This window comes from Manis pentadactyla, chromosome 4 (genome assembly GCF_030020395.1).
Source record: "Manis pentadactyla isolate mManPen7 chromosome 4, mManPen7.hap1, whole genome shotgun sequence".
NCBI classification, from domain to species: Eukaryota; Metazoa; Chordata; class Mammalia; order Pholidota; family Manidae; genus Manis; species Manis pentadactyla.
The window spans coordinates 120,864,509-120,935,303 of NC_080022.1; the positions used below are offsets into that span (position 1 = coordinate 120,864,509).

At 47.1% G+C, this 70,795-nt stretch overlaps 2 protein-coding genes across 19 annotated transcripts; one reads left to right on the plus strand and one right to left on the minus strand.

Annotated features, from left to right (window-relative positions):
* Positions 1-7,004: 7,004 nt before the first annotated feature.
* Positions 7,005-26,794, plus strand: ALDH3A2 (aldehyde dehydrogenase 3 family member A2). Of its 9 annotated transcripts, none has more exons than XM_036911640.2 (12): positions 7,005-7,103; positions 7,233-7,394; positions 10,539-10,770; positions 11,561-11,646; positions 13,457-13,665; positions 14,791-14,908; positions 16,864-17,005; positions 18,962-19,128; positions 20,580-20,679; positions 21,992-22,227; positions 23,147-23,266; positions 25,266-26,794. In XM_036911640.2, exons 2-11 carry the CDS (start codon positions 7,242-7,244, stop codon positions 23,222-23,224), a joined length of 1,521 nt encoding a protein of 506 aa, XP_036767535.2. In that variant the 5' UTR covers positions 7,005-7,103; positions 7,233-7,241; the 3' UTR covers positions 23,225-23,266; positions 25,266-26,794. The 9 variants fall into 9 exon arrangements, 6 of the variants coding, with proteins under 6 accessions (XP_036767535.2, XP_036767540.2, XP_036767536.2 ...); XM_036911642.2 differs by lacking the exon at positions 7,005-7,103 and adding an exon at positions 9,883-9,944 and having other exon boundaries at positions 7,181-7,394; XM_036911645.2 differs by lacking the exons at positions 7,005-7,103; positions 21,992-22,227 and having other exon boundaries at positions 7,124-7,394.
* Positions 26,795-27,325: 531 nt separating this feature from the next.
* SLC47A2 (solute carrier family 47 member 2) lies at positions 27,326-53,020 on the minus strand. Of its 10 annotated transcripts, none has more exons than XM_036911629.2 (17): positions 52,799-53,020; positions 51,726-51,827; positions 51,420-51,488; positions 50,543-50,709; positions 49,795-49,837; positions 47,164-47,208; positions 46,824-46,921; positions 46,227-46,360; positions 45,157-45,270; positions 44,428-44,495; positions 43,396-43,504; positions 42,558-42,633; positions 42,083-42,152; positions 29,461-29,593; positions 29,291-29,385; positions 28,589-28,688; positions 27,326-27,546 (listed from the first exon to the last, which is right to left on the minus strand). In XM_036911629.2, the coding sequence occupies exons 1-17, from the start codon at positions 52,919-52,921 to the stop codon at positions 27,326-27,328; spliced, it is 1,767 nt and encodes a 588-aa protein (XP_036767524.1). In that variant the 5' UTR covers positions 52,922-53,020. The 10 variants fall into 10 exon arrangements, with proteins under 10 accessions (XP_036767524.1, XP_036767533.1, XP_036767525.1 ...); XM_036911638.2 differs by having other exon boundaries at positions 46,263-46,360; positions 50,543-50,691; positions 52,799-53,019; XM_036911630.2 differs by having other exon boundaries at positions 50,543-50,691; positions 52,799-53,019.
* Positions 53,021-70,795: the final 17,775 nt, after the last annotated feature.

Consider the following 70,795-nt stretch of genomic DNA (forward strand, 5'->3'; position numbering starts at 1 on the left):
TTGACCTTGGGATTCCAGTCCCAGGAATTTGCCCAAGGAATACAAGTTGTCAGATTCAAAAAGACATATGCATCCCTTTGTTTATTGCAGCACTATTTACAATAGTCTAGATATGGAAGCAACCTAAGTGTCCATCAGTAGATGAATGGATAAAGAAGATGTTGTACATATACACAATGGAATACTATTCAGCCATAAGAAAGAAACAAATCCATTTGCAACAGCATGGATCAAGCTAGAGGGTATTATGCTCAGTGAAGTAAGTCAGGCGAAGAAAGACAAATACCAAATGATTTCCCTCATGTGTGGAGTATAACAAAGCAAAAGTGATGGAACAAAACAGCAGCAGACTCACAAACTCCAAGAAGGGCTAGTGGTTACCAAAGTTGAGGGATGGAGGAGGGCAGGTGGGGAGGGGATCATGGGGAAGACAGTGTACCACAGAGAAGTAGTGACTCTGTGACATCTTACTACACTGATGGACAGTGACTGCAATAGGTTATGGGGGGGACTCTATAATATGGGTGAATGTAGTAACCACAATGTTTTTCACATGAAACCTTCATGAGTCTACATCAATGATAACTTAATAATAATTATAAAACACAATGAGATGCTAGTATACATCTACAAGAATGGTTTAAAATGGACATTGTCAAGCATTGGAGAGGCTAGGGGGCCACTAGACTTTGACTAGTAAATTTAAATGTGTTAAACGTATTTACTTTCACCCAGAAATTCTGTAGTAGTGACTGGGTAGGGGCATGATACAGATGCCTGTGATTGTCCTGCACAAATACATACATAGGTGGGTTCTATTATATACACTTATAATTTATATACCGTTTTCTATGTCATATCCAATATAATGTTCAGTACCAAAAATAAAGTAACTTATATGCATGGTTTGGACGTTTGACCTCCTCAGTCAGCAGGGGAAGCTTTCTTAGAGGCAAGGGTGAAGCAGATTCTCAATTTTCTCAGCTTCTGGGGGACTGAGTTGTGAGTGTAGTCCAGGACTTCTTTCTTCCTCTGGCCTAATTTTATTTCCTAGAAAGTTAATGATTTGTTTAATAACTTATGTTCCCCTGCAAGGAGTATATTGACTGCTTACATATATTTTCACAGTTTTAAGATCTTTTAACTCTATTTACCCCATAGTGGAATTAATCTGAGGACCTGGACAACAGAATTAAATGAAATGTGGCAAGTCTCTCTGAAATAATCAAGTCTCTTTTGGTAGCAAGTGGCAAAAATTCAGCTCAAACTTTGGGTCCCTAACATTTGGAAATTTGCTGGCTTATGGAATTACTCGCATTTCACATTGTTCACTATTCACAATGTTATTATTTTCACTTCAAGCCTTGACTGGATACAAATAATGTTATCAAGTCACTGTCTTTGAGCTCTGCTTTCCTCTGTATTAGCTTTGTTTTCAATCACACCATCCACATAGCTCGTGATCCTGTGGGGAAAAGCATGTCTCTTCCATGGTAGTTCTAACCCAAGTCCCAGGAAGGGCCGAATGGGCAAGCTTGGGTTACCTGCTCATTCCTGAATCCATCACTGTGGCTAGAAAGTTATACTCTGACTAGACAGGCATAGGTCATATGCAAACTCTGACGTTGTGCTGAAGAGGGGACATGGATTGGATCACCCGCAGTAAGGAAATTTTAACAAAAAAGTGGGGGTGTTAAGAAAAGAATGGTGGACAGGCATACTAAACTTACCGCAGTCTACTACGTCTCCTGAAAGGAATAGCATGTAAGCACTCACTTCATAGTTCTATATCCTGCAGTGGTGATTTCATTGGCCCATAGCTGCTTAAATCAATGCATATCTCTTATTTGAAGCTGGAAGGGAGAATGTTTCAACATGGGAGTGAGGAAAAAGAATTCCCAGTCCTCTCTGGTTCCATAAATTTATCACCTTGTTCTGTGTCTTGCCAATGGGTTTCAGCCCCAGGCAAGTTCGCTCTGGATTCAGTGTGACCAAATGACAGCAAAATGTTCTTGAGGTGAAAGGGTTATACCCAACTTTATTTCCAGGTGGCAGGGCAGTCACTAGAATCCCATTCACTCAGAGTGAATCTGCATGCAGCAAGCCAGTCTCTGCCTCTGGGCTCCTCTGTCTGTACAGCCATCCTCTGGGCCCCTCTATCCACACAGCCATCCCACACAGCCATCCTCTGGGCCTCTCTGCACAGTTGTCCCATACAGCCGTCCTCCGGGCCTCTCTGCTCAGTCATCCCGCACAGCCATCCTCTGGGTCTCTGTCTTCGGTGCTGCCACCACTCCAGCCTCTGCTCTCCTCTCCTGCAGCCTTGTAGCCCTGCCACCATGTTATGCCTGGAGCACTGGGCAGAGCTCTTTTTATAGAGTCAACAGCCATGTATTGCCCACAGGTGTGCAGTGAGCTAGTCAACCACAGCCAGGTGAGAATCCTGGCCACAGGAACTCTGATTTTATCCACATTCTCTTAAAGTATTTGGATGTGGGTTTTAATATGCTTGATTAAATGCTGTTATTTTCTCCAACTAATGAAGAAAATGTCAGAGACTCTTGGTGATTGTGCCTTTAGCATCACAGTAGATTCTTGTCAGATTTCCTCACATCCTATCCTCAGTAGGAGAAGCAGTTCTTTGCTATTCAGAGATTAACTAGCCTTAGCTGATACTCATTCCTGTTCTAGCTTCACACTGGAATTGTGTTCATTATTTACATAGCCTTGCAGTTTTAAATATTGACATTAGACTGTTGTCCTGCTATGCACAGGCAGCCCTCAGTTAATAATAGAGTTGGTATATGTTGGAGGCTCCAATGTTTCCCTGTAAAGAAGAGGCCTACTCACCTGAGACTTCCTCTTTAACCATGGTTTCTCTATGTGGACTGGCTTCCTAACACCCCCCCGTCTTGCCAATTGGTTTCAGCCCCGGGCAAGTTCACTATAGATTCAATGTGACCAAAGAAAATGACAGTAAAACATTCTTGAGGTGAAAGGGTTATACCCAACCTTACGTCCAGGTAGCAGGTCAGTCACTAAAATCCCGTTCATGCAGAGTCTGTATGCAGCAAGCCAGTCTCTGCCTCTGGGCCCCTCTCTCCATACAGCCATCCCACACAGCCATCCTCTGTGCTCTGCTCTGCTCTGCTCTCCTGCAGCCTTGCAGCCCCGCCATCATGTTGCTCCCAGAGCACTAGGGTGGAGCTCTTTATATAGAGTCAACAGCCATGTATTGCCCACAGGTGTGCAGTGAGCTAGTCAACCAGGGCCAGGTGAGAATCCTGCCCACAGGAACTCCCATTTTATCCATCCCCCCTCAAAAAAAAAAGAAGGCAAGGGAGAAGTACAGGTGAAGAAGAGTTTGATGGTCATACAATTTCTTGCCTTCACCGAGAATCTCTTAAAATGAGCCTCAAATTTAAAAGCTGTTGAAAAAACCACAAAAGTAGACAGTGCCAAGACACTGAAACTTGAATGAACCATTTGAGAGCATACCATTTATTCATTCAGTAAATAACCGTAGTACCAATTATTGGTCAGGTTGTATACTATGTACTGTGAATATGTAAGACAAAGGCCCTGACTTTGTAAGACATTCCAGTGGGGCAGACAGACATAAAAAACTAAAACAGGGTAAGGGGCAGTGTGGGGAAGATTGAAGTTCCTATGGCCAGGATCCTCACCTGAACCTACTTGTTGATGTAAATGGCCTACTGCTAGACTACTGCTTCCACACCCAAAGGCAATAAGCTATTACTGACTGAGTCATATAAAGAGCTCTGGCCAGTGCTCCGGGCAGAGGCAGAGAGGAATGAGGATTGCAGACCTATAGACTGCTGGATGCATACATAATTTTAGCACTTGACCTATCACCAGAAGAACAAGCTGGGTAATAAACCCTTTTACCCCAAGAATGTTCCATTGTTATTCCTTGGTCTTACTGAATCCATAGTGAACTTGCCTGGGGCTGAAACCCACTGGCAAGACAGGCAGAGTAGCACAGCCTTCTATTTTAGTCACAGTGGTGGATAAAATGAAAGTTCCTGTGGCCAGGATTCTCACCTGGCCCTGGTTGGCTGGCTCACTACACACGTGTGGGCAATGCATCGTTACTGACTCTATATAAAGAGCTGTGCCCAGTGTTCTGGGCGACACGGTGGCACAGCTGCAAGGCTGCACGAAAGCAGAGCAGAGGCTGGAGTGGTCGTAGCGCCAAGGACAGAGGGCGTCTGTGCAGGTAGAGAGGTCCAGAGGCAGAGAGCGGCTTGTGGCATGCGGACTCACTCTGAGTGAATGGGATTTTAGTGACTGACCTGCCACCATGGGAATAAAGTTGGGTATAACCCTTGCACCCCAAGATCGTTTTACTGTCATTTCTTGGGTTACATTGAATCCATAGTGAACTTACCCAGGGCTGAAATCCATTGGCAAGACAAGCGGTCAGCGAAGGCAGTAATATTTAAGCAGAGGTTAAGAAAATTAGCTAAGCACTCCAACAAAGAAAACAGTGCAAAAGCCCTGAGGTGGGCATATGCTTACTTTTCAGTGAACAGTAATGAAACCACTACCATTGACCAGGAGAATCATAAAATGAGGTTGGAGAGGAAGGTGGAGGCCAGGACATATAGAGCTTGTAGAACATGGTGTGAGTTTGGGATTTTATTCTAAATGTCACAGTAAATCACTGGAAAGTTTTGAGCAGGTCAGTGCACCTTCTGAAAGGATCAGTCATAGGGAGGTGGAGAAACAGCTGTAGCCAGATGTATCCAGCAGTAACTGCCCAGCCATGAAAAGAGAAACCATTTCAGGCAGAGGGAATTTAAGACTAATAGGTGTCAAAAGGAAGCACAAGGTGATATCAAAGATTGGATGCTGCTAAAAACATGCCTCCCTGGAACCCATGGGAGCTGCACCAGCCCCTGTGCCATTTGGAGGTGCTGTCACTGTCATCCTCTACTTACCAGGTAGGAGCCACCTTGACCAAGGGAGGAGCTGTCAGTCAGGAATCATCCTACCTCCACTCCCACCTTAGAGCAGCAACTACCATGCTCCTGAATCCAGAAGCAGAAAGTTACTTGCCTCCCTCTGCCTTCTGATTTTCTGCTCATTCTTCCTCTGGTGGAACTTCATTGGGAGCGAGCTGGCCTCATGGGCAAAGGAGTTAAACACTCTGGGCCTCTGCTGCAGAGTGTAAAAGGGCAACTGTAGAATGGAGAAATGACAACTTCTGAACAGGGTCAGAGCAGAAGAAGGGAAATCGGCAGGGTGCTGGTGCTCTATATAGCACAGGTGAAAGTGATTATGGCTTGGACTATGGCAGACACTAGCAGTGTCTGGAGTCAATATTTTTATTTGACAATTGGGCCAAAGAGAAGAGTCAAGGATGATTCCAAGGACTTTGACCTAAGTAAATAGGGAACACTGGCAGAGGTGTGTGTTGTATTTGTTTGGTGGGTGAGGATAAATCAAAACTTCTGTGTAAAGGTAATTGTAAGAAGCCTATTGTAAATTTAGATCGAGACGAACAGAATGTAGTTGAACACACCTGTTGAAGTTCAGAGGAAGGGGTGGGACTAGCGGTGGAATTTAAAGACTCTGACCGCCATCCGTGGGATTAGATGGGGGAGTGACTGAAAGGAGAAGTCCAAGGACTGAGCTCTAGGGCACCTGAACACTCAGGAAGGTCTGGAAGGAGAGCAAGACGCAGCAAAGGAAAACCCAGAGGACTCAGAGAGGTAAAAACAGAATTGTGCAGGACAATGGAAAACCAGCCCCACACGGTGGCAATAATCAGGTGCGGTAACTATTGCTGAGTACACTAAGATAAGAACTGGGAATTACCTCCTTGGATTTGGCAGCTAGGAAGAAAGGGGGAAAAATCTGAGTGGAGTGGGTTTCCTCTTTGGAGGAGTTCTCTGTAAAGGGGAGCAGAAAAGTGGCGTGAAAATAAAGGGACGCCTCACCGACATGTCTTGGGAGGCCTGCAGTGGGAGCCTCACGCCCACCCCTCCAAGTAAATCTCAGCCGCCCATGGGCAGGAAGAGACCGGGGCCAAACCCTTCCAGCTGCTTTACGCCTAAGCCGAGGACGGTTTCTGTCTTTCGTTTGCCTGGCCAGGGAGATACTGTCATACCTCAGCCAATGGGAAGCCACGATGCATGGTGGGCTCCGTCTGCTCCAATGGACTTTTTGTTTAGAACAGCCCAACCCGGCCCTTTGGCCCTTCCTGTGTCAGGAGCTTTCTCTGCTTTGCTCTCCAGATGTGCTTACGGTTCTGCCTAGTTTACCTGTCCCAAATTGCAATTCTCGAATAAACCCATGTTTTTGCTGGTACAGTAACTGACTTATTTTTAAGTGTAACAGCGGGAAGGTACCTAGCAGGGACTGTGCAGCCCAGGGAGCACGTTTAAGCGATGGGCGACGGTGTCAGTCCACTGTCAAAACGCCCGCTGGGGCTAGCATCCGAGACGAAGTCCTGGCCTGCCCTCAGGGTACTAACCTCGGCGGAAATTCTTGAAATATGTCTTGTAGTGCATAAAGTGAGGCAGCTAATGCTGGGCCGGGGCGGAGGAGGGCGGCGGGTGCGTCACCTGCATCCGGCCGGCCTTCGGACCCTCAGGGCTAAGACGGCCCCGGGAAACGCGCCGGTCTACGGGCCGGCGCCTGGTGGCTCTCCGAGAGTCACAAAATGGAGGGGGACGGAGAAACCCTCTCGAGGGCGTCTCTCCGAGCGGGCCGTCCTCCGTCCCGGTGTCGGGGCGCTCCTGCCCCGCACCGGGCCCTCTGCCGCCCAGCCCTCTTGTCGGGGGCTCCTCGTCCGGTCCTGGAGCCACCCAGGGCGGGGTCATCGCGCCGGCTGGGAACCGCCTTGCACGTCCGCCGCCCCCACACCCACATCCCCACATCCACGGTCGGCTCTGGGGAAACGGCGGTAATGGGAGGGGCCGGCGGCCGGCCGCTGGGTCACGTGGGCTGAGCCGGCCAATAGGTGCGCGGCTGGGGTGGAGCCCAGCCCCTCTGAGCCGCCGTCGGGCTGTTGGACAGCGAAGGGGTAGAGGTCGCCACAGAGCCAGCGAGCGAGCGAGTCGCGCGGCAAGGAGGTGCAGCTCAGGGTCGATCGTGGGGGCCCACGGGCGGGAGGGGAGGGGAGGGAGGGGGCGAGACGGCGCCACCCGCACAGGTGTCCATCCCGCCCGCCACGGCCCCCGACCTCCCCTCTCTTTGCTCAGCACGAGGCCATGGAGCGCGAAGTTCAGAGGGTTCGCCGCGCGTTCGAGTCCGGCCGGTCGCGACCCCTCAGGTTTCGGCTGCAGCAGCTCGAGGCCCTGCGCAGGATGGTGCTGGAGCGCGAGAAGGACATCCTAGCGGCCATCACCGCCGACCTGTGCAAGGTGGGTGCGCGGCGGGCGGAGCCGGGACACCGCCTCCCGCCGCCCCACTTCGGGACCGCATTCCGCCCGAGCTTTCGCATTTTTTTCTTCGTTTTTGATTACGCAAGCACCGTGGGAGTAAAGTCTCCGGCAGTACCGATAAAGCAAAAGTTCCGCCTGGTTTTCCCGATCGTGCTTTGCTTAGACAGCCCCTCTCGTGCATATTTGCAGACACGTTGGTGTGTGTGTGTCTTCAAGCCTTTGTTCTTTCGCAGATTGCTTGTTTTTCTGTTGCATTTATGGCCCTTTTCCTTATTATTTGGAGGAATTCTCTGTATATTCTGGATTTCGATAATTTGTCGGCTTACTGTATTGCAGATATTTTTATCCTGGTGTATTTATTTTCTTTTAACTTTGTTTATTCTTTCTTTTGTAATCAGGATTTTTGGTTGTTACACTCAAATTTCCTCCACGCCGTTGTGTTTTAGGTCGTTGTTTCTCAAACTCTAGTGCACTGGTGACTCACCTGGGGATCTTGTTAAAATGCAAATTGTGATTCAGTAGGTCTGGGAGAGGGTCTGACAGAATATTCTAAGTTTCTAACAACCCTGTTGCTTATTTTGGAACCACATTTTTTTTTTAAATTGTGGGGCATATGACCTACATATTATGTTAGTTTCAGGTGTACAACATAGTGATTCAATATGTATGTATATTGCAAAATGATGAACATGCTTAGTTACCATCTGTCACCACCATACAAAGTTACTGCAATATTGACTATAATCCCTACGCTGTACTTTACAGCCCCCTAATTTATTGTATAATTGGAAGTTTGTACTTCTTAATCTTCACCTATTTCTCCCAAATGCACACCTCCCTTCCCTCTGGCCACCGTTTTGCTATTTATAAGTCTGTTTTGTTTGTTCATTTGTTTTGTTTTTTAGATTCCACATATAAGTGAATTCCACATACGGTGTGTTTGTCTTACTTCACTTAGCATAATATCCTCTTAAGTCTTCCATGTTGACAAGATTGCACTTTTTTTTATGGCTAATACTCCATTGTATATGTGTATCAGATCTTCTTTATTCATTCATTTGTCAGATACTTAGGTTGCTTCCATATCTTAGCAGTTGTAAATAAGGTTGTGGTAAACATAGGGGTGCATTTATCTTTTCCAATTAGTGGCTTCGTTTTCTGTGGCTAAATACTCAGAAGTGGTATTGCTAGATCATATGGTAGCTCTATTTCTAATTTTTTGAGGAATCTCCATACCATTTAATGTGGTCCACTAATTTACATACCCACCAACAGTGCACGACGGTTTCCTTTTCTCCACATTCTTGCCACATTTATTTCTTTTTGATATGAGCCATTCTGACATATTTCATTATGGTTTTGATTTGCATTTCCCTGATGATTAATGATGTTGAGCATCTTTTCATGTACCTGTTGGCCTTCCCTAGATTCTCTGTCCATTTTTTAATTGGATTGCTTGTTTTTTTGGTGTTTAGTTATGTGAGTTCTTTATATATTCTGGATATTAATCCTTTATCAAATATATCATTTGCAAATACTTTCTCACAAAGATTGCCTTTTCATTTTGTTGGTTTCCTTCGCTGTGCAGAAGTTTTAGTTTGCTGTAGTTCCATTTGTTTGTTTTGCTTTTATTGTCCTTGCCCTAGGAGATAGATCCAAAAAAATATTGCCAAGACTGACATCCAGTAGTTTACTGCCTATGTTTTCTTTTAGGAGTTTTATTGTTGTAGGTTGTACATTTAGGTATTTAATCCATTTTGAGTTTAATTTTGAGAATATTGTAAACTACTACCCATCAGCATTTCTGTACTGGGAGAAAGTCCCTCCACATCCCCTGTCCCTCTGGAAAACACCTTAAAATTAGTCAATAAATCTCTTTCACGTGTGGCCCAGGTGATTTTCAAACTGCTGCCCCTGTGCTGGGGTTTGGAGTGTGTGAGTTTGTGCACAGGCTCTTTAAGAGTGGAGTCTTGGTTTCCTATAGCCTCTCTGATTTTTAAAGCCAAATGTTATGGGGGCTCCTTTTCCCGGTGCAGTTCCCCATGACTGGGAGGTGCCTGGAGTGGGGCTAGAACCCCTGGCTCCTCAGGGAGGCCCTCTGCGCCTGTACGGTTCCTCCCGCTTGTAGCCCCCAGGCCTGTGTCAGGGATGGAGGAGGTGGGTCCTGACCAGACCACACTCTGCCCAACCTACCCCTCTCCAGGTGGCTTTTTAATTTTAACATTAGCTGCCAAAGAGCTGTTCTGCCAGTCTTCAGCTAGTTCTCAGGGAGGGTTGCCGTACATGTAGCTTTGGTGTGTCGGTGAGAGGGGTGAGCTCAGGACCCTCCTGCTCTGCCTTCACAAAAAATCTGGGCTCACACTTTGAGTAACAAGGTTTTGGGCAGTATTTAGGATATAAGTATATATCCCCTATATATTCTAATAATATTGTTATCATCTATGTTTACTTTTTGTCTTCATTCCAGGGGTAACATGGCATTGTCAATCTTCCTTCTTCACTTCCCCCAGTCAGAAAACATTCTGACAGGTAGTAACATCAGTAGTAGTAGGAACAACAGTAACTATAACATTTCCTTTATCGTACTTTTTGTGGAAAAGGGCTATACTATCAAATAAATAAGATGGAATAATTAAAATTTCAAAAAGTCTGAATCTTTCACTCTATAAGCAGCAAATATCTGTGTATGGAAATATATAGGATTAATAAAGAAATATAATAAGTTCGTTGCCTTTGAGGGTTTTAAATTTGGTTGGGAAACAAAACAGACACAGACATAATGTGAGTATAGTTATAAACCATAACTGTTGAAGAGTGAAAAACTGTAATTGCTATTGTTTATAAGCATGATCAAGGCAGGCTATTCTCAATCAGGGAAGTCTTCCTGAAAGAGATACTGTTCAAGCCTGATTTTTAAATGGCTCAGTAAAGAAGGATGTAAACAGATTAAATATTTTAGAAAGGGAGTTAGCAAGACCTTAATGAGGACCTGGAGGTTCCACAAGGAACTGGAACGGCATAGCAGCCGGTTGTCACTGTCAGGGTACCAGGCCGGAAGTTTCTGACATTCAGGGCAGAGTGTGTCATAGTCACGCAAAGTTAACTGTGGTTCTATCATAACAGAGTGAACTCAACGCGTACAGCCATGAAGTCATTACCATTCTTGGGGAAATTGATCTCATGCTGGAGAAGCTTCCTGAGTGGGTTACTGCGAGACCAGCTAAAAAGAACCTGCTCACCATGCTGGATGAGGTCTATGTTCAGCCAGAGCCCCTGGGGGTTGTGCTGATTATTGGAGCTTGGAACTACCCGCTCGTTCTCACCATTCATCCTCTGATAGGAGCCATCGCTGCAGGTGTGGCCTCAGCTTATTACATACATTCACTTTGCCTTGGTGTGCCTTGTTTACACCAGCAGTGTACCGAGAATTCATAAATATTATTACTACTTTTCCAATGGGCTCCAGAGAAGTTTTCAGGGTGACTGTTCTTTGAAACACCTGGGGAGTCAATCTGTGAGGGCATTAAAGGCGTGAGTCAACATGCCCAGGAGCTTGGAGGCAGGCATCCCTATTGTAGTTTAGATTCAGTTGCCAGCTCTGGTCTTGGATGAACCGTTTGAATCTGCCTGACCAGTTTCTCCAGTCAGATGGGGGCCGAGGTAGTAAAGCCAGCTGAGGGGCATAGCAAGCACCAAGAGACTAATTTTTTACTTCTGCAGGATCCCAGTCAGTAGCTTTTGCTGACAGGGCTTGTTTGCCCAACATTTCCAGGGCAAACGGGAAAACCCAATGGTGGTAGTGGTAAAAGTGTGTGGGGAAGCTGGAGGAATGGGGGCTGCTGCTGAGCCCATTACCAGTGACCTGAGGATAGAGCTGAGGGTTAGCATTTGAGGAAAAAGGAGAATGAGCCTGCTCTCATTATGAGGAAGAACAGAATTAAAGCTGTGGAAATAATTGAAATACTGGATCCGTATTCCCCACACGAGCGCCATTTTGGTGGCTACTAAAGCCACCAAACAGAGCAACAGTAAGTATGCTATTTAGTATATTTAATGTACTACTTAGAGTAATAGTAATAAGTAAATATAAATATACTATTAACTCAAGTATGAGATGATACTGGTCTGCTTTTTGCTTTGTTTAGGAAATGCTGGGATCATCAAGCCTTCTGAAGTAAGTGAACATACAGCCAAGATCTTGGCGAAGCTCCTCCCTCAGTATTTAGACCAGGTAATTATGTCCTGACCCATCCTCCACACACAGGTTCTTCCTGCTCATGTGCGTCATCTGCAGCTGGGGTTCTGTAGGCAGGTTCCTAAGCCTCCAGTAAGTTTAATAAAAGAAACTAAGTTTCATAATAAACATGGAATCACTCAGTTATTGTAGTTACATAGGTACTTGGGTCCAGGGCTTCCTAGGCAACCCCCATTATTTACAAATCCTCTTTTGTCTTTTGGCATTTTAGATTAACCTTTGATCTAACATGATTTGGGGTGTACCCATTTAAAGCCTTGTTTAGTGAGGGACTGGTACTGTGCTGGGTGCTGGTAATCTCTCTCATCTTGATGGGGTATAGTTACCTAAGGATGCTTCTGCTTTTAAAATGGGTGAGTCTGTGGCATGAAAGTTGCAAGAAGAAGATGGCTTCCTGAACCAGAGTGTTCTGGAGTTAAAGAGATGGCATTTAGGAGTATCAAAAGTTAAAGACGATGATCTCATCTGCCTAAATCAGAGGCTCTCTGCCCTCCTAGGTTTATGATGCCACCGTGAACTTGGGACTACTTATTTCTCCGTGGAATTGTACAGGGAGGAGTCCTCATTTAGCTTTCATTGAAAGACAACTTTAAAATATCATACCTGGAGTTGTAACCCATTAATTTATAATAAATCAGAGGCATCTCGGGGTCTTGAAATACCATTGTTCTCTCTGTTGTCTCATCACTGTTAGAGCAGCCCAGAGAACAGTTTTGTTCTGGTAGCTGTGGTTATCCAGTTCAGGAGGATGAGGAGGACAATTGATGTCATGGGTTGAGTAGGATTTGGAACCAAGGTAGAGGTTGAAGGTCCTGTTTGCCCCTCCTTATGGGTAAATTCTTCATGATCTGACTCTCCAGATGGGATAATGATGCCCACCCTAGCTCACTTAGTTTGGGACCAATCATGTTTGCTCTGTAGATTAAACCACATGCTAGTGAAAATGTGAAACGTGTTGGGCAGTTGAACTACGGATGAACAAGAACTCATCTGCCTCCTAGATAGCAGTCAAGTAGACATATGAGGTCCACAAGGGATGCTTCCTGTCCATCCCTGAGGCTCTTCTGGACATCTCCCTCTGTCTGCTTTCCTTGCCCACTTGTTTCTGCCACTGTTTTTCATACTGTTAACATCCAAGATGCTTTCTCTGGTGAAATGTTGGTAATAGCACAGTGCACAGAAGGGCTCAGTCCAAAGCCATGTGACTTCCCTCCAGTAACCGGTGAGTAAACAGGCTCAGAGATGATCAGTAGGTTCCCAGAGGTCATATAAGCTAGTGGGTGACAGGCCCAGGTCTAGTCCAGATCTGGCTTCAAAAGCAAATGATCTCGTCTGCATTCCCCTGCATTCATTCAGCAGACATTTACTAGGTTCCTACGGTGGGTCAGGCCTACCCTGTGTTATGTAGAGAGAACATTCGGGTTAATACATTCAGGTGGGACCTGTTCTAGTTACAACAGCAGCCACATTTTCTCACTCAGATCCTCAACTTGCAAACTGCCATCTGCATTTCCTTGGTCAGATCTAATTATTTGCTGTCTTTTTGTCTTCACTGCTGAGCTCATGAGAAAACAGTGAACTCTCAGGTCAGTTCCACTGTCGGGTGATGACTCTCAGATGCTACCAGATGGTTCTCCTCTTGCCCTCTGTCAGCTGCTGCTGCTTTCATCACAGGGGCTGGTCTCCATCTTCTCTGATATTCCTGAATGTTACATGTTTACACTGAAGAAATTGTTGATGTTAGACAATATGATGAATTTGGCAATTTTTTTTTTCTGTCTTTAAGGACTTGTATGTTGTCATTAATGGTGGTGTTGAAGAAGCCACGGAACTTCTGAAGCAGCGATTTGACCACATTTTCTACACGGGAAGCACTGCAGTCGGAAAAATTGTCATGGAAGCTGCCGCCAAGCATCTGACCCCTGTGACTCTTGAACTGGGAGGGAAGAGCCCATGTTACATTGATAGAGACTGTGACCTGGATATCGCCTGCAGGTGAGACTGGCACTCTGCTTAGTGCGGTTTTCCCAGCCCGGAGGAGACCTCTCCTCTTTGCACTGGAACCTCGTGCTTCGTGACTCTGAGGGACTGTGGTTAACGTCCACAGGAGTAACCTCTGTTGGTGCCACTGCCAGAAGAGATGGCCAAGAGGTCTTGACGTTATGTGGTTGGCCTAGGAGTTAAGAAAAAGTGCCTTCCTCTCAAGATGATAGTCCGGAAACTTTACTGTTCTGCTGGCAGATAATCCATGAAGTAAAGTACCGTGTGTGCCTAATAGTCTTCAAATTTCCAACAGAAAGGGTATTATGTGGACCTCTTAACTGAGGTCCTTTGTTAAGACAAAATCACTACTATTCACGCAAGAATAGCATCTTGCCTGTGGGAACTAGAAAAAAAAGGTTTCAGGTTCTCTCTGCTAAATCAGGTGTAGCTACCCAGAACTGCCACAGCCCAGGACTGACTGTGTGCTCGAGGTGGCATGGCTTTATCTCCCCTCGGAGATGAGGAGCAAAGGAGGCCTAAGGAGTTTTGGCTGCATCTGGGTAGAAGTCTATACCTGCCAAAGCATGAGACTCTCGGTAGCGACATTCAGGTTGTGGACTTGGATCTATGTATAGGACAGCTTTCTGAGGCAGGGAGAGGCCCCACAGAGAACAGGGTGGTCTCGGAGGCTGGCTGTTGTCCTGCTTTATGCTCAGACATCTGGCCAGCAGGACCTAAAGCCAAACCAGGAGAGGTGAGGTCTGTGTGGAATTCCTGTCTTCCTCCCAGATGCCCTCTTGGCTGGAGTTGGGGAAGGAGGAGCAGAGTGTTGTGAGGCTGTTTCTCCGTCTCCCTGCAGCAGGCAATGGCTTGTTAATCAAGTACTCTTTCCTGTGGGTTGGTGTGAGAATTTCCCTGCTGCTTAGAATGTTCTACATCAGTTGGAAAATGCATTCTAAGTTCTAGCCAACTGATTTAGAAATGAGTTTTTTTAAGTTTTATTTTTTGTAAAGAGTACCAAGTAAATCTATGAATACATGGTAGTTGCAAAGTACTCAGACAACACAAAATTACATAACAAGTGGATAGTAGACTGAATTCCATGGCTATTCTGGGTTTTTCTCTCCACCCCCGCAGACGTATAGCCTGGGGGAAGTACATGAACTGCGGTCAAACCTGCATTGCTCCTGACTACGTTCTCTGTGAACCATCCGTCCAGAATCAAATTGTGCAGAAGATTAAGGAAAGCGTGAAGGTTTGTACTTAACACATTTGATTCCATTAGTTTCATTAAAATACGGAGTCAAATCATCTGTTTGCAGCCAGCATCCCTATTCCCTCATCTGCTCAGGAAAATTCCAGTAGCACGTGTGACTGAATTAACTTATTGGCTGATTAAAAATGCTCTTTGCACCTCTCGTAGACTGTCTCGGGGAGCAAGGTTAGGTGGTGTTAAATCCACTTAAACTGTCTCATTGATTTGCTTATGAAACAACTGGTTAGTTGTGGTACATGGCTTTAAAAAAAATTAAATCACTATGTTTTGTGCTTGTAAGTGAACATTGCTGGTCCTTGAAATGAGTAAGAGGTGCTCTGCCATGTTGACCATTGCTGATTAAGGGTATCAGTTCCTGTGTGTGCAGAGGGCCAGGTATTGGAAGGCCAGTAGTTTGGAGGAGTGAGTGAATTAAATACCTATTTATGTTATACTCTTGACATGGTTATCAATCTTTCAGGGTGTTTAAGACCTTGGCAAGGGAATCAAGGCTGCATGGTAGTGTGCTGAGCTAAGCCTTAAAGAAATGTAGGGTTTGGATTGGAAGAAAGGAATGGGACGAACCAGTGTGACTGAGTTCACCATGGGAGGTGGTCAGTAAGCCCTCTGGATGGAAGAAATTATGGGAATAATCATTGTTCACTCAGCAGGTGTTCACTGAGCACTGACAGGAAGGATCAAGCCCATGCAAGAGCAGTGTTCATGATCAGAGAATAACGGTCAGATGCCAGGAAGTTTAGGGAAGTCAGGGGCCCCCAGCAGGGTGACTCTGGGTATGAGGGGCCGAGGGTGTTGATGTGGAGGTGGACGTCAGCGACGGGACTGAGGGGGAGCCAGACAGGAACACACAAGAGGAGAACTGGCCGGTCAGACTGTGGATGGCAGAGAGAGAGGCCACAGGTAACGTGTGAGGCCAGAAACACCTGGGAATCAGACAAGACATGCTTAGGCAAATCTGGTGTTGAACTTGGCTTCAAGGGAATAAGAGCCCTTCTGCCACCTTCGAGGCATTTGTACTCTTAACGCACTGGTTCTCTACTGAGGTTCACTAGAGAGCCATTTAGGAAGTTGCCAGTCCTTGCCCTTCCAAGACATGAAGCAGCTAGTCTGGGGTCTCTGGGTGATTCTAAGGTGCAGCCAGCATTGAAAACTACTGTTGGTGGCCCTGGAGTTGCAGCCCAGGAATGTGCATGTCAGTGGCTGCCTGGTGGTTCCTGCCTCCCAGGTCAGGGACTATGGGCCGAGGGTGGGTGAGCAGTGCTCATTTAGATTGCCAGTGCATGAGCGCTCTCCCAAGGCTTTGAGATAATGCAACAGTTCAGTAACTCTGTGTTTGCTTTACATAGTAAATATTGGCTGTATGATTTTGAGGCTCTTTTGCTTTTGAGGCTAATTTACCAGAACTTAATTCTGATCCTTTCTGTGATTTCCCTGTCATCTACAACTGGTGGAAATACCAGTCCAGAAAAGATGTAAAACTATGAAATAGCACAAAGCTCAGTAAATTTCCTGTGAAGGGCTATTTCAGGTTTTTTAGGTCCCCGCGTCTGTGCTGCAACATACAACTCCTCACAAGAGGCAGGCAGCCCCAGCTGCAACACAGCGGGCAGGTGGCCCGATTCAGATTGAGAACCCCCCGACCCACTGCTGCCTCCCGCATTCGCCCGCGGGAGGGCCTGCACGCAGTGTGCAAGAGATCCCTGTAAACCCCTGAAACTGTGGAAAATGATAGATCTGTGTGTGTGCTTGAGTTCTTGTCCTGGACCCGACAAACAGCTTAAACTCACTGCTGGTAGACTCTTATAAAAGTACTTGATTGGGAGGGTGGGGGGCATGATAGAAAACCAGATCAGTTTTGGGGCATGAGTGGATTTTGTACTTGTTAAAGAAATTGAAATAGGGTCTTTAATGGCTAATACTATTGTTTTAAATAGGCATTTTATGGAGAAAATATAAAAGAATCTCCTGATTATGAAAGGATCATCAGTCTTCATCATTTTAAGAGAATACTGAGTTTGCTTGAAGGACAACAGATTGCCTTTGGCGGGGAGACGGATGAGGCCTCACGCTATGTGGGTAATGGAAATTCACTTTCCTCTCCAGACACTGCGACTTGATGGTCTTATTGGCACAATTTACTGACGCTAATGTAGTGTTTAACGAACTGTTAAATACTGCTTTCTGGTATACTGCTTTGGTAAAAGACGGTTTTATATATTTTATATATGTACATATGCGTGTTTAATAATACTACATGTGTTGCATTAAGTTTTTGTATGTACACATATTTTGTCTAATTTTTTTTCTTCCTACAACTCTGAGAAGCAGAATCAAACTGTGTAATTGTTTTCAGCTTATGGCTGGAAACACAGCACAAAAAAATAGCTTGGCCACAATTCCACATCTAGCCAGTTGCAGCCCTTTTCCAGAAACAGTGTTTTGATCTATGGTGCTTGACCTTATTTTTTGTTTACTTTCTTTTTGTGCTTTTTATTCTTTGCCATGAATATGTATTACTTCTGAGTTTTAAATAATTTGTCTAAAATTACATATAAGACAGAAGAATTATAGACATGTTTAGCTGGCAAAGAAGCTGCCCCAAATAGCCTGACTTACGCTCCCTTCAGGTAGAAGAGGGTGTGAGATGTGATCTCCAAAAAACCCAACTTAAAAAAAAACACAGAAGCTAAAGGACTTAAACAGTAAGCAAAATTATTCTCTCATAATCAGGCCCGAGGTGCTTCTGGTCTGTTAATTAAGCGGCTCGGTGACACCCTCACAAACCCCCAGTCCTTCACCTTCTTGTTCTCCCTCTGCACATCAACTTTGCCCCCTTCTAGGCGGGTTAATGGTGAGATTAATAATTAGCTCAACTAGTTAGGAACTTTCCCCTGACCTGGAGTCAGGGTCACCTTACCTGAGCACATGGCTGTGCAGAGGAGGGTGGACACCCACACCCAACCAGGTCTCTGACCCAGGGATGCAGTGGGCAGCAGATGGGGGGAGCAGCTTACATAGCCCTGGAGCAGGCTGGAGCAAGCCATCCTCAGCCACAGTGCCAGGGTGACCTAGTAGAAAATCAGGGGTACGGGAAAGAGCACACTTGTTATTGTCGGGTGTCTCCTCTGTTCATGGATGATCTCAGGGGCCTGCCGAGTACTGCTCATTGGTGACTGGCTTGGCATGGACACCGCGGCACTGTGGGGCTTCCTCAGCATCCACATTGCCCTCCTTTCCTGTGCCCTTCCCCATAGTGGACACCACACTGAATCAAGGGTCAGGGAATCTTGACCAATTAAGTATATTTTTTTTAACCTGTCTAATGGAGTTGAAATAAAGGTGAATGAGATCATATGCAAGAAAGCCCTTGAATTAAGAATTGGTATTGAGGGTATTAGGCTCAGTGAAATAAGCCAGGCAGAGAAAGACAAATACCATATGATGTGACTTATTTGTGGAATGTAAAAACAAAGCAAAACAAAACAAAATGGCATCAGACTCATAGACACTGAGAGGTGACTAGTGGTTACCAAGGGGGACATGGGGGTGGGGGAGGGGATAAAAGGGCAAATTTGCAGTCCCAGTATAAGTTGACCATGGGAACTGTTGAACCAGTGTGATGTACATTTGAAACCAATGTAAGATTATTAATAATACTTTTAAAATAATAATAATTTTTTTAAAAAAAGAGTTGGTGTTGATTTGATCCACAGAGGGGCTGTTGCACTCCCAGGAAGACCCATCTAGAAAAAGACAAACATAATCCCCATGCAGACGAATACAGCTGTGAACAAGCCAGATACAAACAGGATGTACACAAGCATCTGTCTTTCCCATGGTTTGCTTAAGGATCCCCTGATACACATGCTTGGAGATGTTTAATATCTACATGTTTCATCCACACCCACACTCAGGGCTTTGTTTTAATAAATAATACTTAGGTGGGAATGGGAGAGGGCCCGGGATGTGACACTGGGGCTTTGCATTTTTGTCTTCTGCTTCAGTGGTTCATTTTCCTTACTGTCTTTTCAGCCCCAACAGTACTTACTGATGTTGATCCTGAAACTAAAGTGATGCAAGAAGAAATTTTTGGACCAATTCTTCCAATAGTGCCTGTGAAGGATGCAGATGAAGCCATAAAATTCATAAATGAACGTGAAAAGCCCCTGGCTCTCTATGTGTTTTCTCACAACAATAAGGTAGTTTATTGGGAATGGCTCGCTGTCATAAACTGCATTTCTTCTTTGCCACACAGCAAACACCAGTTGATTTTGTACAGCACGGAGCCTCCCGGTGAGTCTGTATTCAGAAGTGCCACAGGTGTGAGGCCCTGGTGCTGCCAGTGTCACCTTTCCCATGCCCCAGGGATTAGATCTAAGTCTTCAGGGGTGAGCATCACAAGTTTTGTTTGGCTCACAAACACCTCCAGATAATTAGAAGACTTTCATGAACCAGCCTTAGCGGATTAGGTCCTGATGTACTCCCCAGGGCATTCCTGTGTAAGAGCCTTCCCTTCTTACCCAAACGGCATTCACAGCCTCTTGGGGAGGGCTGTGGGGGACAGACCTCTGCCACTATCACAGGAATGGTTGTGAAATCTTGGATTCCAGTTTCTCCAGTCACATTACTTTGTTGTCAGGGTGCTGGAGCCATCACAGCCAGGTGAGCAGGTCATACCAGGGTGAGCAGGGTAGCCCCCTGTCCAACTGGCTTGTTTCCTCGCCTCATGAGTGATCTGCTAAGGGATGGTGGCCTTAAGATGGGCAAGTAAGTTCAGGAGCCTGCTGAAGAAGAGGGAAAACCAGAAGGAGGAAGGTGGGACCACTCGAGGGCTGAGGAGTTCACAAAGCAAATATTGTCTGCAGAGCCTTTGGTGGTAATGTACAGGTGGTCACGGGGCTGCTGCTATAGAGATGCAGCTGTGTGAGATGAGAGCAGGTGTGTGCGGCCCAGTAAAGGATGGCTTCTTAAACAATGGTGTGATATTTGAACTGACCATAGGTAATGTGGCCGGCAGGAAGCCTGGAGCTTAGAGTCTGACGGCCAGGGTGCAGGTTGTGGGGAGCACATCCCAGTGACTGGGTCATGTAACCAGACTCCACCATGATGTTCACTACAAAGAACTCTCAAGAGCTCACTGGCAGCCAGGTGAAATGATATTTAACAGCCAAATGTCATTGTGCCTATTCTGGTCTTAAGCCAACCATATTTTTTTCTTCAAAAATAAGAGACTAAGTCTAAAATCTTAAAAATTTTTGCATTTCAGAAAAACTAAGTGATATCTATTAATTGTATGCTATTATTTAGAGCAGAAATGGAGAAATATTAACAATTTTTAAAAACCAGAATATATGTAGTCTAATCTGTCCCTTATAACAAAAGGCTTTGGTCTTCTGGGGAGTCCAGCTGTAGGTGGTGACTGAGCCACAGAATTGGTTCAGTGCCACCTCGAGGTTCTGGATATGCATCTGGTGCTAGATGCCAATTACATGTTTGCTAAATTGAGCACTTTAGATTATTCATGTATTTGGCATGGTGTTCCCAAATTCAAATAGTCATGCCAGTACATGAAGCTGATATGCAGGTCCCTCCAGCACACAGCCCACACTGCAGGCACCACGAATCCAGGAGCCTTTGTTCTGTCCCTCAGCTCATCAAACGGATGATTGATGGAACATCCAGTGGTGGTGTCACAGCCAACGACGTGATTATGCACTTCACGCTCAGCTCTTTACCCTTTGGAGGAGTGGGTAAGTCACCCTGAATCCTTTCAGAGGGCCATTTCATGAATCATTTGTCCAGGAATTTGAGTTGGCTGTCTGCTCTGTTGTCTCCTCCTGGGAGAGACATTCCCTGACACCCACTTGAAGGTCGTCTTCCCACAGGCCTTCTAGATTACCCGTAACTCCACTTGTTAAAGATAACCTCCAGTCTATGTCCTTAAAATTCTTTTCCTTATGTATATGTGCACATATATACATAAATGTGTGACTATTTTATTCAAAAATGGTTATCCTGTCATGTGTTGTTTTCTAGCCTGTAGGTGACGATATAATGTGACATTTTCCCATGTCAGTATGCATACATGTTGGGATCTTAGTAACTGTGTACTGTTCCATTATGAATGCAGCATATTTATTTAACTAATTCCTGGCATTAGGTTTTTGTGATTTCAAAACTTTTTGTATCATGATTCTATATTGTGCAATTTCTGATTATTAGGAAAAACATCTAGTAGTATAATTGCTGTGTTAAAATGGTTTTTTTATTTTTATTTTTTCAAAATGAAATGCTTTTTTCTTCTAACTCAAAGGCTTATTGGGAAATGGGCAAAAACAAACAAAATACTAGAGAAAGTTATAAGAAAAAATGTAATAACTTCCCAGGCATAAGCACAATTAATCTTTTGGCATACAGTTCAGATTTTTCTTCTAAAATGCGTATCTTTTGATATGTATTGCCAAATTTCCCTACAGTTTCAATTATCACCTAAATTAAACACCAACAGCCGGGCACCAGAAAACTGCTTCTAGGGCCCCATTACCTGTGCCTCATGCCACTGTGCTGTATGCATGTGTCTACCCAGCACATACAATAGGTGGAAACTGTCACACATCACAGAGCATGGCTTTTTAAGAGGGTGGACTTAACTCGGTTATTACCACCCGGCTGCATAGTCCTGTCATCCTGGTCTTTGTTACTTTCTAGGAGCTCAGAGCAGGTGGGTGAATAGGGCCATGGATAAATAAAGCCAGACGAAATGGCGGCAGAAGAGCACGCAGTACTTCCAGCGGGACCTGTCTGGGTTCACGTTCTGGCTTTCACTTTCACCTTGGGCATATTCTCTACCTCTGTGAGCTCCCTTCCCCTCTGTGGAATTGGGGGTGATACCGAAGGTCACTTCCCTGGGGAGAATTTCCTGGAAGAGCCAGTTGCCCTGGCCACGCAGCTAGACGGGGTGTTTCAGGCAGCAGGGAGGTCTGTGCGCGTCCCTGGCAGTGTGCAGACCGAGGACCTGGTGTCACCTACAGAGGGGCCTGTTGTGTCTCTTCCCTCTTTCAGGTTCCAGTGGGATGGGAGTTTATCACGGAAAATACAGTTTTGATACTTTTTCTCATCAACGTCCCTGTTTATTAAAAAGCTTAAAGGGAGAAAGTGCTAACAACCTCAGATACCCTCCCAACAGCCAGTCAAAGGTAGACTGGGCAAAATTTTTCCTCTTGAAACGGTGCAACAAAGGGAAACTAAGTCTCCTGCTCCTCACTTTCCTGGGCATCTTGGTGGCTGTGCTGGTCAAGGTAAGTCCCCATTTCTCCCGAGGCTCCGGTCTTTCTGGTCCTGCCCTAATGGCTGCCACATAATTTCTTTTGTCTTGGCAGCTCTTCTAAATTTTATGAATTAGCTCTATGTCTTATATTAACCTTCAGAGCCTAAGACAAGGTCAGTGAGGTACAGCCTGCTGGCCAGCCACCTACTTCTATATTTTAAATAAGGTTGTAGTGGGGCACAGTCACAACTCCTTTCTTCCTTTGCATCTCTGTCTGCATTTGTGCTACAGCAGCAGAGTTGAGTAGTTGAAACAGAGACTGTGTGGCCAGCAGACCCTAAATTCTTCCAGAAGAAGTTTGCGGACCCCTGGTTTAAGAGTTTAAAACATTATAGAACTTGCTTGCAGAATTCTGATCTCTCTGGTCCTTTTGCTGTTGGTGTCTCGGTGTCAATTTTGTTGTTGAATGTGTGTGAAATCTGCATGCCCTGGAGGTAGAGGAAAGAATTCTGTGGTGGATGGTGGCGGTGTTGGTGGTGAGGCAAGCTTGACATTTTCCTCCCAAAGTTGATCACCATGTAAAGTTTGTCTTTGGTGATGATTATTATAGACGTGAGCTTGCCAGGAGGCCCTTGTGACAGCTGGCCTCCCCTGGCAGTTTGTATATCCTTGGGGCGAAGGAGAAAAATGGACTTTCGGAAGGGTGATGGAATGGGGGAGGCAGGTGCGTTCTTAGAGCTCTCAGCCAGTGCCCTGGAGACACTGAAAACACTGACAACAGCCGCAAACAGTAGCCGTGGAAGAAAGGCAAGATGACAGCGTGTAATGGAAATAGCTGTGTCTGTATCTGTATTTTGTTTCAAATTTGAAAGGGGGTTGGCTCATTGTGCGCACAGCTTTGGTGGAATTGGAGATACCAGTTGCATTTGAAATCATTTGGGTTTTCTCAGAAATACCAAGCTGTGCTGAGGAGAAAGGCCCTGTTGATTTTTCTGGCAATTCACAGACGGTTACCCAGTAAACGGTGATGAGTAACGTTTCAGAACCCAGCTCTGTCTGTTGAGAGTGAGGTACGAACTCCTTGTTTTCTCTATATATGTGATGTGGGCCACATTGGGGTACACTTCCTTTTAGTTGTTTGTTTTTCTATATTTGGAGGCTTAGGGGTAATTGAGAAAATGTTGGTCTGTACCCAGACTTGTTGGATCTTGGCCCAGAATTACCAGAGTTTTAAAAGAGTAAGGAAGGGTTGCTGGAATCTTAAAAAACATGTGTAGAGGTAGTGGCTTAGCTGGGTCTTAATGAAGCATACCTTATTTCTAGAAAAAGTGCCTCCTTCCTCTTCCTCCCTTAGCTCTCCTGGAGGAAGTGCCAGCTGACCAACTCAGACTTACAGTCACCGTTTACACACTGCACTCTGTTTCACAATCTGAGAATAATCTTCTGGAAATCTCTTAGGTCACCTTTTTTTTTGGTTTGGTTTTGAGTTGTTTTGGTTTAAAAAAAAAAGTTTGACTTTAGCAACAACAGTAGTGAACTTAGTGATTCAAAACGTGTGGAATTTAGGGGCTTTCTGTTCTGACTTCCACATCTTCCTGAGGTCCGAAGCATGCTTGGACCTCCAGTCATCATCTGCCTGTCTTGCTCTTTTCCCGTGACATTGATCCCCAGCACATCTTATTGGTTGGGATGAAATTTCTTAGCCTCATGGAAAGTTTGGAGGTCCAGGCTGACTGCTCCCCAGGGTTGCCACATTCCCAGAAAGGTTCTCATGGGTGCAGTGCACCATGCCAGACAAGCCAGGACAGGCCCGGGAACCCACCCAGAGCTCCCAAAAGGGTTTGGCAGATAAGCCTTCTCTGCAGGGTCTAGAGAAGCAGCAACTTCCAATAAGGTTTAGCTGGGAACAAGAAAATGTGGTTTTGATTCCTACCTTTGAGATCAGCTTAATTAGGACTTGAGGCAAGGCCTTTTCTGAGCCCATGCTTAGACCTCCTCTTGTGCATCTGCAAGGATAAAGGAGGAATCGGTGATGTCCCACACCACCGTCAGCTCTCCTCAGTGCCCATCACCGGGAGCCCATGTGTCAGTGAGGATTGTTTGAGATTCAGTGTGAAACTTGGTTAAGATTTTGTCTTCTTTTCCTCTTTGCTTCCTCTCTGCTGTTCTCAGCTTTTATCCTTATCAAACCACCTTTTATTTTAAATAAATGACTCTGAGCCTATATTGTACATTTACTTAAGGAATTTTTATTATAATTGCAAACATTTATCTGAGGTTGCTTTTCTGTACTTAGTAGTTATTTTGTTGTATTCTTGGATATGATTTTATTAATTCGTTTCACTACAGTTAGAATGGATTTGGACTGTTCTTAAATGGGAAACTGAAAGTAGCAATTATCAGTTTAAAGGAAGCATATCAGAATCTCCAGGTTAGGGAGGAGTTTTCTATAAGCATTTAAAATATATGTTACGTGGAGAATACACAGAGTAAAGTTTTAATAAAGCTTAATATAAGCTGCAGAAAGCATTGTAGGGGGAATGTGTTTTAAAAAGTTGAGAAATAATAAAGGTTAAAATTGATAAATGTCATTAGGCCTCTGAAAATTAAATAGGACTTTTGAAACTCTGAGGTGGTGGCAGGACTTTTTCAGCTTCAGTAGGTATGGGTTAAATTTTGAAATTACTACCTTGGAATTTCGTAAACAAAATTATTTCTCAGTTTTCAGATTTCATGTAGAGACTTCAGTTTCTCACTTACACTGTGAAATAGTAAATGAGTATTTCCAAGTCCTGTCTCCTCTCTGACACTGTCTCATTGATATTAGACAGAATACCACCTCGGACACCACCTCCTTTGTCTTTGGCAGGAGGGTATAATCCTTTATCCTCAGCCTAAACCACACAGTCATCTTAGTTCTACGGATATGTGGGCCTTTCTTAATACAATGCAGTCTCTTGCAACAGGAGGTATTTATTAAGAGGCCCGATGTTGAGCTAATGTTCCTGGGCTGGTTGGGTGGGTTTTTAAATCAGCAGAATAACCTGGATTCCTTTATCCTTTTTTCAGGCTGGATACTACTGAAGAATGATCCTGGTTAACCTCCAGCTTGCCTCTACTGAACTATTCCTCTTTTAAATAGTTAATGAACCAATCATTTTTAAATCCTACCAAAAACAGTAAGAAAATACATAGATGCACCATAATCGAGCCTGAAAGCCATTGCCACTCACCATTAATAAGCTTGCCATTTCAGCCAGATCCCAGATTCCCCTTATGGTGGGGACACTCAGAAAACCTATTCCAGATCTTAGAACTTTGGGCTAGGGGAGGAGAATGTGTCAGGCTATCCTGAATTCCTTGGGAGATGTAGAGGAGTCTCAGAGCCTGTTCAGTGACTTCTTCATTCCAGTTATTGGACACAGAACCCCCTGCTCTGCTGCCAGCCCTCTGTGAGGCTTCCCAGAGCTCAGCACTGCCCAGGGCCACCAACAGTCTTCTGCTGTCCAGAAAGGTGAGGCTAGATCTTCCCAGCCCAGCTTGAGGTTTGAGGTACTAAAACTGGTGGGGGAGGTCCCTGTCCCATTGGGCCTTGAGGCTCTTACCTCCAATGTGCCATCTGACCGGTGGTCTTCTTCCTTCTCATGCATCTTCTGTCCTGTCTTGTATTTGGTTTGCAACAGTCTGTTGTGGCTGTCTACAAATGCTTTTTGTGACTGATAGCACTCTAAACATCTCATAAATCTTAGGGCTTCCTGGAAGACAGTTGCCAATTTTGTGCAAATATCATCTGTCATTTCTTACAGTGTAGGAATTTCACAAGTTTCTTGTGAAATCTATCTGGCATTTTTTAAATACTGTAATGAAGTACTTATAATAATACTTACTCTTTCTCAAAGTCTTTAGTTTCTTCTACAGGACAATGCAAGTAAATTTCACTTTTTTAAACTTCAGTGATATCCCTTTCTGAATAAACTCAGCCTACAGAACTGACCATAGGAAAACCATTTCCTGTCAGGGGCAAGAGGCCTTGGATATTCAGGGGTTTGGAGCTTGAGAGCCTTGGAGCTGATGGTGGGTCATTTGGAGAAGCCTGGAGAAGGACTCTAGCCACAGCAGTTGGCAGCACTGAAGGGGATGTAGGATGTTTCTGCAGAGTCTTCTGAGCATGGCTGGGACCCTTGGTCTTGAGCAGAGTGGGAAAGTGCTGAAGAAGGGCCCAGTGGACTACAGCCTCCCTGCCAGGTGGTGCTGCGGGGCTCCACCCTCCCCACCCCTGCATTTGAAAACAGATTCGGCCCACTCAGAATAGAATCTGCTTCATAGAATGTACAATCAACTCTGTCGAGTGGATTTGCTCCAGTAAGGCCATCTGAAGTATGTGTTCATCACAGGATGAGGTGTCAAGGATTAAGCATTAGGCTAGTTTAGGAAAAAGCTCACTGTGGCTCTAACTAGAAGAATAATTAGTCATAAAATACCACAGACAAAATTGCAATATGGAATTTTCATTTAGTATATTGTACATTATAATTTCTAGTTAATGGCTTGCCTACTAGTATATTCTGCTTCAAAATAAATACATTTGATAAAATTGACATGAGTTTTCATAACATTCTTAGTGTGGAACCTCAGATGTACGCTGTTGAGACAATTATTTGATCATAGTTTTCTCTTAACTATAAATCCAGTTTTACCTGGATCTATCAGAGGTGGTATTTTGTCAACTTCAAGTCCCACTTTCTTATTTTAATTCTTAGCTAAAAATGTTTTCTTCAGCTTTTCTTTCTGTCATTTGTGGGTTTTTGTTTTTTAAGTCACCTATATAGTAAATAGGTTTTTTTCTAATGATGTCCTCCCATTCCCATTTGCTGACATAGAACAAGTGTTTCTGTAAGCGTATTTATAGGATGCAAATCCCTTCGATTTTATACAAAAATTGGTCCCACCAGCAATCTTGTCTACCAGGGTTCGTGGCACAGGCTGAGGGTCTCTTGAGGAGTATAGTCCAGAGCATCGAATGGGTCCACCTGCGCTGGTCCCACTGGGGCTTTTACAGGGTGGACCCTGTGTGGCTGTGTGGTGGGGTCAGCCGCTCCTGACTTCCTGCCTGTCTCCAAGTTGTTTTGCTAGTGCCTAGTGGTCAGGACCCTGATGATGAACCCCATGATCAGTGTGGCTGATGCTGCTCCCAGCGCAATCCCCCGGCGGATGGCCAGCTGTTTCACTGACAGCCTGCTGGCAGGAGCTGAATGGGCGTGGATTGCTTCTGGAGTCCTGAGGAGGTCCATAGGGCCTCCGGGCCTTGAGTATGTTGTCAGGGTGATGTCAGGGGAGCCTCCTGTAGCCACTGCAGAGGCAAACAGAAGCAAATTCAGCACTGCGGGGAGCCGGAGGGGCTCTGGGCCTTGGAACCAGGGCTGTGGCTAATCACCGGCTGCATTTCTTGTGCTGCATGGCTGGTTAATTGACCTTTGCACCTTAAGGAGAAAGTGCCTGTACAGTAGAAAATGCCTGCCTTACCTACAGCATAATCAGGAGGGAATCCTGTGGGAAAGCATCTTCAGCTGAATTTGAGGGGTAGATTAAGGTGCTGCTAAGATAGAATGAGACATGTTCCTGTCTGAGCTTGTCCTGTGATGACGTGTGACACCGTGAATGTAATTTACACGTACAACTTCAGAATGCATATTCAGTGCTTAGCCGATGATGCTACTCTATTTCTGGGGACAGTTTAAGCTCCAGGAGTTTTGGTCCACTGGCTCGCAACTGCACCAATCAAGGCACAGCCTAGGATGAGATGAGGTCACTGAGATAACAGGGCGTTGGGCAATAATACACACACCTGGCATGCATGCCAGCCCTGGGGTGGGAGGGCCCCTGTGCCTTGAGCTGGGGCTGTTGCCTCATCATAAAGGCACTGGAGATAAGCCAGAGGTGCCCATGTATCTGATGTGTGCAGAGAGGTAGACAGGGAAGCCCCCTGGTCACTTGGTAGAGCCAGGTTGTCCTGCCCAGACCAGCTGCTGTAGGCCAGGACACGGCCTGCCCTGGGGTGGTGAGACCATGCTCTATGCCCTGAGAGGTCCACCCTTGGGTCTTTGCTTCTCCCAGTTGTGGGATGATGGGGAAGAGCCCTGAGCTCCCAGCCTTGCCTCCTCATCTAAGCATGGGACTAGAGCTCCCCTCACAAGGCTGAGAATGTGAAGTACTTCATGCAGGGCCTGTTAAATAGGTAGTGCTGTCTTCCTGGTGCTTAGCACATCATTTTCTTGCCCAGAGGAAGAAGGGCAGCTTGAGCTTGCGTGGTTCCCAGATGCCTGTGGCTCATGGGACAGCCAGGAGCAGCGTGCCCCAGGTGAGGTGTGTGCCCAGCGCCATAATAGCGTTACCTGAAGATACAACAGCTTTCTCAGGCCCGGGCCTGGCAGCTGCGCTCGTGGTGCCCACCGAGCTCTCGCTCTGCTGCTGCATCCCTGCGTGTTTCTGAGCCTGCAACAGAGATCTGGCCTGGGTCAGCCTGCCAGCCCTCCCGTTCACCACCGGCCCTAACCCTGCTCTGCCTTTAAAACACTGCAAGCTAACGTAGGACATACTCATAAATTCAGTTTGGGGAGGCTTTAAAGTGGTAGTGTTTTTAATCATGTTTATCCATTGTCTGAAATGCCAAGACCACTTGATCACACATGAAGGCAAAGCCATACCCTGGTAGGATTCAGGGTCTTTGCAAGAACACCCCCTTCTGTGTTCTGCCTGCAGACCAAGCTGTGCCTTTGCTGTGTCTGAGAGGCAAACACTGCCTTACCCTGTCCTTTTAAGAGATCTGTGCACAGGGTGATGGCTTTGCCTCTTTGTAGTCATGGCACACGGGCTCATCTGGTTCAGCTAGTGTGTCTGCGCTCTTTGCTTTTTGGTTTTCAGCAGCTGGGGCTGGCTCAGGAAGGTTTTTAGCGTGCATGTCTCTAACTGGACAGTGTGCTGTGTGTTCTGGCTTCTGATCCCCCCACGCCCCCGACTCATCCCACAGATGACTGCCTCAAGGCATTTCTGGTGAGGAGTCGCCCTGCCCCCTTGGCCAGGTGGGAGAGACTCACCTGCTCAGCAGCCAGTTCCCAGTTTATCCGGGCAGTATAGGCAGTAAAGGCAAGGGTCACCAGCAGAGTAGAGGCCAGCATGCCCAGCCAGAGGCCTGTCGGGGAAAAGCGACAATGGGGAGGGTGTCTGATGACCACCCAGGCCTCCAACGTTTGCCCACAGCACATACCCATGATTCTCATCCTGACCACAAAGATCAGCACGGCACCCAGCGGGAGGCCAATGAGGTAGTATACGGCAGCGTTCACTGTGGCTCCGAAAGCCTGCTTGCCAGTTCCTCTCAGGACTCCGCCGTAGACACACTGGGAAGGGAGGCAGAGGGGCAGGAGGTCAGTAATGGTGGTGTGGTGGTGCTCTGAGCATCTACACTGCCCGAGCTCATTTAACTCTGGCAGCACAGGGGAGGCCGCTCTTACCCCCTTTTTCCGTGAGGAGACAAGTCAGGCCTACTCCCTTGCCAGTGTTAGAAAAGTAGCTGTGTGTTGAACAGTCTTCACATCCACAGCATTGCCTCATGAGAAGGTCAAGGTAAAACTGGTGACCAACCACCAGCTGGTCTGGGGGTTTGGACCAGCATCACACAGAGGGGATGTGTGGGTTTCCTATTGCTGCTATAGCAACTCACCACAGACATCGTGGCTTAAAACCAGACACACTGTGTCACAATTCTGGAGATCAGAAGTCTGAAGTGGGTCCCACTGCCTGAGTTGGGGCCGGTGCCTTCTGCAGGCCCCAGGGGAGAACCTGTTTCCTCTCCTCTTCCAGCGTCTAGAGGCCCCCAGAGAGCAATGCATCACTCCAGACTCTGCTGCTGTCCCATCTCTGACCCTCTGCCTCCCTCTCTCACTTAAAAGGGCAAATGTGATGACATTGAGCCACCTGGATAATTCAGGATAATCTCCCCATCCTAAGATCCTTAATCACACTTACAAAATCCCCTCTTGTATATGACATATGCACAGGTCTGGGACTAGGAGGTGGATATCTCTGGGGGCTGTTACTCTGCCTGCCACATGAGGCGACCTCAGGTGTGGTCTTGCTGCATATGAGACAGGCCCCTGCCTGCTTCTGTCCCTGTGGTTATTATAGTCATGGATGAAAACTGCTCTGGAGAAAGTACTACCTCTCTATTCTTTTAGTCTCACCCTCCCACCTTGGTCTCAGATCTAATGAAGAACTACAGGCACAGCCTGCACTTGGTCAGCAGGGTCAGGGAGGGGAGGGCTTGAAAACTTCACATATCCTAAGTTGCCGGAGACTGTGTGCACATGTACTGCGACCAGAGCAGCCCCAGCTTTCCCACACACCCTGGGCAGCAGAGCGTGTGCATGTGGACAGAAGAGACAGAGGAGGACCCAGAAGGCAGTAAAAGCTGGGCACACTTGAAAGCAGCCTGAACTTTGGCCTGACAACCACACTCGGATCCTTCAGCAGGGAATGGGGGCCTAACCAGCTGTCAGAGGTGTTTGAACACTGCCCCCCCCAAACCAATGGCTGAACACTGAGCCATAGGAGTGACTCTAGGAAACTAAGCTTAACAATAAAAGCAAGAGGATCACAGAAAGATGGCAGCGTGAGTAGTTCAGAGGAAATCTCCTCCCCCAAACATACATATTTATGAAAATAAAATAAATACAACTATTCCTAAAAGAGACACCAGTGGATGCAGTACAACAGCCAGGATACATACACATCTGTGAGAACTCAACATCACATGAAGGGGGTCAGATACAAGACACGGCCAGGCGGGACCCGAACACTTCCCCACCCCAGAACCCGATGGGAAGAAAGGAGTCGGAACGGGGAGGGAGTGAAAGCCCAGGACTGCTACACAAACAGCTCTAGAAATCCGCACCCGGAGCGCAGACACAAGGTACACGGGGTGCTGGATATTAGAGAAACGTAAAAGCAAAACCTGTGTGCAGGTCCCCACAACCAGCGCCCGAAACAAAAGAAAAGCAAGTGCTTTCTGCAAGTCTTAAAGAGACAGGGACCCCATAGCTGGATGAAGTTGTCCCGGCACACTTAGCCAGCAGCTGGGAATCCCGGGGAACCTTAGGCGCCCTAAACCCTGGGGAGGCAGCACAGCTCTGAAGCCCCTCATGGCACTAAGCAGCTTGCCAGTCATTCCTCCAACTGGCGCAGACCCCGACACACCGGCCCAGTAGCGGGAGAGTGGTACCGTGTGCCGGGGGCGGCGGCGGTGCTGGAAGGGACTGGGAACAGATCGTGTGCGCCAACGGCGCCAGAGGGGACAAGCAGAGGCTTGTGTGAGCCTGCAGCGGTGGCAACCGAACAGCCCAGGTGCAGCTCGCGTGCACCAGCGGCAGTGGAGCCAGAGGATCCCGGTAGAGGCCCGTGCGGGAGAGCCCCACGCGCACCTGCAGTAGAGCCAGAGGGAGCAGGCGTGCTCCCAGCAGCCAACCAGAATCCCAGCCTAATGCACAGCCACCTGGGCCAGACCCAAAGGCTGCTGCTGCCACACAGCTGCCCAGCAGGGCTGCTGCTATCACGGAGGAGTGCACCTGGTGTGCCTGCCACTCCCCGCAGGGCTCCGCGCTGCTCTGATGGAGACCTGCCCACAGCAGCTTAGGGGACTAACCCGGTGGCTGCTCCAGGAGTGCAGGTAACTGTCACAGGCAGCGGAAAAGAGCAAGGCATCCAGCAAGCAGGAAAGGACTTTCATCTCCCAGCTGACACACCCGCAACCTGCCTACAGCCACTGCTATCACCATGAAAAGGCAAAAAATTTAGTCCAGTCAAAGATAGTTCAGACAACACCTGAGAGAGGATCTGCAGAGACAGACCTAACCAGTCTCCCTGAAAAAGAATTCAAAATAAAAGTCATAAACATGCTGACAGAGCTGTAGAGAAATATGCAAGAGCTAAGGGATGAAGTCCGGAGGGAGATTGCAGAAGAGAAACAAACTCTGGAAGGATTTATAAGCAGAATGGATGAGATGAAAGGGGCCATTGATGGAATAGAAACCAGAGAAGAGGAACGCATAGAAGCTGATGCAGAGAGAGATAAAAGGATCTCCAGGAATGAAACAAGAGAACTGTGTGACCAATCCAAAAGGAACAATATCCGCATTATATAGGGGTACCAGAAGAAGAAGAGAGAGAAAAAGGGATAGAAAGTGTCTTTGAAGAAATAATTGCTGAGAACTTCCTCAAACTGGGGGAGGAAATAGTTGCTGAGACTATGGAGGCACACAGAACTCCCAAGAGATGGGACCCAAACAGGACAACACCAAGACACATAGTAATTAAAATGGCAAAGATCAAGGACAAGGACAGAGTATTGAAGGCAGCCAGAGAGAGAAAAAAGGTCACCTACAAAGGAAAACCCATCAGGCTATCATCAGACTTCTCAACAGAAACCTTACAGGCCAGAAGAGAATGGCATGATATATTTAATGCAATGAAACAGAAGGGCCTTGAACCAAGGATACTGTATCCAGCACGATTATCATTTAAATATGAAGGAGGTATTAAACAATTCCCAGACAAACAAAAGTTGAGGGAATTTGCCTCCCACACACCACCTCTACAGGGTATTTTAGAGGGACTGCTCTAGATGGGAGCACTCCTAAAAAGAGCACAGAACAAAACACCCAACATATAAAGAATGGAGGAGGAGGAATAAGAAGGGAGAGAAATAATCATCAGACTGTGTTTATAATAGTTCAATAAGCAAGTTAAGTTAGTAAGGCAGTAAACAAGCTAACCTTGAACCTTTGGTAACCATGAATCTAAAGCCTGCAATGGCAATAAGTACATATATTTCAATAATCACCCTAAATGTAAATGGACTGAATGCACCAATCAAAATACACAGAGTAATAGAATGGATAAAAAAGCAAGACCCATCTATATGCTGCTTACAAGAGACTCACATCAAACCCAAAGACATGCACAGACTAAAAGTCAAGGGATGGAAAAAGATATTTCATGCAAACAATAGGGAGATAAAAGCAGGTGTTGCAGTACTAGTATCAGACAAAATAGACGTCAAAACAAAGATAATAACAAGAGACAAAGAAGGATATTCCATAATGATAAAGGGGTCAATCCAACAAGAGGATATAAACATTATAAATAAATATGCACCCAATACAGGAACACCAGCATGTGTGAAACAAATACTAACAGAATTAAAGGAGGAAATAGAATGCAATGCATTCATTTTGGGAGACTTTAACACACCACTCACTCCAAAGGATAGATCCACCAGACAGAAAATAAGTAAGGACACAGAGGCACTGAACAACACACTAGAACAGATGGACCTTGTAGACATCTACAGAACTCTATACGCAAAAGCAGCAGGATACACATTCTTCTCAAGTGCACATGGAACATTCTCCAGAATAGACCACATACTAGGCCACAAAAAGAGCCTCAGTAAATTCCAAAAGATTGAAATCCTACCAACCAACTTTTCAGACCACAAAGGTATAAAACTAGAAATAAATTGTACCAAGAAAGCAAAAAGGCTCACAAACACATGGAGGCTTAACAACATGCTCCTAAATAATCAATGGATCAACAACCAAATTAAAATGGAGATCCAGCAATATATGGAAACAAATGACAACAACACAAAGCCCCAACTTCTGTGGGACACAGCAAAAGCAGTCTTAAGAGGAAAGTATATAGCAATCCAGGCATATTTAAAGAAGGAAGAACAATCCCAAATGAATAGTCTAATGTCACAATTATTGAAATAGGAAAAAGAAGAACAAATGAGGCCTAAGGTCAGCAGAAGGAGGGACATAATAAAGATCAGAGAAGAAATAAGTAAAATTGAGAAGAATATAACAATAGAAAAAATCAATGAAACCAAGAGCTGGTTCTTCAAGAAAATAAACAAAATAAATAAGCCCCTAGCCAGACTTATTAGGAGAAAAAGAGAGTCAACAGGCATCAACAGAATCAGAAATGAGAAAGGAAAAATCACTACGGACACCACAGAAATACAAAGAATTATTAGAGAATACTATGAAAACCTATATGCTAACAAGCTGGAAAACCAAGGAGAAATGGACAACTTCCTAGAAAAACACAACCTTCCAAGACTGACCCAGAAAGAAACAGAAAATCTAAACAGACCAATTACCAGCAATGAAATTGAATCAGTAATCAAAAAACTACCCAAGAACAAAACCCCCAGGGCCAGATGAATTTACCTTGGAATTTTATCATACAGAGAAGACATAATACCCATTCTCCTTAAAGTTTTCCAAAAAATAGAAGAGGAGGGAATACTCCCAAACTCATTCTATGAAGCCAACATCACCCTAATACAAAAACCAGGCAAAGACCCCACCAAAAAAGAAAACTACAGACCAATATCCCTGATGAACGTAGATGCAAAAATACTCAACAAAATATTAGCAAACCGAATTAAAAAATACATCAAAAGGATCATACACCATGACCAAGTGGGATTCATCCCAGGGATGCAAGGATGGTACACCATTCGAAAATCCATCAACATCATCCACCACATCAACAAAAAGAAGGACAAAAACTACATGATCATCTCCGTAGATGCTGAAAAAGCATTCGACAAAATTCAACATCCATTCATGATAAAAACTCTCAACAAAATGGGCATAGAGGGCAAGTACCTCAACATAATAAAGGCCATATATGATAAACCCACAGCTAACATCATACTGAGCAGCGAGAGGCTGAAAGCTTTTCCTCTGAGATCGGGAACAAGACAGGGATGCCCAATCTCCCCACTGTTATTCAACATAGTACTGGAGGTCCTATCCACGGCAATCAGACAAAATAAAGAAATACAAGGAATCCAGATTGGTAAAGGAGAAATCAAACTGTCACTATTTGCAGATGACATTATATTGTACATAAAAAACCCTAAAGACTCCACTGCAAAACTACTAGAACTAATATCGGAATTCAGCAAAGTTGAAGGATACAAAATTAACATACAGAAATCGGTTGCTTTCGTATACACTAACAATGAACTAGCAGAAAGAGAAATCAGGAAAAGAATTCCATTCACAACTGCATCAAAAAGAATAAAATACCTAGGAATAAACCTAACCAAGGAAGTGAAAGACCTATACCCTGTAAACTACAAGACACTCTTAAGAGAAATTAAAGAGGTCACTAACAAATGGAAACTCATCCCATGCTCCTGGCTAGGAAAAATTAATATTGTCAAAATGGCCATCCTGCCCAAAGCAATATACAGATTCGATGTAATCCCTATCAAATTACCAACAGCATTCTTCAATGAACTGGAACAAATAGTTCAAAAATTCACATGGAACCGCCAAAGACCCCGAACAGCCAAAGCAATCCTGAGAAGGAAGAATAAAGTGGGGGGGATTTCGCTCCCCAACTTCAAGCTCTACTACAAAGCCACAGTAATCAAGACAATTTGGTACTGGCACAAGAACAGAGCCACAGACCAGTGGAACAGAATAGAGACTCCAAACATTAACCCAAACATATATGGTCAATTAATATATGATAAATGAGCCATGGACATACAATGGGGAAATGACAGTCTCTTCAACAGATGGTGCTGGCAAAACTGGACAGCTACATGTAAGAGAATGAAACTGGATCACTGTCTAACCCCATACACAAAAGTAAATTCGAAATGGATCAAAGACCTGAATGTAAGTCATGAAACCATAAAACTCTTAGAAAAAAACATAGGCAAAAATCTCATGGACATAAACATGAGTGACTTCTCCAGGAACATATCTCCCCAGGCAAGGGAAACAAAAGCAAAAATGAACAAGTGGGGCTATATCAAGCCAAAGAGCTTCTGTACAGCAAAGGACACCATCAATAGAACAAAAAGGTATCCTACAGTATGGGAGAATGTATTCATAAGTGACAGATCCGATAAAGGATTGACATCCAAAATATATAAAGAGCTCACATATCTCAACAAACAAAAAGCAAATAATCCAATTAAAAAATGGGCAGAGGAGCTGAATAGACAGTTCTCTAAAAAAGAAATCCAGATGGCTAACAGGCACATGAAAAGATGCTCCACATCGCTAATCATCAGAGAAATGCAAATTGAAACCACAATGAGATATCACCTCACACCAGTAAGTATCGCCATCATCGAAAAGACAACAACAAATGTTGGCGAGGTTGTGGAGAATGGGGAACCCTCCTACACTGCTGGTGGGAATGTAAATTAGTTCAACCATTGTGGAAAGCAGTATGGAAGTTCCTCAGAATGCTCAAAATAGAAATACCATTTGACCCAGGAATTCCACTTCTAGGAATTTACCCTAAGAATGCAGCACTCCAGTTTGAAAAAGACAGATGCACCCCTATGTTTATTGCTGCACTATTTGCACTAGCCAAGATATGGAAGCAACCTAAATGTCCAACAGTAGATGAATGGATAAAGAAGATGTGGTACATATACACAATGGAATATTACTCAGCCATAAGAATAAAACATCCTACCATTCGCAACAACATGGATAGAGCTAGAGGGTATTATGCTCAGTGAAATAAGCCAGGCAGAGAAAGAGAAGTACCAAATGATTTCACTCATATGTGGAGTATAAGAACGAAGGAAAAGTGAAGGACCAAAACACCAGCAGAATCACAGAACCCAAGAATGGACTAACAGTTACCAAATGGAAATGGACTGGGGAGGATGGGTGGGAAGGGATGGATAAGGGTGGGGAAAAAGATGGCATTACGATTAACATGTATAGTGCGTGGGGGGCACGGGGAGGGCTATGCAACACAGAGAAGACAAGTAGTGATTTTACTGCATCTTACTGCGCAGATGGACAGTGACTGTGAAGGGGTATGTGGGGGGAACTTGGTGAAGGGGGGAGCCTAGTAAACATAATGTTCTTCATGTAATTGTAGATTAATGATACCAAAATAAAACAATAAAAGTGAGAGAAATAAAAAAACAATAAAAGAAAGCAGAGCAGAGACAGCAGCTGCAGGTTGTGGCAGAGGCAGAAATAGGACAGGCAAGATACTAAACAGCAGCAGTCCTTGGGGAAAAGGTCACATGCAGCATTCTCCTGATGGGTCTCCGTTAGGCCACAAACAGGCTGCAATACATTGAAAGAGATTGAATTAATACAAAGTGTGTTCTCTGACCACAACTGAATTAACATGCCTATCAGAAAGAAATCTGGGAACACCCCCAAATATTTGGAAACAAAACAAAACAGTTCTAAACCCATGGGTCAAAGAATAAATAAACCACAGGAGAAACTTCCAGGTATTTTGAATGAAAAGAAAAACAAGCTATCAAAATGTATTACATAAAGCCAAGAAAGTAGAAAAGTGAAGACACAAATTACCAAGTCAAGAATGAAGGAAGGGACATTCCTGCTGAACATGGAGAAGATTATAGGGAGTGTTAGGAGCAACTTCATGCCAAAGAATTAGACAAGTGTGAAGTGAATAAATTCCTAGAAAGACACAAGTTACTAAAATGAACTCAGCAAGAAATAGAAAGTGAATAGAGCTGACAAGTAAATAAACTGAATTATTTTTAAATCTTCTGACAAAAATCCCAGGCTTAGGTGGCTTCCCTGGTGCATTCTATCACTATTTAAAGAAGCAGCAATGCCGATCCCTCACAACAAACCTGGTGTAGGAGGAAAGAATGCTTTCAAAACCATTCTGTGAGGCTGATGTCACCCTGATAACCAAAGTCAGATCAAGACATAACAGGGAAAATACAAAAATTACAGATGAATATCCCTCATGAATGTAGATGTAAAATCTTTAACAAAATATTAGCAAACCAAGTTCAGCAATCTGTAGACAAGATATACACCATGATCAGGAGGGGTTTATCCCAGGAGTGCAAAGTATAGCATTGAAAATCAAGTTATGTAATTACACCATATGAATAAAAGACAAAACCCATATGATTATCTTAACAGATGCAGAAAAAACATCCTACAGAATCCAGCACCATTCATGAGAAAATGTTTCTACAAACTAGGAGTAAAACGGCTCTTCCTACAGATATTTACTGTTGAAAGACTGAGTGCTTTTCCCCAATAAGGCAGGGATGGCTGCTCTTGCCGCTTCTACTCAGTACTGCACTGCAGGATCCAGCCAGGCGGAGGGAGAAGTAAAACTCTTTATTAACAGAGATGACATGATCCTATTTATAGGAAATCTTAAGGAATCCACACACAAAAAAAACTACTAGAATGAGCATAACAAGGTCACAGGATAATCAAACAAAGGTCAAATATATTGCTATAAACTAGCCATGGACTGGAGGGCCTGGTATGGTGAAAATGACAGTTCTCTCCAAATTGCTCTGTAGAGTCAACACCATTCCTTTCAAAATCTCAGTAGGATTTTTAGTAGAAATTAACAAGATGATTCTAAAATACATATGGAAATGCAAAGGATCTAGAGGACCCAAAGCGACTTTAGGATAAAAAAGAACAAAGAGGAGTCACACTAACTGATTTCAAAACTTACTATAAAGTGTTATAATTAAGACGGTGTAGTATTGGCATAGAATGGGCATGTGAATCAATGGAATAGAGTTGTGAATCTAGAAGAAAACACCACACTTATGATCAACTGATTTTTGACAAAAGTGCCAAGAAAACTCACTAGGGAGAGAATAGACTTTCACACACTAAAATGGTGCTGGCACAACTGGATGTCCACGGGCCATTGCAAAATGTTGAGAAACAGCAGAGTTCACAAGGACAGAAGGCAAACAGGGCATTGTCTATGGCTGGCTGTGGGAGTCTGGGTTGACTGAAAAACAGGGTCCAGGAAATTCAGGGTAGGGGGAAGGAGGGTGTGCCTTGGCAGTGATGGAAAGATTCTAAAATGGAATTGTAGTGATGGTTGCACAACTCTAAATGCATTTAAGATGAATTATGTTCTCAAATGCATGGATTTGATGCCATGAAATTAAACTCAATAAAGGTGTAATACAAAATAAAAATAAGGGCCATGGACATCCTACTTAAAGCAATCTATAGATTCAATGCAATTCCTATCAAAATACCAACAGCATTCTTCAACGAACTAGAGAAAATCATCCTAAAATTCATATGGAACCACAAAAGACCTTGAAAAGCCAAAGCAATCCTGAGAAGGAAGAATAAAACAGGAGGAATTACGCTCCCCAACTTCAAGCTCTACTACAAAGCCACACAGTAATCAAGACAATTTGGTACTGGCACAATAACAGACCCATAGACCAATGGAACAGACTAGAGAGCCCTGATATAAACCCAACCATATATGGTCAATTAATATATGATAAAGGGGCCATGGACATACAATGGGGAAATGACAGCCTCTTCAACAGCTGGTGTTGGCAAAACTGGACAGCTACATGCAAGAGAATGAAACTGGATTATTGTTTAACCTCATACATAAAAGTAAACTCAAAATGGATTAAAGACTTGAATGTAAGTCATGAAACCATAAAACTCTTAGAAGACAACATAGGCAAACATCTCCTGAATATAAGCATGAGCAACTTCTTCCTGAACCCATCTCCTTGAGAAAGGGAAACAAAAGCAAAAATGAACTCATGGGACTACATCAAACTAAAAAGTTTCTGTATAACAAAGGACACCATCAACAAAACAAAAAGGCATCCTACAGTATGGGAGAATATATTTGTAAATGACATATCTGACAAGGGGTTAACATCCAAAATAAATAAAGAACTTACACACCTCAACACCCAAAAGGCAAATAACCCGATTAACAAATGGGCAGAGGATATGAAGAGATGGTTTTCCAAAGAAGAAATTCAGATGGCCAACAGACACATGAAAAGATGCTCCACATCACTAATCATCAGGGAAATGCAAATTAAAACCACAATGAGATATCACCTCACACCAGTAAGGATGGCCAGCATCAAAAAGACTAAGAACAACAAATGTTGGCGAGGATGCGGAGAAAGGGGAACCCTCCTGCACTGCTGGTGGGAATGTAAGCTAGTCCTCAAAAAACTAAAAATAGAAATACTATTTTACCCCAGAATCCCACTTCTTGGAATATACCCAAGGAATAGGACGTCTCAGATTCAAAAAGACATATGCACCCCTATGTTCATCGCAGCACTTTTTACAATAGCCAAGGTATGGAAGCAACCTAAGAGTCCATCAGTAGATGAATGGATAAAGAAGATGTGGTACATTTACACAATGGAATACTATTCAGCCATAAGAAAGAAACAAATCCTACCATTTGCAACGACATGGATGGTGCTGGAGGACATTATGCTCAGTGAAATAAGCCAGGCAGAGAAAGACAAATGCCAAATGATTTCCCTCATTTGTGGAGTATAACAATGAAGCAAAACTGAAGGAACAAAATGACAGCAGACTCAGAGACTCCAAGAATGAACTAGTGGTTACCAAAGGGGAGGGGTGTGGGAGGGCAGGTGGGGAGGGAGGGAGAAGGGGACTGAGGGGTATTATGTTTAGTACACATGGTGTGGGGGATCATGGGGAGAACAGTGTATCACAGAGAAGGGACATAGTAGATCTCTGGCAACTTGCTACACCGATGGACAGTGCCTGCATTGGGGTATGGGTGGGGACTTGATAATATGGGTAAATATAGTAACCACATTGTTTTTTCATGTGAAACCTTCATAAGAGTGTATATCAATCATATCTTAATAAAAATTAAAAAAAATAAGGGCCATGGAAAACATAAATTAAAAATAATATAAATATAGCCAGGAGGAAAAATAGAATGCAGAACACAAGCTGTAAGGCCCCTTACCGTGGCTAGCTGTAAATTTGCGTCTGGATTTCTTGGTAGCCAAAGTGAGCAGAGAAGTGCTGCCCTTTGGAGGGGAGGCATACTTAATTCCTTTAGAAAGGCAAAGCTATTCCCAACCTTTAACTGAAAGAATTTCTGATCTGTGGTCTCATCTCAGAGCTAGAGAAAAAAATATGAATAGTGTCCTTAACAATATCCTATGACAAAAGCAATAATAGACTCCATAAGGTAGTTTCTTTTAATATTCCTTGATAAAAGCTTTGGATGTGATGATAAAAACACAGCCTAGAGGAAGCAGTCCTGCTGAGGCTAAGAACATATGCTCCAGGTAGATTGCTTTCTGAATGCCCAGTAGATTCAGAGGCAAATATTAGGATACATAAATCAACCGATTAGAGTGCACTGTCTTTTGGAAAAACCCTCCATAATTGCAGTGATAACATTCCCGAAGAACTCATGATGTCGAGCAGAAAACACAAGATTTCAAATTCTGCCTGTAGAATGAGGTGTTAGTGTTTTCTTCATTTTCCATCATGCTTTTTAAAGATCCACATCATTCAAATCTGTGCTAAACAGGGTCTGCCCTCTTTAGTGGTCAGAGGAGCAGAACACTCAGGTCCTACTGTATTCAGGTTGACTCGCTCCTCAGAAATGTCCCTGCTCTGTGGCCACAGGCTATGGTTACTGTTGAGCCCCTGACCAGTTGGGCATGAATCAGGGCCCTGGCTCCTGCTCATGAGAAATAAGGAAAGAAAAAGATTTGTGAGTTGTATACACTGGTGCAATTTTTCAGTTTTTTGCTAATCTGCATTCATCTTTCAGCTTGCTGGAATCACAGAAGAGAAGGGCAGTCATTGCTTTGAATAATAGTAGAACTAATATAAGCAAATATTTTGGGCATTTACTGTACAGTTAGCCCTTTATCTGTACTAATGATAACCTCCACAGGCCTATGAGGCCTCAGGGGGCCCAGGAACATGGGAAGCCAGGCTTTGCATCAGAGCAGTACTCACACTGAGGGCCTCAAATAGCTGAAAGGTGATGTAAATCGGCAAGACCTCGTTCGCCAGCGTGATGACTTCTCTGCAGAAGAAACAGAAAGAGCGTTCTTTTGGAGCACTAAGGTATGACTGTTCTTAGAGACCCGCTTATAGCCCAAAGCCATCACCTCCTCCAAAATTTCAGAACAGAGGTAATTACCCCATACAACCTAACTGACACTCCTAGCCCTGTGTTTCTATGTCCATGGGTCTTCTTAACCTCACGGGGGATGCCACCATTCTGTACATCCCTTCAGTTAGCATCGTGTCTGTGGACAGGCTAGCGCTAGAGACTGGGGCCTGCAGGGACAAGCCTAGATGCTGGCTTCCTCCAGGGAGAGCAAAGTCAGGGCTAGTCCTGCTTCCTTTGGGCCCAGCACTGAGCCAGGCATGTGACGCGACCACCCCAACATTCCCCAGAAGTCAGTGAAGAAAACAGATTGCCTACTCATCATTGGTGAAAATATGCCCCAGGTTATTTTTCAGGATGCTCAACAGGGCGGCCACAACCATGGAAGTGCCAACTGGAAGAGACAAGGGGGAGCACGGCCGACCCCGCCACGGGACAGCCCCACGCGGTGAGTGCCCGTCAGCCTGACCCTCTGCCCCAGGAGCCTGGGGTTCTCTGCATCAGCTGTTTGCAGAGACTCAGGCACTCTTTGGTCCTCCCGTAGGATCAACAATGCATTTCCCCTTCCCCAGTGGTTCTCAGAGTGGGGTCCCTGGACTGTCAGTGTCGCTTGGTGACTTGTGAGAAATACACACTCCCAGACTGCCATCTCCGACCTGCTGAACCAGAAACTGCCCTGTGTTTCAGCATGGCTCCCAGGGGGTTCCACCTGAAAACCACTGCTCTCCAGAGAATAGACTGAATATGTCAGCTTCACAATGCAGATCCCCAAAGGAGATCCAAGGGGCAGGTGGGCAGGCGCCAAGCTCCTGGGGATGCTGGGAGGGCAACCGTGCAGAAGGACATCCTCCCTGCCCCCCAGAGCTGGAAGGACCTTCCCAGGGTCATGCTAAGGTGAGTGGTGGGAACTGGCGAACTGTCCACAGGACAGCCCAGAACCCAGCAGCAGGGGAGGGTTGGGAAGGGGCTCAGCAGGCAAGAGCGATCTTAGGGGATCGGGGGTGGGGAAGGGGCTCAGGTGTATGTGGGGGGGTGACTGCCCACTCATCCTCAGGGGCTGCTGTGGGCCTGTCAGCAGGCATAACAGGTTTCTTCCCTGGCTCATACCCTTGACTCTCCGATTTTCCAAGTCTACCTCCCCCAGGACTCCACTCACCTGTACAGAGTACGCCGGAGATAGCCGACTGCTTAGCTTGCACAGTATCTGCAGCCCCCAGAGCCGTTCCTACTCGGACACAGACCCCATTGCTGAGCCCCAGGGGTATCTGGGATCAGAGGTAAGAACATGCTGTCAGTGCAGCCATCTGCCACCCCGGGCTTGGGGTGGAGCAGCCTCCAGTCCTCCACCAGGCCTAAGGCAGGAGAGCAGAAGACAATGGGTCCAGGGAGGCAGCGAGAGGAGGCAGGGTGGTCCTGGCTGCTGGCGACAGGCCGTGGAATATAAGGTCGGGAGATGCGGTGGGGGTACCCCTCGTGAGAGTCAACCCCACCCCACCTGCTGAACATCACAGGTGGACTGGCCTTGCAGCCATCACTAATGTGCTGCCCAAACCTCAGGAGTAAATGAACGCGTTTGAAAGAGGTGAATGTAGTCTGAAGTATCCCAGAAAACACCCTGTTGGAAAAGGTAATTCACATGGAAATAAGAATGGCCTTATAAATTAGCTTGCCAGTGTGGAATTTTGCGAATCCCTTGCTTAAACCTGGGGTCCCATACACTGCATGCACCCAGGAGGCTGACAGATGCTTACATGGCTGGCATGAGACAATGCATCTCTCTGCAGGGAGAGGAAGGAGCAGCAGGGACCCCCCCAGGGGACACGGTCCCCCAGCTCTCACCAACTAGGATGTTCAGGAGCGCGGGCCTGTTGCTAAAGAGAATGTCTCATTTCTCAAGAAGATGCAAAAGTCCAGATTATGATGTGAAATGTCCCAATTTTTAAATGGTGCTAATTAATTCCAAACAATTCTAACTGTTCACTATTACCTGGGTGGAGCCTCTGTGGGCCAGCTTGTGTGAGCCTGGCAGGGCCTGAGCTAATGGGAACAGGAAGTCTGGTAGGGTCCTTTAGGAGAGAGAGATGGCCTTTGGGATGACACCCTGCCCCCTGACCTATGACACCTCCAGGCTGTCAGAGGCCTGGGCCAGTGTGGAGGGCATTCAAAGGTGACTCAAGTGGAGACTCACCATGTAGATTAAGGTGGCCAACTCATAGATGATGGCCTGGGCGGAGAGTTCCAGCACACTGAGCAGGCCTGTGGGAAAGGCACAGGGCAAGCACCTAACCCTGGGGCCCCCAAACAGACCCTGGACAGACAGGACACCCCTCTGTTTGGGAGGCCCAGGGAACAGTGATTTTGAAGGGCAGATTTGCAACAAAAAACGTTCCTGCTTGGAGCTAGGCTTTCCAGGAAAGTCCTGCCCCGTTGTCAGGAAAGTCCCCGCAGGCTCATGCCCTGCAGTTTGTCCTTCAGGTTGGACTCCTGGGGAATGTGGCATGGTGAGAGGGCGAGGAGGGCCCCCCAGCATGGGGAGCTCCGAGGTCAGTCCCGGCCCTGCCGCAGTGGGACTCTGGAGAGGGTCTCTTGTTCTTGGGACTCAGTGTTTCTATCTGTAAATGGGGGACAGGAATTGGACTAGAGGGTCTCTTGGGGCCACGCCTGCCCTGGCCTTCTGGTCCCCAGGCTGTGTGGGCTCTGCCCAGCTGTTCCCACTTGTGCACGGTTCTGTCAGTCTCTCACTCCCTTGCTGACTCGACCACCCACTGGGTGTGGCACTGGGAGCTGGGCATGAAAGGTCTGGTGGACCTTCTGGGAGCTCCTGACCCTCTGCGGAGATGAATGAGCTGTAGATCTGGCCTGGGCAGGGCTGGAGACCATCCATCGGGTGCAGCCCCACACCCAGCTCTTCACATACCTATGAGGAAGCTCCCGACTTCATAGGCCCACCACTCGATGCATATCATGAGCATGCTGGGGATGGCCAGAGAGAAGAAGGGGCCCCAGTCCTGCAGGCACTGACTGGACCAGCCTGGGAACAGAAGCCCTTCAAGCTGAGCAACAGCCCACCCTGCACACCCACCCCCTGCCTGACCCCTGCTGGCCTTTGGCACTGCCCGCTCCTGGACTCAGCTTAGCCGGACCAGGCACTTGGCAGGTTGCACAGGGCAGGCCATCAGGAGGAGGAGGCAGAGACAGGGCACCAGCTCACCCAGCCGGTGCCTTGGGGCAGTGCATGTTGGGGGAAGTCTCCACTATGTCTGCCACCCTGTCCTTTCTGGTCACCATTTCCTCATCTGAAAATGTGAGTCCTCTTTACCCTGCCTCCCTGGAAAGGGCTCCGGGAAGGGTGGCAGCAGATCAAGGATGTGAGAAGCACTTTCAAGATGGATGGGCCATGCAGTCTTGGAGAGGAGCTCAGCCTGACAGGATACCCCCTGCCTCCTGAATGAGGCCCCCAGGCCAGAGGGCTGCTCCTGACATGCCTGGAAGAGGAGCCCGTAGTTTACAGAGTCAGGTTTCAGGAAGCAGAACCTGATCCCCGGGAGTGGACGGGCCCCACTCACCATGCGCTGCCCCTGGCATTCTGGGCAGATTAGCCTCTCTGTCTCAATTTCCTCCATGTAAATAGCATGGGGATAATAAGGTGTTCTGAAGCCTAACCAACATCAGGAATGGTGGGCGTGTGGCCCACTGCTGGCTCCCAGGTCTTCACCTGTTACTACTCTGATCACCATCCTGAAATCAGGGAGCTGGCGAGCATGTGGGCCTGTCCCCATCCCCAGCAGGGCTCTGCACCAAGACACACGGATGGGGGAGCACAGGCCTATGGGGCTTGGGGTCCTGAGGGGTGGAGCAAGTGGTGGAGGGAGCGCTGAGGAAAAGAGAGGCAGGCCCTAGGCAGTGCTCCCCCAGCTGGGTTCCAGTGGGGCCCTCGGCCAGCCAGATGAATGCCTTGTGCACAGCCAGTGCCCATCCCGTGCTCGCCTGTGCAGCCCCTAAAGGCAGGGTGGCCCTTTGCACCTGCCCACGTTTCCAGGTGCAGCTTCTTCAGGACAATGTAGAGAAAGAGGACGATGGTCTGCATGAACTGGGAGGTGGCCATGGCGTAGGCAGAGCCCCTGGGAAGGATGATGGTAGGGCTGCAGCCGCAGGCCTACTCCAGCCCTGGGGGGCCCCCCTGCTGAAGCCGGCATGGGGGCCAAGGGGAGTTCAGGCGTGCTTTGCCAGCACCCCATTCCAGGACCAGCCTTGCCCAGAAGCTACTAGTGCCACTAGCACACAACCTCATCCTGGGGCCACCCTACCAGAACCCCACTCCTAGCCTCTTCTGGCAGGCTGTGGCATGGTGGGGCCAGGGGCTCCTCTCCCTGTCTCCTTAGTGAGGAGTCCCCCACTGCCCAGGGACCAGCAGGACTCCCCCAATTCCCCATGACCCCCACCTTCTGGACAGCATGGGCAGCTTCCACAGTCCTTGCTGTGGGTGAGGCAAGGGTGGTGATTAACCCGCCCATCAGATATGGGGTGCTCAGTGGGCAGTGCTTCCTGACCAGGCCCCCGAGGCCCACCAGCTCCAGAGCTTACCTGATCCCCAGGCTCAGCACAAAGACCAGGATATAATTGGCCAAGGCATTGACGCAGTTGCCCAAAACACCACTGAGGACTTGGGGCCAGATGATTCCCTGAAATAATGAAAACTGGCCTTGGTAAGGGGGAGTGGGCAGAACTGAGGAAGTGTGGGCAAGGCCAGTCACATCTAGGGGCTGGAGAGAGGCTGCGGACATGCAGCTCCTGTCTGGCCCCTGTGCTAGAGGTCAGGATGTGACATAGCAGGTTCACACACAGTACAAGGGGGAGCCCCTTCCCTCTGGAACAGGGCAGTGTGCTGCGGCAGGGGGCCACCCCTCTAGCCAGGGACCTGTACCTGATTTTGCAAATATTTTGCCAGCAGATTGTAGAGAAAAACCACCTGTGTAAAATAAAACACACATAAATACTAAATGACTACTGAAAACACCAAGCATCATCAGGTGTCACTTAGACATCTGAGTTTTGGGCAGTCACTTCACCAAAGTATGTCTGGGGCCCCAAAGGTGGCCTAAAGTCCTTGCAGCCCCTGCTGTGTGTTCTGGCTCTGCTTATGGGATAGAGGCCCCCTCAGGGCCCCCACTCTGTGGCTGGGGAGATGAGCAGGCAGGAAGTGTGGGCTCTCACAGAGAAAGCATGATTAGGAGGGCCACCCAGAGCCTGTGTAGAGAAAGACCCAGCAGAGCCCAAATCCCCAGAGCCAGCTTGGGCAGCTGGAGAGAGTGGCTTTGGGCTGAGAGGGGTCGGAACTGAACAGAACTGGTTCAGTTCCCTCTGCTGAACAGTTTCAAGTCCCTGGGGCTGTGGGCCCTCCCCTATCTGGAAGATAGGGGGCATGCGTGTCACGGTGAAACAGGGGTTCACTCTGTCCTCTGCCAAAGCCTGGCCTAGCATGGGTGCCTTCCCACCCCTTTGCTTCTCTCCAGGATAGCACTCATTAAGAGCATGGAGCTGGGACTGGACTGCTTGGGCTCAAATGCTGGTTCTGCCTCTTATGAGCTGTGTGATCCTAGGAAAGTTACTTAACCTCTTTGTGCTTCAAGTTTCCTCATCTAAAATGGGGTTAATAATGCATGTGTGTGTCTAATAATGTATATACACTTAGTATTTATATACAGATATACACGTGTAAAGTTAATATTGCAAAGTGCTTACAAAACAGCACTGTGGCACATTTAAGCATTCCAATGGTTAGGTAAGCATTATGCAGGCATTATGAGCCATTATTATTACGTTATTGGTAGTTAAATTTTGCAGCAGCAGTATATGGGAGGGCCTTGGTTTCTCTGATAAGGGAGCTGCCAGAGTGGTTGCTTCATAGGATGTTTTCCCCTGACCCAGGCCCAGTGGCCCTGTTTGACAGGATACTGTACCTTGGTCTGAAGAGCCAAAGGATGGCTTCTAGGGAAGTCTTAGTGGGGAAAGACCAGCCTTTTCAAGTGGTTTCCATGACACGGGAGAAATCCAGAGCTAGGCAGGTCTCAACTCCTGGCACTGGCCTTACAGGTAGGTGCACCTTGCTGTCACCCCGACCTGTCCCTTCCCAGCTCCCTCCTCAAGAACATTGCTCCCTGGTCCATAGGATAAAGGGTCCAGAGATGGGAAGATGAGCTGCAGCTGGCAAGGCCAGCCCTGACAGCCCTGCCGGGTACTGAGGCTTGGCACTAAGCTTCAGCAAAATAGAGTGTAGCCGTGGAATCTGGAGTAGACACAGACTGCTGGTCAGGCTAGAAAATTCAGAAACTGACCTGATTAGGTGCACTGCTTATTTAGTACTTAAAGGATTAGTGGAGAAAAGAGAAAATACCTAATAATTAGTCTTAGAAAAAGTTCGTTAGTTGGATTAAAGTCTTAAATTTAAAAACATGAACTATGAAAGGGTTCAAAGAATATACAGGCAAATGTTTATAAAATCTGCAGTAGGTTAAGTGCTTTTAAGCTCATCAAAGACAGCCATCATAAAGGGTGGGATTTATGGATCTGCTATGTACACATTAAAAAATATTCAAGTCAAAAATTGAAAAATCAAAAGGCAAGTGACAACTGAAAAATATCTGTGACACATGACAAAGGATTGAGATATCATTTAACAAGACTTAACAATAATTAGAAAAAGACTAACCCACTAAAATAAGCAAAGGATATGAGCAATTCACAGAAGAAAAACAAAATCATCAATAAAGACAGGAAAAAGATTAAACATTAGCAATAAAATGCATGGTAAAACAATTTATTTCCAATTAGAAAAAAATTAATAATGATACTCTGTGCTGCTGCCAGGGTTGCTGGTGGGGTAGAGTGGATGCAGATCGGCATGAAAAGCTATCGGCAGAGCCGCTCTGGTTGTAATAAAGCAGCTTAAGGAAATCATTGCAGATGTTCACAAAGACTTTTCTGTAAGAATGTTTATCACAATCTTGTTTAAAACAGCAAGTATTGGAAACGACCTAAATACCTAATAAATAGGGACTGGTTGACATGGCAACTGTGGGATACCACATAGCCTTTGAAATGGCTATTGTGGAAGTTTATTCAATCATATCAAGAGACTAATGGCATATTTGAAAGGGAAAATGCAAATTATAACACAGTATACACACACTGGCCCCATTTCAAACTATTTGAATATACCCACCCAGGGATAGAAATAACCCTGGAAGGAAAGATTAACCTACGTTCTCTCTGGGTGGTAGGATTCTAGGTAATTTGAAATCTTTCTTCCCTTTGCTTTCCAAAATTCTCCAATCAGTGGTTTTCTAATCAGAAAACAATGTGACGTTACTTTTTAAAAATTCAGTCTGCACCAACTGCCATGGGTACTTTTCTCTTGCCCCTTCAGCCAACTTGATGGTGCAATGGGAAGTCCCTGACGCCTGATGGGGCTCCCCACAGGTAAGCGGAAAGGCAGAAAGCGAGGACTGAAGGGACTGTAAGCCCACCCGCCTCCTACTCAGGCAGTAGCGCTTACCGGAAGTGCGGGGATGAAAATCAGCACGTACTCTTGGGTTAGCCTGCAAGACAAACAGACTCTCCGGAGCGCCCCGGCTGTGCCTTCTCGCCTGGGACATCCCAGGCGCTCTGAGTTTGAAGAGAGGCTTTACCAGGCCCCACAGATCTCGGCAAGATCAGTGAAACCTCAGCAGCCAGGGGAGCTGTACCACCTGCTAGGCAGGTGCCAGGAGAGGAGCCCAAGGCCCCAAGTGTGAGGCTTCATGACTAGAGAGCTTGAATTCAAAGTAGCATGTGGTTTGTAAGGGCAAAAAGCAAGGTTATATCTCATCAAGAAAGAACCAAATCAAGTGCACATAATATAAAAGGAACAAGGTAATCCCATGAGGGAACATTTCTAACAGTAATCATGAACTATAATCCATCAGAAATCGGTTCAGTCCTCCCTTCTATTTGGAAATAGGGGGTAGCGCCTGCTTCATTTATTCAAAAGCCATCTGGGAAGCTCCCAGCTTTGTGCCGGGACACAAACGCAAATTACCTGCGAATTCTGTTCTGCTCCCTTCCTCCTGAATTAAAACTGACCATTTTGTCTGCCCCCTGCTGGTCAGAGCTAGAGCAGCATGCTGTGCTGGAGAGCCCCAAACCCTGGAATCCTCTGTCCCCAAGGAGCTGCACTTGTGACAGCTTGTGACACAGAGAAGCACGGGGCCTAGGAGTTCTTTAGGAGTTCCCTCCCTGGCTTGCCAGCAGGGGCCGGACAGTACCTGGCCACAGTCGGGTCCTGCCTGAAGAGCAGCAGGATCTGCTCGGTGTTGAGGAAGAGTGCCCAGCAGGGCAAGCAGCAGAGAAGTAGGACCAGCGTGCCCCTCTGCAGGAGGACCCCCACGTGCTTCTTGTTGGGGCTGCCGAAGCTCTGCAAAACAGCCCGGGCCTAGTCAGGCCCACACCCTCAGCACCTCCCTCCGTCCCCTGGGTGAGCCCAACCAGTGCGGCAACCTGCTAGCAGTACCATGCTGTAGGACGGACCCAGGACCCAGGGGCCACCAGTCAGTGCCTCAGTAGCGGGCATCTGGCACCCCTTGATTACAGCCCAGGGGGAGCTTCCTCTGCAGGGGCTCAGCCTGCTCACCAGATTATAAAGCAGCTATTTACAGAGTACCAGCTCTGTGCCAGACGTCGGGCCAGCCTCTGTCCACCCATTGTCCCCAGTTCTTTAAAAGTGCCTAATAAGGAAGGCGTTATTCCCCCACATCACAGCGAAGGCAAGGGAGGCTCTGAGAGCATCTGCCTTGTCTCCCTGATGGTAAGTGGCAGCCAGGACCCAACTCATGTCCCCAAATCCACCGTGAATCCAAAACCCCCAGGGAAGCTGAGCCCCACCGACCTGTGGGCCCCCAAGGGCACAAGAATCCTATCTGTGCAGTCAGGGAACTATCTCCTCGCCTCTCACAGCTCTCTCGGCCGTCCACCCAGACTCTTTGCCTAACAGCACCAGACCTTGGGGGTGGGCCTGGGGCAGTTGGATGGGTTCCCAGATGCGGGGAGCATTGCGGGGCCTTTCATGGGCTCCCACCCCCTGCCATTTCTGCAGCAGTTGAAGGATGGGTTCTGTCCCTGCTCCACTCCAGGAGGCCCACCTACCTGAGACATCAAGGTGTCACATGCCGAGGACAAGCCAAGTCCTATGGAAATTCCGCAGACATTGACAAACTGGAGCCACGCACAGGAGAAAATACAGGGCTTGTCAGGAGGGGCCCGAGGAGGGGCCCTGCATCCAGGGGCAGGCTGCCTAGCAGCAGCTCTGATGTGTTGCTGGGCCAGAGACCCTCCTTCTGATCAGGCCATTGGGCAGGCCCTTGGGTCCCAGCAATGACTGCAGCTGTTTGCCCGGAAAGCAGAGGAGAAACCCAGGAGAGATTGTCCCTATGTAGGCCTGCTTGTACTCACAGCCACAAAGAGGGTTGCCGATGACAGCTCCACCTTGCCCAGGTGCCCACAAAACACAGAGCTCACGATATAGTTCATGAAGGTCAGCACCTGGAACAGGAACTGGAGGGTGGCGGCCAGGGTCAGGGGCCCTGCTCTGCCCTGCCTCAGCCTGCTGGCCCTGCCACCTGCAGCTCTCACCCTGTACAGCCCAGCCCTGTGCCGAGGCACCTCTAGGTACTGTGGGGCCTCAAGCCAGTGGCCTGCAAAAAAAAGTCACAGCCATCTCACATATCGCACACAGCCAGGGAAATGAGCGCTGTGGCTGAGGCTGGTGTGGCAGCAGGGGCTGGAAGTCTGCCAACCTGAGTCCTGCTCTCATTAGCCTGTGGGCTCCAGGTTTCTCTGCCTCAAAGTGCGGAATGCAGGAGAAGAACCCAGCACAGATCCTGGAGTGGGGGAGCTTAACCCAAGCCTTTAATACCACTATTGCTGATATTAGAATCATTTGGCCAGTCCACATACAAACAGAATTGGGAGTGGAAAAAAATACACCAAAATCTTAGTATAATTTTGTCCAGGTGCAGGGGTTAGAGACCAATGTCTTCCTTCTTTATAACTTCTCTTGTCTGGAATTTTTACAGGGAACAGGTATCAATTAGTCCTTAGGGCCCCCAAGAAAATTTGTTTAAAGCTATTTTCCCATTGGAAATAAAATTGGAAGAGGGCCCCTTCCAGTCCTCTACAAACATGCTGGAAGGGACACCCACAGGCTCCTGCATCAATGGATCTCATTTGTCGTCGGGGTCTTTTAACCCAGCCTTCCTGTTTGTTTCTGAAGGAAGACCCAGCACCCCTGCTGAGTGGGGGCTGTTTGATGCTGGGCAAGGTCAAGCCCCACGGCCACTCCCTGCACTGTCTAGGACAGCCATCCTGCAGTCACCTGCTCCTGGTGGCTGCCCCTGGGGCAGTCTGGACATGGCCAACATGAGCAGTTTCTGGGGAAGGGCATAGAGATCCTGGCACACCTCCCTATCATGCCTAGACAGCAGCTGGTCCCCAGCCTCACTGGCCCCTCAACCCCATCTCCTTACCAGGGGTCCTGAAAGGACAAAAAGCTTCCATGCCTCCGCTCCAAAGCCGACAGGGACCAGCCTACGGAGGGCAGGGCAGCAGCCCCCTTGGTCTGGGGGGACTGTGTCCTGAAGGCTGTCCATTCCAAGCCTGGGCCGCCAGCCACCCTGCGCACTTGAGCACTCCCACAGCCCATGGCCAGCCTTGCACAGCCAGCCCGTGTCACCTTGTGGCCTGGCTAATAAGTAAGAGGCAGGAGGAGGGGCACCTTCCGTGACCTATGGGACATGCCCTGCCTCCCTGAGTTCTGGCAGCCCTGCTGCCCAGTCCACTGACCCCATCACTGGGAGGTTGGCAGAGCCCTGAGCACCTGGGAGTCACTCAGGCTGACGATTATGGGTGCCCTGTGCCTGCTGTCTGGGGAGTCAGCAGCACAGCCCCAGACAGAGAGGCCTGGGACAGTGCAGAGGTGTGCAAGACCCGGGCGTGAGGGCAGAAGGCCTGGCAGCCGGCTAAGGCACTGGGTGTCTTACACCTGGGCACGGCCATGCCCTGCCTACCATCTTACCGGTGAAAGAAGGGAGACTCAGAGAGGCAGGAGGAAGAGCCTGGGTTCCAGCCGCCCAAGAGCTGGGAGGAGCCAGGGCCTGGAGCTGGGGTGCCTGGAAGGAGGCATCCCCCGACCTCCCTTGGGCATCCCTCAGCAGCACTCCTGAGGGCAGGGAGACAGTGCTTGGGCAAGCAGCTCACCCCTCTTGCCCTCCATTTTGCCCAGTGAAGCTGTCACTGGGTGTCCCCGCAGATTCCTCTCTGGCCCACCCGGTCTAGCTCCTCTGTGCAGGGTGGCACGAGACCTCCCCCAAGGTCAGACAGGGGAGGCGCATAACTGCTGCCCTACTTGGCCCAGTTCTGGATCGGGCTTTGGGGTATGGGTCCAGTCAGGAGAAGGAGCAGCGAGTAAGGGGGTCGCAGAAGGGGTAGGAGGGATAGCGGCCACAGGAGGGCTGGTCTCCAGTCACTTCACACACCCAGCTGGGTTGCCAAACCCTTGCAGTGAGGGGTGGCCAGCAGGGCCCCACGCAGCCCCTGAGAGGGAGAAAGGAGCAGCTCCCCAGGGAGAGGGGTGAAAACAAAGACGGGCATGACAGCCCTCCCCTGTAGCCCCCACCCACCCCCCTCCCCACGCCCACACAGATGTCAAAGGCCCTGCTGGCTCGGGCCGCCTCTCCAGGTGGCATGCATGCCTGCCCTCATTCTGTCCAGTTCCTACTGCCTTGTTCTACAACCAGTGCACCCACAGTAACTCCACCCATCACCAGCAATAGGAAGACATTTTATTAGCACTTGCAATTATTAGTAGTATTTGGCTCAGAAAGGGAGGGGGACTGGTGAAAGGCTAGGACACTCTGGTCATAGGGTCCCTGCCAGTGTTTACAATGTCGCTCCACCAATGCCTTTTCCCTGTCATTCCCATCGTTGGCCAGTTCTCAGCAGGTCAGGCTTCTTCCTCTGGAAGGATGACCAAACACCCACCTTCACTTGGGGCCCCTGAACCTCAGTGGTCTCTGTTAGGGCTGCCTGGGGGCCACGGTGAGTGGCTCTCTCTCCAGCCAGAGCCCATGGCCTCACTGCCACCACGTGCCTGCATTCTGTGGTCAGAAGCAGCGTTTGGTGGGAGCCCACGGCAACGGGAGGACATTCAGTCAGCGGGCAGATCTAAACCATGCTCAGCGGAGCAAAGGCAAGCCCTCCTCCCCCCACCAAGATGGCTTCAGCACAGGCCACCTGCTAGGGTCAGGGTTTATCCTGGCCTGAACAGTGGGGAGCTAAGCAGCCCCAGGCCACTGTCTGCTCATCTTCTGGGGGCAGTTCCTTGGTGGAGGATCCTCGAAATCCATTCCCACAAATATTCCCCAGAATTTGTATGTAAGCTAAGAAATTCCTACATTTCCCTCTGGGCGAAGCTATTCTCTCCCACACTCCCCTCAGGATTTCAGTCCTGGGAGCCAGTAGGCTCCACCCAGGTTAGGAACAAGGGGAGACGGCTACCTCAGGCCCCTTCCAGCTGTGGGGTTCCAGGATCCCCGAGTCCTCCAGATGCTCCCAGATACTGAATTTCAAACAACTGCAGTTCCAATCTTTCCCAAAATACACCCTACTTTTATTGCAGGGTTTGCAAATTCAGCCAGCGCTGCTGACGGTTGGCAACCTGCAGACTCAGCCTCCAGGTCTGGTGTCATGGTGTCCTGAACAGCGTCCTGTGGCAGGCGAGAGGGAATCCGGAGGGCTTACTCGCTGCCCCTCTAAGCTGTCCCATGCCTGTGGAGCAGCCAGGCCCCACTGTGGCCCTGCACCCTCGGCGGTCTCAGACACCACAAAGAGCCACAGCTTCAGTGGCTGGGCCCGTGACTCCCCAGACCTGCGGGCTTCTTGCTTCTCTGAGGAGAGCTTGTTCCCAAGTCCCCTCTTCCCCTAGGCCACTGTGGCTCACGATTTCCTCCCTTGTGCCGATTTCTGTGTCAGTCATGGTTCTCTGGTGGGAGCAGTAGAAACTAACTTGGGATAATGCCAGGAGAACAATGAAGGAAGGAGAGAGAGGGAAGGAGGGAGGGAGGGAGGGAGTGGAAAGGGACTTATTTTTGGCAGGTGATCCAGAAGAAAGCTGAGCAACCACCCTTGAGACAGAGAGTCAGGGCAACTTTGGACTCAGGGTTTTTAAGATCAAGTACATCCTACATGGTTATCTATCCCTGCATAATAAGTGACCTCAAAACTTAGTGTCCTAAATCAGCCACCATTTACAAGCCAACTCCTATGGAAATTCCGCTCACATCGACAAACTGGAGACACACACAGGAGAAAACAGAGGGCTTGTCAGGAGGGGCCCAAGGAGGGGACCCTGCATCCAGGGGCAGGCTGCCTAGCAGCAGCTCTGATGTGCTGGGAAATCACGACTCAGTGGGCTACCGGGACAGCTGCATGGTGCCTTTGCTGTCCCTGGCCCTGCTGTGTCTGCGCTGCCTGGAGGCTTGCCCAGGGGATGGTCCGAGTTGGCTGGCGTGGGTGCCTGCCGCTGTCCCTTGGCGCACCTGCATCACCCCCTCTGGACCTCTCTGGGTGGCCTGGGCTTCTCACAGTGTGGAGTTGGCCCAGAGAGAGCACTCCAGTAGCACGAGGGGAAGCTGCATTCATGGCAAGATCCATCCTGGGAAGTTACACATGTCTGGTCTGCCTGGTGGCCAGAGCTAATCCCAGGCTAACCCAGACTGAACAGCGTCCTGATGGCAGAGAGTCTGTAGCTTTTGTGATCCCCCAGGTGTACTCTCTCTCCCTCCTCTCTCCCTGTCTCCTCCGGTCTCAGGTCCCCTATCCAGCCCATGACCCACGCCTCTGCCTGAAGGAGGGCAGAGCAGATAAAGCCTCCTACCCTCAGCAGTGAGGGGGCTCAGGCCTGCCTGGGACCCTCACAGGGAGGAAGAACCCAGAGCTGTGAAGTCCAGGGATGGTAGGAAGCGGGGCAAGGCAGGCAGGGGAGTAGAGAGCCATTGCAAGCCCCACAACCATGGAATACTTAATGAGGCTTTCAACCATGGAAGGAAGCCTCCCCTGGGCAACTGGTTGCCCCTGCCTGGCAGCCCTACTGTGCCACAAGGCATTTGGAGAGTGCTGGGAAGGGCTCAGCAACCATTGGGTGGAGAAGCACGTTTGGAACTGACCTAAGCAAACTGGTGGCCCAGCAACCTGGGTGGCCTCGGCCTCCCCACTTGCCAGGGACCAGCTGCAGCAAATGCCAGCAGAGAGCTATCCCAAGAGGACACTGTCACCAGCTGCAGTCCCCACTAAGGGTTGGGCTGGGACCTTGGGCCATGCCCTCAGGTAACCGACTGCCTGGGGTCCTGCCAAGCACAGTCGGTGTCCCTCTGTTAACCTCTCCTTGCTTGGTTACACTTCACCAGCCTGAAGTCATTGTGTTCGCCCTTTGGCCGCCCTGAGCCCTACACCCCCAGGCCAGGGGGCGGTGTCCCTCTCTGGACCCTCCTCATGGCCCCGTGACTGCAAACACCCATCTCTGCACAGGGTCACCCTGACAACCTGGCCCCTCAGCTCCATATCATGTTCAGAGCAGAGGACCAGTGGGGAGGATCGAGCCATCCACCTCCTGCCTGTCCCCAGGCCTTCAGCGGAGTCGAGACCAACTTCTGCAAAATGACTGAAGCCACATGCCTCTTAGATGTGGGCAGCTGCTTCCCTCTCTCTCTGCCTCCACCCGAACACCTCTTCCCTCCATCCCTCACCCCTTCCTGCTTTCCTCCTGCCAGCCACCTCCCACAGGCTTCCCTGGGCAGCTTCCTCACAGGAATGCCTGGGGCTCAGTCGCACCAGGAGGTCAAGGTGCTCCCAGTCCTGCGGTGGAGGAAGGGACAGAGCCAGCCTGGGGTGGGACAGCAAGGCTCCCACATGGGACCTGCCGATTGCAAGAGCTCCTAAAGCCCAAGAGAGGGTTGGGGGCATTTCCGGCTGGGGAAAAGTTTGCAATAATAAAAATGAATATGATTTTACACTAAAAAGAAATGAGGTATCAAGCCATGAAAAGCCATGGAGGAAACTTGAGTGCATATTGCTGAGAGAAGCCAGTCTGAAAAGGCTGCTTACTGGGTGATTCCACCTATGTGACATCCTGGGGAAGGCAGAGCTCTGGAGATGGTGAACGAGTAGTGGTTGCCGGGGTTACTAGAGAGGGGGCAATGAATCGGTGGGACATAGCAGATTTTTAGGGCAGTAAGCTCTGCATGATACTACAATGGCGGATCCATGTCAGTATACATTTGTCAAATATACTCCTCTAGAATATACACCACCAAGACTGAACCTTAAAGGAGACTATGGATTTGAGTTAATAATATGTAGCCATACGGATATGTATCATCAACCACAACAAATGTGCCATCCTCATACAAGGTGTTAAAAGTAGGGGAAATGGGGCAGGGTGCAAAAAGGGGGATCTGTGGGAACTCTGTTTTCTGTGCAATTTTTCTATAAGCCTAAAAGTGCTCGACATAGCAAAGTCTTTAAAAAATGGCAGACAAAATAATAGTAATGGGTAGTGTTTAGGGAGGTTTCTAAGGAACATGCCCTCCCTCCTGCATGCTCAGTGTGAGAATGCAACGGAAGCATACACAGGCAAAAGTGGAGACAACCCTGGGTCCCCCAACTGATAAAAAGATGGACAGAGTTCAGTCTATCCAGCAATGGAAAACGAATCTGTCATGCAAAGGAATGAAGTACAGCGTGGGTGGATCGAGAAAATGCTATGCTGGGTGAAAGAAGCCAGTTCCAAAGGCCGCACACTGTGTGACTCCACTGAGACAAAACGTCCAGAACAGGCAGATCCACGAAGGGCAACAGTAGATGAGTGATTCCCAGGGCTGGGGGGTTGGGGGAAAGTGGGAGCGACAGCGAAGGGGGACAGGGCCTCCCTCTCTGGGGGGTGAAAATGTTCTAGAATTTGTTACGATGGTTACATTTATCTGTGAATATACTGGAAGTCCTTGAATTGTATACTTGAAATGGGTGAATTGCATGATTTGTGAATTATATTTCAACAAAGCTCTCTAAAAATGGGTGGGGGGGGTGTTATGGTCAGCTTTGTACTTCAAGAGAAAGATTGGTGCTTACTATATCCTGGCTGGTCTCCCAGCTGGTGGCACCCCCCACAGAGGGCCATGCTGGGGAGGGTGCCACACCCGGCCAGTGAGGTGGGGCCTGAGGGTGGGGATGGTTATCACAATATCTAATGGGGGGCCGAGGCACTGAGAGATTGCGTGAAGCAGGCTGCATCCCACACAGGGCTGTCTGGGCCACCAGGACCAGCTGGAGGTCCCCAAAGGAGGGAGAAAGAACTAGGAGGGGGCAGGTGGGTGCTCAGGGTGGAAGGGGGGGGATCAAGTGGCCCCAAAGCTCTGGGACCTTGGTGCTGATTGAACCGAGGTTTCTCTGTCTTTCACTTGCCTGTTTCCTCCTTGTGTAGAAATTTCCATCACTTCTGAATGTAGCCAGGCACCCTCAGGAGTTGCCATTATTTTTTTCCTGCCTTAACAAGACAAGCCCAGGGAGGTGTGCTGTGAACCTTGTGATGGACATTCATTGACAAGCACATTTTTTTCTTCAATACTTCCTACATGCCAGGAACTGTTCCCATAACCGCTTTGGGTGAAGTGAAAGCCTGGGAGTCAGACCCCTTGTCCTGAAGAAGGGTGTGGGTTCAGGAGGTTGGAGGAGCCATGCCCCATGATCGGGGAGGGTTATCAGATGCCTTTGGTATCCTGGGGCACCTGAGGGACATGGCCAGGGGCTGGGTGGAGGTGGCAGCAGCTCCTTGTCAGTGAGGGGCTGGGTGCAAGGCTCCTGGACCCACCCCTTGCTCCCCACCATGTCCCTCCCCACCAGGGCCTGTGTGCTCTGCCCCACAGCCCTCCTGGCCTCCAGTACCCACTCCTGGGAGACAAGCCCCATGTTTCTGCACGAGAAAGGGAAGGAGGGCCAGCACCCACAGGCTTCCATGGGGTTCTTCCAGGAAACCACCCCAGCCAGAAGAAAACTTCAGGATTTTGACATCACAAAATAGATGACAAAAGAAACGATCCACTCCTTAGCTGCAGAGGCAGAATCTTCCTCAGCCTTGTCCTAGTGTCAGGGATAAAACTTACAAGTTGCAGGAAAGTAAAAGAAAGTTTCTCATTTTTTTGTAAGAGAAAAGAAGAAAAGAGCTAGCTAGCTGACTGGACAGCTGACCTTGAGAAGGTGCTGTGAGGCTAGGAGTCAGCGACCCTAGCCTTAGACACCAAGATGGCCTTCCCAGGGGCATGTGGCTGAGGCCCACCCTGTGGTAGCGGCACGCCCAGCACGCAGTCGGGAATGGCCTGGGTGTGTGTAGCACAGGTCATCAAGAGCCCTGAATGAGCCACTCAATTAACCCTTGCAGTTTCCATGCACTGTGGTGGGGGTTGGACAGGGGGCAAGGTCCTCTTTGGGCTGACTTTGAGACTTCTGCACTCAAATCTCTACCTTTTCTGCACCCTGGTTTCCAGATTAGTCTCCCCAAAATGCCATAATTATCTTACTGGGAATTTTCCTTGGCTGACTACTGCCATCAAATCCTCAGTTCGTTTTCATGTCACAGAAGACTAATCCTTACCCACTTGTTTCCTATTCTCTGAACAGTGTGCTCCGCTCCCTGCCTGTTCCATGCTGTCCTCCCACCTCAGCTGTCTGCCTCCCCACACTGAGGTAGGAGCAGCCTCTGCTCCCGGGCGGGCATCACTCCACCCATGCTTCAGATGCCAGCAAGAGACGGGAAATTGAGACTAGCCTCAGGCTGCATGTCATGGCACATCTAGTGCTCACTTTATGAAAGATAATCTGTGTGTTAATCATGCCTTTTTATTCTGTATTTTTAAAGATTTGATATCTTGTGGACCTTGCTGACGTGCAGGGACTGCGCCTCCCTGGGCTTGAGAACTCTTGGAGATACAAGCTCTGCCTGCCGACAACAGCAGAGCACTCCACACCTCTCCTGTGCAAACCAGCCACCCAGGTGGGTAGCATCCCACCACTCCCTTTACGTGACTCTCAGACCCTGGCCACCATCTACCTGCCTTAATAACCCTAGGGCCAGATTCCAGATAACTAGCGTCAAAACTATTTTCTCAAATCTGGCTGAGACCATTGAAAAGAGCCCATCTCGAGCCTGTTTACCCCACCTCATCTGCTCCTGCCTCGGCAAGTACAGAAGAGGCGCTTGCCCACATTTGCCCCTTCTGACAGACCCTAGTGCCTCCCTGTGGCATGGTGTGCCCCTCCTCTTGGGAACTATGATTAACAAACTATCTTTTCAAAGGTGGTCATCTCTGGTTTATTTTGGCCTTACCATATCTGAATAATTAAAAAACCCACATTTTAACATAGTCTAGAAAAAGGAAGTGGTGAGGGGGGATGTAGTGGGGTTGTGGGGGTGTTCACTACTCAGAGACCCAGAGCTTGTGGAGACCGGAAGTCCAGGCAGCCATCCTCCCACTATGTGGGTGCTGCTGTGAGGCAGCCTAAGTTGTGTTATCAACCCATCTTGCCTAAATTTCTGCCTCCATTCAAGGAGATGGCTCACCAAGGGAGTCCTGGGCAGGAAGTGGGGCTATGGTGTGTCAGGCAGGGTGGAGGGTATGCCTCCCTAAAAAAATGCAGTGTTGGTGGGAACAGAAGAGCTTAGTGATAGAACATACTGGAAAATGTTGGCTTTATGTATTTCACTGTTGCAGAAAATCACAGATCCATAGGGTGGTTATGGATGACTCCACCTTAGCAAAACAGGTGACACCTGGGAAGATTTTTTTTAAATTTCTGGGGTATAGGCTGGTCATCTGAATTTTTAAAGCATTGCCTGGGTGCTTCCATTGATCAGCCAGGATTGGGAATTTAGCAGCTCAGCAATGTCTGGGTCTGGGTCAGTCAGCTCATCTGCGTTCCCTCAGCTTTTCCTTCCTGACTACAAGATGGCTGCAGCACCCCTGAGCATCTCATCCTCCCATGACAACATCCAGACTCAAAGTTCTGTTTTGGACCCCTTTTGGGAGCAAAATAACTTTCCCAGAAGTTCCCCAACCAACTTCTTCTAATATCACATATATGTAAACCTGCCTCCAGGAGATGAGATTAAATTTGTTGTTAAGCCAGCAGTTCTAACCCTTGACTGTACTTTGGAATCACCTGGAAGCTTTAAAAAAAAAATACCACTACCTAGCTCCCACCCCAGATGTTCTGGTTTAATTAATCTGGGGTGGACCCAGGCAGCTTTTTCTTTTCTTTAACTTCTCATTGAAGCATAACATTCAAACAGGAAAGCACACATATAGTAAGTGTACTGCTCCATAAATTTTCATAAATTAAGTGCACCTGAATAGCCAGCAGCCAGATTAAGAAACAGAATTTACTAGTCTTCTCTAAGCTCCCTGGTGTCTTTGTAACACTCACTTACCCCCTTGAGGTAATACAACCTATATTGGTTTTTAGCAACATAAAATTCTTCTGCCAGGCATTGTTTAAGACTTCTCCAGGTAATATTCCCAAGTGAGCTGTGGTTGAGAACCACTCACCTGGGGCTAGTTAGGGAAGAGCCCACCTTCCCCAGCATATTGCTGCCATTCTAGTTCCCTCAGCAAAGACTGAAAGGGTTCAGTGGCACCATGCTCAGGCGTTACTTCTTAACAGATTAATGGATGCATGTCCCTACTCCACGTCATTCCATATGGCAGGGGCCTCGGGAGCCTGGTCTCCTGTTGGTTCTCCCCACTGACCCTATTTGTCCCTGAGATTTCCATTCCACAAATTGCCAGGGCTCTCAGCCGCAGTGACCTAACACTGCCTGTCACCCGCCCCCCCACACACACCTAACTTGGCTAACTGCCTCCTCAATTGAGGGCTTGGAAGGCACATGGTGGGCTTTAAGATCCCAGGTCCCAAGAAAGCTTATCAGGGGAGAGCTCGGGGAAGGAGGCAGCTGCCTGTGCTGCTGGAGGGAGTCTTCAGGGGCTTCCTCAGCCTTGACAGAGTTTGCTAAGCCACCTACAGGGAGCAGGGGCTGAAGGCCTGGGTGCCCAACGGCAGGGATCCAGCCAAATATTACTCCTGGGGTTCAGGCCTACTGTTGTCAACAGGCATGAATGGTCTGAAACAAGGGGTTTTCTGAGGTCAAAGTGACACCCTGCCTGCTACCGCCTTGGGTGCTCACTGGAGCATGACCATCCTGAGTGCCAACAGAAAGCCTGAGCCCCATCCAGGTCCAGGCACACAAACAGTGGGGAATAAACCCGCCTTTATTTAAAAACAAGCTGTAATTCAGACCAGCCTTGTGTGCAGATGGCCTGGATTACCAAGACCAGGGGCGTCCAGATGGGATGCCATGCCTCTTGGAGCCAGTGGCCTGGGAAGGCTGGCCAGACTGGGGCAGCAAGTGAACACCCCAACTCCCTGTGGACCCTGTGGCTACCCAGGGGTTCCCCAAGGTTGGCCCCCTCAGACCAGCCAGGTCCCGCCCACAGCTCCCAGAAGGGGCGGTCCTGTGAACCACATGGCTGCGTCTCCATCTCCAGCATGGTCTATTGGACTGTTCATCTGGGCTGGACCAATCAGATTGTCTGTTCCAGACTCCCTTGGGCGAGGGAAACAAGATCCAGAAGAAGGCTGCAGGCCTGCAGAGCGCTGGTGCAGGGGGAGGGTCCTCCCATGAGCAGCTCCAGGTCAGAGTGGGATGGGGTCCCCAACACTAGGGGCACTGGAGTATTGAGGAGGCCGATTTGGAAGGAGAAAAGAGAAGAGCAAATCCAGTGGCCCCCTGAGAGTATTGGGGGAGCACTGTGTATTTTCCTTGGTTCTTGTCCCTGTTGCAACAAAGAATTGAAGGGCAGAGACACAGTAGTGAAGAAGAGTAAAAGTTTTATTTAAAATTACTTAAAGAGAGAAAAAGTGCAGCAGGTGACCTCAGGGAGTAGAGGCACCTTGAAAGGTTTAAGTTTTATTGAAAGAAGGTCTACGCACTTAGAAAGTACGGGCAGCTGCAGAGAAAGGAGCGCACCAAAAGGTTTAGGGTCTGGGGTTAATAGGCGGTTGAGGATTTTCAGAAAAGTGACCAAGGGCCAGGGGTGGACCTGCCAAATGGTCTCAGAATGTTCATCTTTGATAAGACATTAAGTTTCTTTCTTTCTTTCTTTCTTTAACAACACAAGAAATATACTGCTTTGATTCCTTTCTAGGATATCAGCTTCTGTCTGGAAGCATATTAATCAAGACCATCTGCCTTGCCTCCAATGTGGGCTGAGCCACTGTCCATTTGATTAAAATGCAATCTTGGGGGGAGGAGCCAAGATGGCAGTGTGAGTAGTTCAGTGGAAATCTCCTCCCAAAAACATATATATTTTTGAAAATACAACAAATACAACTATTCCTTAAAAAGGCACCAGTAGATACAGTACAACAGCCAGGCTACATCTACATCTTTGAGAACTCAGCATCACACGAAGGGGGTAAGACATAAGCCGCAGCCCAGCAGGACCCGAATGCCCCCCTATCCCAGATCCAGGTGGGAAGAAAGGACTTGGAGTGGGGAGGGAGTGGAAGCCCAGGACTGCTAAACAACCAGCTCTAGAAATACACATCAGCAGCACAGACACACAGTGCACGGGGTGCTGGATATTAGAGAAACAGAAAAGCAAAACCTGCGAGCAGGTCCCCGCAACCGGTGCCCCTGAGAAAAAAGAAAAGCAAGTGCTTTTTGCAAGTCTTAAAGGGACAGGAACCTCACAGCTGGATGAAGTCGGCCTGACACACGCACCCCAGCACCTGGGAATCCGGGGAACTCTAGGTGACCTAACCCCCTGGGTAGCAGCACAGCTCTGAAGCCTCTCATGGCAATAAGCAGCCTGCCAGTCATTCCCCCAACCAGTGCAGACCCCAACACACCAGACCAGTAGTGGGAGAGTGACAGCAAGCGATGGGAGGCAGTGCCAGAGGGGCCCGAGAGCAGCCTGCGCAAGCCCATGGCGGTGGCACCTGAACGGTCCGGGACCAGCCCATGTGGGATGGCAGCAGCGGTGACAGAGAAACCCACACAAGCCTATGGCGGCGGTGCTGGAGGGGACTGGGAGTGGCCCGTGTGAGCCGGCGGCAGTGGCAACCAAGTGGCCCAGGAGCAGCCTGCACATGCTGGCGGTGTCAGCACCGGAGGGGCCTGGAAGAGGCCCGCGTGAGCCTGCGGTGATGCCAGAGGGGCTCGGGAGCAGCCTGCGGGAGCCAGCGGTGGGAGCAGAGGAGCAGCCCAGGAGCAGCCGTGCTCCCAGCAGCCGCTCAGCCCAGTGCACAGCTGCCCAGGCCACACCCAAAGGCCGCTGTTGGCACAGAGCTGCCCAGCAGGGGCACCACTTTCACAGGAGAGTGCACCTGGGGCACCTGTCACTCCCCACAGGGCTCCATGCTACTCTGATATTGACCCTGCCCACGGCAGCTTAGGGGATTAACCCGGAAGCTGCTCCAGGAGTACAGGTAACCAACACAGGCAGCGGAGAAGGGCAAAGAGACCAGCAAGCAGGAAAAGACTTTGTTCTCCCAGCTGACACACATGCTACTGGCCTACAGTGACCTCTATCACCATGAAAAGGCAGAAGAATTTAGTCCAGTCCAAAATGGTCTAGACAATCCCTGAGAGAGGGCCAGGGGAGATAGACATAGCCAATCTCCCCGAAAAAGAATTCAAAATAAAGGTCATAACCATGCTTATGGATCTTCAGAGAAATATGCAAGAGCTAAGGGGTGAAGTCTGGAGGGAGATTACAGAAATGAAACAATCTCTGGAAGGATGTAAGAGCAGACTGGATGAGGTGCAAGAGGCCATTAATGGAATACAAATCAGAGAACAAGAATGCAGAGAAGCTGACGCAGAGAGAGATAAAAGGATCTCCAGGAATGAAACAATATTAAGAGAACTGTGTGACCAATCCAAATGGAACAATATCCACATTATAGGGGTACCAGAAGAAGAAGAGAGAGAAAAAGGGATAGAAAGTGTCTTTGAAGAAATAATTGCTGAAAACTTCCCCAAACTGGGGGAGGAAATAGTCACTCAGACCATGGAAGCACACAGAACTCCCAACAGAAGGCACCAAAAGAGGACAACACCAAGACATATAATAAATGAAATGCCAAAGATCAAGGACAAGGACAGAGTATTAAAGGCAGCCAGAGAGAGAAAAAAGGTCACCTACAAAGGAAAACCCATCAGGCTATCATTAGACTTCTCAAAAGAAACCTTACAGGCCAGAAGAGAATGGCATGATATATTGAATGCAATGAAACAGAAGGGCCTTGAACCAAGAATACTGTATCCAGCACGATTATCATTTAAATATGAAGGAGGGATCAAACAATTCCAGACAAGCAAAAGTTGAGGGAATTTGCCTCCCACAAACCACCTCTACAGGATATGTTAGAGGGACTGCTCTAGATGGAAGCCCTCCTAAGGCTAAAAACATGTCACCAGAGAAAACAAAATCACAGCAAAGAAAGCAGACCAACCAAATACTAACTAAAGGCAAAAAAATCAAATCAATTACAGTAAGATAGCAAAGAAGCTAACCTTGAACGTTTGGTAACCATGAACTTAAAGCCTGCAATGGCTATAAGTATATATCTTTCAATAATCACCTTAAATGTAAATGGACTGAACCCACCAATCAAAAGACACAGAGTAAAAGAATGGATAAAAAAAGCAAGCCCATCTATATGCTGCTTACAAGAGACTCACCTCAAACCCAAAGACATGCACAGACTAAAAGTCAAGGGATGAAAAAAAGATATTTCATGCAAATAACAGGGAGAAAAAATCAGGTGTTGCAATACTAGTATCAGACAAAATAGACTTCAAAACAAAGAAAGTGACAAGAGCTAAAGAAGGACATTACATAGTGATAAAGGGCTCAGTCCAACAAGAGGACATAACCATTATAAATATATGTGCACCCAACACAGGAGCACCAACATATGTGAAACAAATACTAACAGAATTAAAGGAGGAAATAGGATGCAGTGCATTCATTTTGGGAGACTTCAACTCACTCCAAAGGATAGACCCACAAAACAGAAAATAAGTAAGGACACAGAGGCACTGAATAACACACTAGAACAGATGGACCTAATAGACATCTATAGAACTCTACATCCAAAAGCAACAGGATACACATTCTTCTCAAGTGCACATGGAACATTCCCCAGAATACACCACATACTAGGCCACAAAAGAGCCTCAATAAATTCCAAAAGATTGAAATCCTACCAACCAACTTTTCAGACCACAAAGGTATAAAACTAGAAATAAATTATACCAAGAAAGCAAAAAGGCTCACAAACACATGCAGGCTTATCAACATGCTCCTAAGTAGTCAATCGATCAACGACCAAATTAAAATAGAGATGAAGCAATATATGGAAACAAATGACAACAACAACACAGAGCCCCAACTTCTGTGGGACACAGCAAAAGCAGTCCTAAGAGGAAAGTATATAGCAACCCAGGCATATTTAAAGAAGGAAGAACAATCCCAAATGAATAGTCTAACATCACAATTATCGAAATTGGAAAAAGAAGAACAAACGAGGCCTAAAGATAGCAGAAGGAGGGACATAATAAAGATCAGAGAAGAAATAAATAAAATTGAGAAGAATAAAACAACAGAAAAAATCAAACCAAGAGCTGGTTCTTTGAGAAAACAAACAAAATAGATAAGCCTCTAGCCAGACTTATTAAGCGAAAAAGAGAGTCAACACACATCAACACAATCAGAAACAAGAAAGGAAAAATCACAACAGACCCCACAGAAATACAAAGAATTATTAGAGAATACCATGAAAACCTATTTGCTAACAAGCAGGAAAACCTAGAAGAAATTGACAACTTCCTAGAAAAATACAACCTTCCAAGACTGACCGAGAAAGAAACAGAAAATCTAAACAGAACAAATACCAACAACAAAATTGAAGCGGTAATCAAAACACTACCCAATTACAAAACCCCCGGGCCAGATGGATTTACCTCAGAATTTTATCACACGTACAAAAAAGATGTTATACCCATTCTCCTTAAAGGTTTCCAAAAAATAGAAGAGGAGGCAATACTCCCAAGCTCATTCTATGAAGCCAACATTTCCCTAATACCAAAACCAGGCAAAGACCCCACCAAAAAAGAAAACTACAGACCAATATCCCTGAAGAATGTAGATGCAAAAATACTCAACAAAATATTAGCAAACCAAATTAAAAAATACATCAAAAGGATCATACACCCAATCCCACCGAGTGGGATTCATCCCAAGGATGCAAGGAGGGTGCAACGTTTGAAAATCCATCAACATCATCCACCATATAAACAAAAAGAAGGACAAGAACCACATGATCATCTCCATAGATGCTGAAAAAGCATTTGACAAAATTCAACATCCATCATGATAAACACTCTCAACACAATGCGCATAGAGGGCAAGTACTTTAACATAATAAAGGCCATATATGATAAACCCACAGTCAACATCATACTGAACAGCAAGGATCTGAAAGCTTTTCCTCTGAGATCGGGAGCAAGACAGGGATGCCCACTCTCCCCACTGTTATTCAACATAGTACTGGAGGTCCTAGCCATAGCAATTAGACAAAACAAAGAAAAACAAGTAATCCAGATTGGTAAAGAAGAAGTTAAGCTGTCACTATTTGCAGATGACATGATAATGTACATAAAAAACCTTAAAGACTCCACACCAAAACTACTAGAACTAATATTGGAATACAGCAAAGTTGCAGGATGCAAAATTAACACACAGAAATCTGTGGCTTTCCTATACACTAACAATGAAGTAATAGAAAGAGAAATCAGGAAAACAATTCCATTCACAGTAGCATCAAAAAGAATAAAATACGTAGGAATAAACCTAACCAAGGAAGTGAAAGACCTATACCCCAAAAACTATAAGACACTTTTAAGAGAAATTAAAAAGGACACTAACAAATGGAAACTCATCCCATGCTCCTGGCTAGGAAGAATTAATATCATCAAAATGGCCATCCTGCCCAAAGAAATACACAGATTCGATGCAATTCATATCAAATTACCAACAGCATTCTTCAATGAACTGGAACAAATAGTTCTAAAATTCATATGGAACCACCAAAGACCCCGAATAGCCAAAGCAATCCTGAGAAGGAAGAATAAAGTGGAGGGATCTCACTCCCCAACTTCAAGCTCTACCACAAAGCCACAGTAATCAAGACAATTTGGTACTGGCACAAGAACAGAGCCACAGACCAATGGAACAGAATAGAGACTCCAAACATTAACCCAAACATATATGGTCAATTAATATTCTATAAAGGAGCCATGGACATACAATGGGGGAAATGACAGTCTCTTCAACAGATGATGTTGGCAAAACTGGACAGCTACACGTAATGTATGGATGTAGAATGAAACTGGATCACTGTCTAACTCCATACACAAAAGTAAATTTGAAATGGATCAAAGACCTGAGTGTAAGTCATGAAACCATAAAACTCATAGAAAAATACATAGGCAAAAATCTCTTAGACATGAGTGACTTCTTCATGAACATATCTCCCTGGGCAAGGGAAATGAAAGCAAAAATGAACAAGTGGCACTATATCAAGCTGAAAAGCTTCTGTACAGCAAAGGACACCATCAATAGAACAAAAAGGTATTCTACACTATGGGAGAATATATTCATAAATGACAGATCTGATAAAGGGCTGACATTCAAAATACATAAAGAGTTCACACACCTCAACAAACAAAAAACAAATAGTCCAATTAAAAAATGGGCAGAGGAGCTGAATAGGCAGTTTTCTAAAGAAGAAATTCAGATGGCCAACAGACACATGAGAAGATGCTCCACATTGCTTGTCATCAGAGAAGTGCAAATTAAAACCACAATGAGATATCATGTCACACCAGTAAGGATCGCCACCATCCAAAAGATAAACAACAACAAATGTTGGCGAGGTTGTGGAGAAAGGGGAACTCTCCTACCCTGCTGGTGGGAATGTAAATTAGTTCAACCATTGTGGAAAGCAGTATGGAGATTTCTCAAAAAGCTCAAAATAGAAATACCATTTGACCCAGGAATTCCACTTCTATGAGTTTACCCTAAGAATTCAGCAGCCCAGTTTGAAAAAGACATATGTACCCCTCTGTTTACCACAGCACTATTTACAATAGCCAAGAAATGGAAGCACCCTAAGTGTCCATCAGTAGATGAATAGATAAAGAAGATATGGTACATATACACAGTGGAATATTATTCAGCCATAAGAAGAAAACAAATCCTACCATTTGCAACAACATGGATAGAGCTAGAGGGTATTATGCTCAGTGAAATAAGCCAGGCAGAGAAAGACAAGTACCAAATAATTTCACTCATGTGTGGTGTATAAGAACAAAGAAAAACTGAAGGAACAAAACAGCAGCAGAACCACAGAACCCAAGAATGGACTAACAGTTACCAAAGGGAAAGGGACTGGGGAGGATGGGTGGGAAGGTAGGGATAAGGGCAGGGAAAAAGAAAGGGGGCATTATGATTAGCATGTGTAGTGGGGGGGACACAGGGAAAGCTGTACAATACAGAGAAGACGAGTAGGGATTCTGCAGCATCTTACTACACTGATGGACAGTGACTGTAATGTGGTTTGTTGGGGGGACTTGCTGAAGAGAGGAGCCTAGTAAACATAATGTTCTTCATGTAATTGTAGATTAATGATACCAAAATAAAAAAAATGAAAAAAAATGCAATCTTGGCTTTAAGATAGAATTCTTCCTAAATAAGCTGGGCCTTTGAGCAGGTGCTAAAGTAAATCTTGCAGTAGTATGTTCTAATTGACAAAGTCAAACAGGCTATGGTGAGATACTTTTCTTTGTCTGGGGAGTATTCAAACTTGTAGGCCAAGTTGCTCCTGGCTTTTTTGAGCTTTAACTGATTAACTCATTAATTCTGGGTCTTTTTTACTGGGCTTTCCTTATTCTCTTTCCATCCCTGTCATATCTATTTTCCTGCCTAACAAGAGAAGTGCTGCAGAATCATTAATTCATTTATTCACTCATTTATTTTCAACATCTTTCTATTTCTGGTTGCTATGTGACCTGGATGTTCCTTTTCCCTATGAGATGATGACCCATCCTTCCATCCTAATCACTTCTGGTTATTTTTGATATGCCTCAGTTTATTTTTTAAGGGGAGATAGGGCACATATAATTTAAGCTCAGTTAAATTAGACCTGGGTTAAATTCTGATTCTGCCACTTTTAATTGGGTTGACCTTGGACAAGTCACTTATCTTTAGTTTGTTCTTCCCTTGTAATCAATCCTGACATAGATAGAATTACCATATGACCCAGCAATTCCACTTCTGGGTATATTCCTT

Bases quoted from the DNA above. Each gene is read 5' to 3' on its own strand.
- SLC47A2 (XM_036911629.2), bottom strand. From the start codon at position 52,921: ATGGACAGCCTTCAGGACACAGTCCCCCCAGACCAAGGGGGCTGCTGC. The intron at 47,209-49,794 runs GTAAGCGCTACT...TATTTTACACAG, and splicing joins TTTTCATCCCCGCACTTCCG to GTGGTTTTTCTCTACAATCT. The intron at 28,689-29,290 runs GTGAGTCTCTCC...TCTCTGTTGCAG, and splicing joins GGGAACTGGCTGCTGAGCAG to GCTCAGAAACACGCAGGGAT.
- ALDH3A2 (XM_036911640.2), top strand. From the start codon at position 7,242: ATGGAGCGCGAAGTTCAGAGGGTTCGCCGCGCGTTCGAGTCCGGCCGG. The intron at 11,647-13,456 runs GTAATTATGTCC...TCTGTCTTTAAG, and splicing joins TCCCTCAGTATTTAGACCAG to GACTTGTATGTTGTCATTAA. The intron at 13,666-14,790 runs GTGAGACTGGCA...CCACCCCCGCAG, and splicing joins GACCTGGATATCGCCTGCAG to ACGTATAGCCTGGGGGAAGT.